Raw genomic sequence first — 72,089 nt, 5'->3', positions numbered from 1 at the left:
TAGAAATGTTTGAGTTCAGATTCTAATATTTTTGGGCCAGAAATATATCTATTAGGTCAAATATCCAATACTCTAATGCTGATGTATCATTTTAAGGAGTCAATGTTAATGTGTAAAAAGTTCATGATCAACTACTAATTTTTCAGAACTATGTTCAGAAGGTCAAACATGGGCTAAAGTATTATCATCGTGGAGTCAGTATGTATAGAAAGTTCATGACCAAGGACTCTTGGGACAGAAAAAAATTAAGTAGGTCTAATAATGGACTAGTGTTCTTCTGATGTAAGATTAGATTATCAATAAGGTTCAAGATCGAGTACTCTTGGGCCTGAAATATGTTCATTATGACAAATATGCAATACTCTAACAACTAACAACTGACATATCATCAGAAGTCAATTTGTATAAAAAGTTCAAAATCGAGTAGTCTTGGGCCAGAACATAATGTCGTTCATCGTTCATCATGTCAAATTTGGGCTTCTATATGGCTGATATGACATCAGAAAGCTTCAAATGAGTATGTGTAAAAAAATCAATATCAAATACTTTTGGGACAAAAATATGTTCCGTCAGCCAAATGTAGACTACTATCTGTACTGATATAACATCAGATGGATTCAATGGTAAGTATAGAAAGTTCATGACTGAGGACGAATTTGCCAGAAAATGTCTATTATATGAAATATGAAATACACTAAGGCTGACGTATCATCAGAAGAGTCAATAGTAAAGTAGACATAGTTCAACATCAATAACCTTTAGCCAGATATATGTTCAGTAGGTCTAATATGGACTATTGTCTGGATGATCTAACATCAGATGGAGTCGATGAGTATGTATAGAAAGTTCATGATTGAGGACTTATTTGCCGGAAATATGTTCAGTAGGTCATACGTGGGCTCATGTACTGCTAAAGTAACATCAGAGTGAGGCAATAAGTATGTATACAAATGATTTATGATTGAGGACTGTTTTGTCAGAAACATTCAATAGGGCTTCTGTATAGTTGAAGTAACTTCAGAAAGAATGAATAGAAATGTATGAAAAGTTCAGATTCGAATAATATGCGAGAAATCTATCCATTAGGTAAAATATGCAATAATCTATGGCTGACGTATCATCATCAGAAGTATAAGGCATATATAAAAAGTATAAAAAGTTCATGATTGAGGACAAATTTTCTAGAAATATCAAACATGGGTTTATGTATGGCTGAAGTAATAGTGAGGCAATGTTCGTGATCAAGGACTCTTTGGACAGAAAAAATTTAAGTAGGTCTAATATGAACTACTATTCTACTGCTATAACGTCAGGAGAGAGTTCAAGAGCAAGTAGGAAAGTTCAAATGAAGAGAAAAAAAATCACATATGCTGTTGCATTGCAATGCGTCAAAATGTGCATAGAAAAATGAACGTGCATTGCTACATATAAGCTATGCACTGTTTCCTTGCATTGTATACAATAACTTTTTTATTCCTTATGCATTGAATAATGCATGTGTATTGATCTGCTGTGGAGTGGAGATAACATATGACAGGTGCTTGTTGTACTACATTGCTTACAAGAATAAACTTTTCTTTGTGCAGTGAAAAGAAAACAAATCTCATATGCTGTTGTTTTGCAAAAAATACAAGAACTAACATACTTAAAATAAAGTTATTTATATACAATAATTAACTTATTTTTGTTGTGCATAGAAGAAATTAATATAATATGTGCTTTTGCATTGCAGCATGTAAGTTGCACTGTTTCCTTTCATTGTATACAAGACCTAACGCATTGCAGAGATAACAGGTTAGCTCATCCGTAATGCGATAACACATTGCATTGGAGTAACTTGATTGATCCGTTGTGCAGTGAATAAATAACATATGGCAGGTGCTTGTTGCGCTGAAATGCGTACAAAACGAACTCTTTCTTTTATGCATTCAAGAGAAAACAAATCACATATACTTTTGCATTGCAATAAATACAAGAACTAACATGTAAATTATGCACTGGTGTTGCGATGAATAAACTAACTTAACCGTTATGCATTGAAGAGATAACACCACTCGTGATGCTATGAATGAACTAATCCGTTATGCTTTGAGAGATAACACATAATATGTGCATTGCAGTAACTTGATCCGTTGTGTAGTGAAGTGATAACAGGTGCTTGTTGCATTGCATACAAGAACGAGCTCTTTCCTTTGTGCATTGAAGAGAAAAATTCACATATGATTTTGCATTGCAATTAATACAAAAGAACTAACTGTTGCATTGTAATGCCTACAAACAAGCATGTAAGTTATGCACTGTTTCCATGAATTGTATCCAAACACCGACTTATTCCTCATGCACTGAAGAGATAAATACATAACTCATTGTGTTGCGAAGAATAAACTAACTCAGCCGTTATGCACTGAAGAGATAACACATAATGTGTGCATTGCAGTAACTTGATCCGTTGTGTAGTGAAGTGATAACACATGACAGGTGCTTGTTGCATTGCATACTGTCATTTCCTTTGTGCATTGAAGAGAAAAATTCACATATGATTTTGCATTGCAATTAATACAAGAACTAACTGTTGCATTGTAATGCCTACGAACAAGCATGTAAGTTATGCACTGTTTCCTTGAATTGTATCCAAACACCGAATTATTCCTCATGCACTGAAGAGATAAACTCATTGTGTTGCGATGAATAACTAACTCAGCCGTTATGCACTGAAGAGATAACACTCTCGTGTTGCTATGAATGAACTAACTGATCCGTTATGCTTTGAGGGATAACACATAATATGTGCATTGCATTGCAGTAACTTAATCCGTTGTGCGATAACACGACAAGAACCAACTCTTTTGTTGCATTGCGTACAATAATTAACTCATTACGCTGTGCATAGAATAAATTAATATAAACATATGTGCTGTTGCATTGCAACATGTAAGTTGCACGTTTTCCTTGCATTGTATACAAGAACTAACGTATTTCTCATGCATCGAAGATATAACATATAACTGTGCTGCGAAGATTCAAATAACTCATGCGTTATGTATGCATTGAAGAGATAACACATAATGTGTGCATTGCATTGCAGTAACTTGATCCGTTGTGTAGTGAAGTGATAACACATGACAGGTGCTTGTTGCATTGCATTGCATACAAGAACGAGCTCTTTCCTTTGTGCATTGAAGAGAAAAATTCACATATGATTTTGCATTGCAATAAATACAAGAACTAACTGTTGCATTGTAATGCCTACGAACAAACATGTCATAACTTCATAACTTTATGCACTGTTTCCTTGAAATGTATCCAAAAACTGACGTATCCTCTGCATTTAAGAAGTAATACATAACATATGCGATATTGTGATGAATGAACTACTTGATCCATTATTCTTTGACATAATAACGCATAACATGTGATCTGCATTGCAGTACATATTCCGTTTTGAAGGGAAGAGATAACATATGACAGCTGTTTGTTGCACTACGTTACAAAAACTAAATCTTTCCTTTGTACATTGAAGAGAAAAGAAATCACATATGCGGTTGCATTAAGAACTGTTTCATTGCATTGCGTACAATGCATAGAAGATATTCATATAACATATGTGCTGTTGCATTGCAACACTTAAGTTGCACTGTTTCTTTGCATTGTATACTAACGTATGTCTCATGCATCGAAGAGATAACACATAACTCGTTGAGTTGCGGTGATTCAACTAACTCACCCTTTATGCATTGAACAGATAACACATATAATGTGTGCATTGCAGTAACTTAATCCGTTGTGCAGGGAAGAGATAACACATGACAGGTGCTTGTTGCACTGCATTGCATACAAGAACGAACTCTTTCTTTTGTGCATTGAAGAGAAAACATATCACATATGCTGTTGCAGTGCAATAAATACAAGAATTAACTGTTGCATTGTTAATGCCTACGAACAAGCATGTAAGTTATGCACTGTTTCCTTGAATTGTATCCAAACACCGACTTATTCCTCATGCACTGAAGAGATAAATACATAACTCATTGTGTTGCGATGAATAAACTAACTCAGCCGTTATGCACTGAAGCGATAACACCGCTCGTGTTGCTATGATTGAACTAACTGATCCGTTATGCTTTGTGGGATAACACATAATATGTGCATTGCATTACAGTAACTTAATCCGTTGTGCAGTGAAGCCATAACACGATAAGAATTAACTCTTTTGTTGCATTGCGTACAATAGTTAACATTACGCTGTGCATAGAATAAATTAATATAACATGTGCTGTTGCATTGCAACATGTAAGTTGCACGTTTTCCTTGCATTGTATACAAGAACTTACGTATTTCTCATGCATCGAAGATATAACATATAACTGTGCTGCGAAGATTCAAATAACTCATGCGTTATGTATGCATTGAAGAGATAACACATAATGTGTGCATTGCATTGCAGTAACTTGATCCGTTGTGTAGTGAAGAGATAACACATGACAGGTGCTTGTTGCATTGCATTGCATACAAGAACGAGCTCTTTCCTTTGTGCATTGAAGAGAAAAATTTACATATGATTTAGCATTGCAATAAATACAAGAACTAACTGTTGCATTGTAATGCCTACGAACAAACATGTCATAACTTCATAACTTTATGCACTGTTTCCTTGAAATGTATCCAAAAACCGACGTATCCTCTGCATTGAAGAAGTAATACATAACATTGTGATGAATGAACTACTTGATCCATTATTCTTTGACATAATAACGCATAACATGTGCTCTGCATTGCAGTACATATTCCGTTTTGCAGGGAAGAGATAACATATGACAGCTGCTTGTTGCACTGCGTTACAAGAACTAAATCTTTCCTTTGTACATTGAAGAGAAAAGAAATCACATATGCAGTTGCATTAAGAACTGTTTCATTGCATTGCGTACATGCATAGAAGAAATTCATATAACATATGTGCTGTTGCATTGCAACACTTAAGTTGCACTGTTTCTTTGCATTGTATACTAACGTATGTCTCATGCATCGAAGAGATAACACATAACTCGTTGAGTTGCGGTGATTCAACTAACTCATCCTTTATGCATTGAACAGATAACACATATAATGTGTGCATTGCAGTAACTTAATCCGTTGTGCAGGGAAGAGATAACACATGACAGGTGCTTGTTGCACTGCATTGCATACAAGAACGAACTCTTTCTTTTGTGCATTGAAGAGAAAACATATCACATATGCTGTTGCAGTGCAATAAATACAAGAACTAACTGTTGCATTGTAATGCCTACGAACAAGCATGTAAGTTATGCACTGTTTCCTTGAATTGTATCCAAACACCGACTTATTCCTCATGCACTGAAGAGATAAATACACAACTCATTGTGTTGCGATGAATAAACTAACTCAGCCGTTATGCACTGAAGCGATAACACCACTCGTGTTGCTATGATTGAACTAACTGATCCGTTATGCTTTGTGGGATAACACATAATGTGGATAACACGGCATTGCATTGCAGTAACTTGATCCGTTGTGTAGTGAAGTGATAACACATGACAGGTGCTTGTTGCATTGCATACAAGAACGAGCTCTTTCCTTTGTGCATTGAAGAGAAAAATTCACATATGATTTTGCACTGCAATTAAATACAAAAACTAACTGTTGCATTGTAATGCCTACTGCACTGTTTCCTTGAATTTTATCCAAAAACTGACGTATTCTCTCATTGAAGAAATCATACATAACATATGCGATATTGTGATGAATAAAATACTTGATCCATTATTTTTTTGAGATAATAACGCATAACATGTGCTCTGCATTGCAGTAACATATTCCGTTTTGCAGGGAAGAGATAACATATGACAGCTGCTTGTTGCACTGCGTTACAAGAACTAAATCTTTCCTTTGTACATTGAAGAGAAAAGAAATCACATATGCGGTTGCATTAAGAACTGTTTAATTGCATTGCGTACAATGCATAGAAGAAATTCATATAACATATGTGCTGTTGCATTGCAACATGTAAGTTGCACTGTTTCCTTGTATTGTATACTAACGTATGTCTCATGCATCGAAGAGATAACACATAACTCGTTGAGTAACTCATCCTTTATGAATGCAGATAAAACACATATAATGTGTGCATTGCATTGCAGTAACGTGATCCGTTGTGCAGGGAAGAGATAACACATGACAGGCTTGTTGCACTGCATTGCATACAAGAACGAACTCTTTCTTTTGTGCATTGAAGAGAAAACATATCACATATGCTGTTGCAGTGCAGTCCATCAAAAACTAACTGTTTCATTGCATTGCGTACAATATTGAAATTATTACGCTGTGCATAGAAGAAATGAAGATAACATATGCGCTGTTGCATTGCATTGAATACAAGAACACATTGAATCAATGCATTGTGTAATAGCACATTGCTCGTTGTTTTGCGATGAATGAACTAACTCGTCCGTTATGCATTGAAGAGATAACACATAACGTGTGCATTGCAGTAGCTCGATGCGTTGTGTAGGGAAGAGATAACACATAACAGCGGCTTGATGCACTGCTTTGCATGGAAATACTAAATCTTGAAGTAAAAACAAATCACATTTGCTGTTGCATTGCAAATCCATCAAGAACTAACTGTTTCATTGCATTGCTTATAATATTTAACTCATTACGCCGTGCATAGAAAAAATTGATATGTGCTGCTGCGTTGCAACTGTTTCCTTGCGTTGTGTACAAGAACTAACGTATTTGTCATGCAGAGATAATAGGCTACATTGCTCGTTTTTTGCGATGAATGAACTAACTCGTCCGTTATGCATTGAAGAGATAATATTAATAAGTCCATATTAGACCAACTGAACATATTTCTGGCAGAATAGTCCACGATCAAGAACATTCTATACTGACTCATTGACCTGATGAAAAGTCAGCTATACGCAGCGATTCTCAACCGGTGGGCCGCGGCCCACTAGTTGGTCTTGGAGCGCCATCTAGTGGGCCGCGTAAGCAGTGTTAGACTACACCCAAATTAATTTTTTTTTTTTAATTGACAAATTTTGATATATTCTAATTATCTAATTATTCTTATGAATTTATGTGACCAAAAACACATATTGTGTGACAGTCAAGTCAAGATTCATTATCTAAAAGGTAATTTATTTTTAAATATCGCAACACCAATCACGTTGCAATGTCAAATTGAACATCTGTTCGATCAAATGCCGTGAAACGGATCATTTTCTGAAAAGAAATGCAGATTTCCCCTCTTCTGGTCTATGTATCCCTGCCTCTGCTGATTTATTTTTATCCTCGGTTGGGATAAAAAAAAATCCCCCCTGAGAATGCTAGTCCTACTCCACACAAACCACAAACAGAGCATATAAAATACCAAAAATAAAAATCATGTTCATATCACTAATAGTATTTGATAAATTACGTAAATTGGGGTGAATGTAAATGAATAGAGAGAATGTTACAGGTATTTTAGCATGGATGTTATTATTAATTAATTTGTTAAAAGAGTGTTCCCCTTGTGTGTCTAGACGAATTCTGATGTCACATATGCCATTCGGTAATCCATATTTGACCTAATGAACATATTTCTGGCCAAAGAGTGCTTGATCTTGAACTTTCTATAGATACTCATTGACTTATTATTTTGTTTTTAGCCATACACTAGTCCATTTTAGACCCACTTAAATAAGTTTTTGTCCTTGATTATGGATTTTGTATACATACTCTTTTCCTGACTCATTGACTCCTTCTTATGAAAAGTCAGCTATAGCATATTGCATATTTGACCTGATGGACATATTTCTGGCCCAAAACTACTTGCACTTTCAATACATTCTCATTGTTCACTCTGATCTTACTTCAGACATATATGAACCCATTTTGACCTACTTTATAAATTTTTGTCAAATTACTCTACGATCAACAACTTTCTATACTGACTCATTGACTTCTGATGAAAAGTCAGCTATAGCATTTTGCATATTTGACCTCATGGACATATTTCTGGCCAAAGAGCGCTTGAACTTGAACTTTCTATAGATACTCGTTGACTCCTGATTTTATTTTTAGCCATACACAAGTCGATTTTAGACCTACTTAAACATGTTTTTTGTCCTTGGTCATGGATTTTGTATACATATTCTTTGCCTGACTCAGATGTTACTTCAGCCCTTGTTTGACCTACAGAACATATCTCTGGCAAATTAGTCGTCGCTCATGAACATTTTATAGATATCGATTGACTACTTCTCATGATACATCAGCCTCACAGTATTGCATATTTGATCTAAAAGAAATATTTCTGGCCAAAGAGTACTCGATCTTCAACTTTATATATATACTTACTGACACATTCTGATGTCACATATGCCATTCTGTAATCCATATTAGACCAAATGAACATATTTCTGGCAAATTAGTCCACGATCAAGAACTTTCTATACTGACTGATTGAATCCTGATGATGAAAAGTCAGCTATAGCATATTGCATATTTGACCTAATGGACATATTTAAGGGCCGAAACTACTTGAACTTTCATTACATTCTCATTATTAACTCTGATTTTACTTCAGCCATATATGAATCCATTTTGACCTACTAAATAAATGTCGGCCAAATTAGTCCACGATCAAGAACTTTGTATACTGTCTCATTGACTCCTTCTGATGAAAAGTCAGCTATAGCATATTGCATATTTGACCTAATGGACATATTTCTGGCCCAAAACTACTTGATCTTGAACTTTTTATTCATTATCATTGGCTCCTTCTGATGTTACTTCTCCCATACAGAAGTCCATATTAGACCAACTGAACATATTTCTGGCAAATTAGCCCATGATCAAGAACTTTCTAAACTGACTCTTTGACTTCTGATGAAAAGTCAGTCATAGCAAATTGCATATTTGACCTAATGGACATATTTCTGGCCCAAAACTACTTGAACATTCAATACATACTCATTGATCCACTCTGATCTTACTTAAGCAATATATGAACCCATTTTGACCTACTGAATAAATTTCGGCCAAATTAGTCCACGATCAAGATCTTTCTATACTGTCTCATTGAGTCCTTCTGATGAAAAGTCAGCTATAGCATATTGCATATTTGACCTTATGGACATATTTCTGGCCAAAGAGTACTCGATCTTCAAGTTTTTATACACTTACTGTCATATTCTGATGTCACATATGCCATTCTGTAGTCCTGATAAACATATTTCTGGCCCAAAAGTACTCGATCTTGAACTTTTTATACATTATCATTGGCTCCTTCTGATGTTACTTCTCCCATACAGAAGTCCATATTAGACCAACTGAACATACTTCTGGCAAATTAGTCCACGATCAAGAACTTTCTATACTGACTCATTGACTCCTTCTGATGAAAAGTCAGCTATAGCATATTGCATTTTTGACCTAATGGACATAAGATAAAATATGCAATAAGAAGGCCAAAATTACTTGAACTTTCAATACATTCTCATTATTCACTCTGATCTTACTTCAGCCATTTATGAACCCATTTTGACCTACTGAATAATTTTTTGTCAAATTACTCCACGATCAAGAACTTTCTATACTGACTCATTGACTTCTGATGAAAAGTCAACTATAGCATATTGTGTATTTGGCCTCATGGACATATTTATGGCCAGATAGTACTCGATCTTGAACCTTTTATATATACTTACAGTCGAATTCTGATGTCACATATGCCATTCGGTAATCCATATTTGACCTAATGAATATTTTTCTGGCCAAAGAGTGCTTGATCTTGAACTTTCTATAGATACTCATTGACTGCTTATTTTGTTTTTAGCCATACACTAGTCCATTTTAGACCCACTTAAATAAGTTTTTGTCCTTGATTATGGATTTTGTATACATACTCTTTTCCTGACTCATTGACTCCTTCTTATGAAAAGTCAGCTATAGCATATTGCATATTTGACCTAATGGACATATTTCTGGCCCAAAACTACTTGATCTTGAACTTTTTATTCATTATCATTGGCTCCTTCTCCCATACAGAAGTCCATATTAGACCAACTGAACATATTTCTGGCAAATTAGCCCATGATCAAGAACTTTCTATACTGACTCATTGACTCTATCTGATGAAAAGTCAGTCATAGCAAATTGAATATTTGACCTAATGGACATATTTCTAGGCCAAAACTACTTGCACTTTCAATACATTCTCATTGTTCACTCTGATCTTACTTCAGACATATATGAACCCATTTTGACCTACTTTATAAATTTTTGTCAAATTACTCTACGATCAACAACTTTCTATACTGACTCATTGACTTCTGATGAAAAGTCAGCTATAGCATTTTGCATATTTGACCTCATGGACATATTTCTGGCCAAAGAGCGCTTGAACTTGAACTTTCTATAGATACTCGTTGACTCCTGATTTTATTTTTAGCCATACACAAGTCGATTTTAGACCTACTTAAACATGTTTTTTGTCCTTGGTCATGGATTTTGTATACATATTCTTTGCCTGACTCAGATGTTACTTCAGCCCTTGTTTGACCTACAGAACATATCTCTGGCAAATTAGTCGTCGCTCATGAACATTTTATAGATATCGATTGACTACTTCTCATGATACATCAGCCTCACAGTATTGCATATTTGATCTAAAAGAAATATTTCTGGCCAAAGAGTACTCGATCTTCAACTTTATATATATACTTACTGACACATTCTGATGTCACATATGCCATTCTGTAATCCATATTAGACCAAATGAACATATTTCTGGCAAATTAGTCCACGATCAAGAACTTTCTATACTGACTGATTGAATCCTGATGATGAAAAGTCAGCTATAGCATATTGCATATTTGACCTAATGGACATATTTAAGGGCCGAAACTACTTGAACTTTCATTACATTCTCATTATTAACTCTGATTTTACTTCAGCCATATATGAATCCATTTTGACCTACTAAATAAATGTCGGCCAAATTAGTCCACGATCAAGAACTTTGTATACTGTCTCATTGACTCCTTCTGATGAAAAGTCAGCTATAGCATATTGCATATTTGACCTAATGGACATATTTCTGGCCCAAAACTACTTGATCTTGAACTTTTTATTCATTATCATTGGCTCCTTCTGATGTTACTTCTCCCATACAGAAGTCCATATTAGACCAACTGAACATATTTCTGGCAAATTAGCCCATGATCAAGAACTTTCTAAACTGACTCTTTGACTTCTGATGAAAAGTCAGTCATAGCAAATTGCATATTTGACCTAATGGACATATTTCTGGCCCAAAACTACTTGAACATTCAATACATACTCATTGATCCACTCTGATCTTACTTAAGCAATATATGAACCCATTTTGACCTACTGAATAAATTTCGGCCAAATTAGTCCACGATCAAGATCTTTCTATACTGTCTCATTGAGTCCTTCTGATGAAAAGTCAGCTATAGCATATTGCATATTTGACCTTATGGACATATTTCTGGCCAAAGAGTACTCGATCTTCAAGTTTTTATACACTTACTGTCATATTCTGATGTCACATATGCCATTCTGTAGTCCTGATAAACATATTTCTGGCCCAAAAGTACTCGATCTTGAACTTTTTATACATTATCATTGGCTCCTTCTGATGTTACTTCTCCCATACAGAAGTCCATATTAGACCAACTGAACATACTTCTGGCAAATTAGTCCACGATCAAGAACTTTCTATACTGACTCATTGACTCCTTCTGATGAAAAGTCAGCTATAGCATATTGCATTTTTGACCTAATGGACATAAGATAAAATATGCAATAAGAAGGCCAAAATTACTTGAACTTTCAATACATTCTCATTATTCACTCTGATCTTACTTCAGCCATTTATGAACCCATTTTGACCTACTGAATAATTTTTTGTCAAATTACTCCACGATCAAGAACTTTCTATACTGACTCATTGACTTCTGATGAAAAGTCAACTATAGCATATTGTGTATTTGGCCTCATGGACATATTTATGGCCAGATAGTACTCGATCTTGAACCTTTTATATATACTTACAGTCGAATTCTGATGTCACATATGCCATTCGGTAATCCATATTTGACCTAATGAATATTTTTCTGGCCAAAGAGTGCTTGATCTTGAACTTTCTATAGATACTCATTGACTGCTTATTTTGTTTTTAGCCATACACTAGTCCATTTTAGACCCACTTAAATATGTTTTTGTCCTTGATTATGGATTTTGTATACATACTCTTTTCCTGACTCATTGACTCCTTCTTATGAAAAGTCAGCTATAGCATATTGCATATTTGACCTAATGGACATATTTCTGGCCCAAAACTACTTGATCTTGAACTTTTTATTAATTATCATTGGCTCCTTCTGATGTTACTTCTCCCATACAGAAGTCCATATTAGACCAACTGAACATATTTCTGGCAAATTAGCCCATGATCAAGAACTTTCTATACTGACTAATTGACTCTATCTGATGAAAAGTCAGTCATAGCAAATTGCATATTTGACCTAATGGACATATTTCTAGGCCAAAACTACTTGCACTTTCAATACATTCTCATTATTCACTCTGATCTTACTTCAGACATATATGAACCCATTTTGACCTACTTAATACATTTTTGTCAAATTACTCTACGATCAAGAACTTTCTATACTGACTCATTGACTTCTGATGAAAAGTCAGCTATAGCATATTGCATATTTGACCTAATGGACATATTTCTGGCCCAAAACTACTTGATCTTGAACTTTTTATTCATTATCATTGGCTCCTTCTCCCATACAGAAGTCCATATTAGACCAACTGAACATATTTCTGGCAAATTAGCCCATGATCAAGAACTTTCTATACTGACTCATTGACTCTATCTGATGAAAAGTCAGTCATAGCAAATTGAATATTTGACCTAATGGACATATTTCTAGGCCAAAACTACTTGCACTTTCAATACATTCTCATTGTTCACTCTGATCTTACTTCAGACATATATGAACCCATTTTGACCTACTTTATAAATTTTTGTCAAATTACTCTACGATCAACAACTTTCTATACTGACTCATTGACTTCTGATGAAAAGTCAGCTATAGCATTTTGCATATTTGACCTCATGGACATATTTCTGGCCAAAGAGCGCTTGAACTTGAACTTTCTATAGATACTCGTTGACTCCTGATTTTATTTTTAGCCATACACAAGTCGATTTTAGACCTACTTAAACATGTTTTTTGTCCTTGGTCATGGATTTTGTATACATATTCTTTGCCTGACTCAGATGTTACTTCAGCCCTTGTTTGACCTACAGAACATATCTCTGGCAAATTAGTCGTCGCTCATGAACATTTTATAGATATCGATTGACTACTTCTCATGATACATCAGCCTCACAGTATTGCATATTTGATCTAAAAGAAATATTTCTGGCCAAAGAGTACTCGATCTTCAACTTTATATATATACTTACTGACACATTCTGATGTCACATATGCCATTCTGTAATCCATATTAGACCAAATGAACATATTTCTGGCAAATTAGTCCACGATCAAGAACTTTCTATACTGACTGATTGAATCCTGATGATGAAAAGTCAGCTATAGCATATTGCATATTTGACCTAATGGACATATTTAAGGGCCGAAACTACTTGAACTTTCATTACATTCTCATTATTAACTCTGATTTTACTTCAGCCATATATGAATCCATTTTGACCTACTAAATAAATGTCGGCCAAATTAGTCCACGATCAAGAACTTTGTATACTGTCTCATTGACTCCTTCTGATGAAAAGTCAGCTATAGCATATTGCATATTTGACCTAATGGACATATTTCTGGCCCAAAACTACTTGATCTTGAACTTTTTATTCATTATCATTGGCTCCTTCTGATGTTACTTCTCCCATACAGAAGTCCATATTAGACCAACTGAACATATTTCTGGCAAATTAGCCCATGATCAAGAACTTTCTAAACTGACTCTTTGACTTCTGATGAAAAGTCAGTCATAGCAAATTGCATATTTGACCTAATGGACATATTTCTGGCCCAAAACTACTTGAACATTCAATACATACTCATTGATCCACTCTGATCTTACTTAAGCAATATATGAACCCATTTTGACCTACTGAATAAATTTCGGCCAAATTAGTCCACGATCAAGATCTTTCTATACTGTCTCATTGAGTCCTTCTGATGAAAAGTCAGCTATAGCATATTGCATATTTGACCTTATGGACATATTTCTGGCCAAAGAGTACTCGATCTTCAAGTTTTTATACACTTACTGTCATATTCTGATGTCACATATGCCATTCTGTAGTCCTGATAAACATATTTCTGGCCCAAAAGTACTCGATCTTGAACTTTTTATACATTATCATTGGCTCCTTCTGATGTTACTTCTCCCATACAGAAGTCCATATTAGACCAACTGAACATACTTCTGGCAAATTAGTCCACGATCAAGAACTTTCTATACTGACTCATTGACTCCTTCTGATGAAAAGTCAGCTATAGCATATTGCATTTTTGACCTAATGGACATAAGATAAAATATGCAATAAGAAGGCCAAAATTACTTGAACTTTCAATACATTCTCATTATTCACTCTGATCTTACTTCAGCCATTTATGAACCCATTTTGACCTACTGAATAATTTTTTGTCAAATTACTCCACGATCAAGAACTTTCTATACTGACTCATTGACTTCTGATGAAAAGTCAACTATAGCATATTGTGTATTTGGCCTCATGGACATATTTATGGCCAGATAGTACTCGATCTTGAACCTTTTATATATACTTACAGTCGAATTCTGATGTCACATATGCCATTCGGTAATCCATATTTGACCTAATGAATATTTTTCTGGCCAAAGAGTGCTTGATCTTGAACTTTCTATAGATACTCATTGACTGCTTATTTTGTTTTTAGCCATACACTAGTCCATTTTAGACCCACTTAAATATGTTTTTGTCCTTGATTATGGATTTTGTATACATACTCTTTTCCTGACTCATTGACTCCTTCTTATGAAAAGTCAGCTATAGCATATTGCATATTTGACCTAATGGACATATTTCTGGCCCAAAACTACTTGATCTTGAACTTTTTATTAATTATCATTGGCTCCTTCTGATGTTACTTCTCCCATACAGAAGTCCATATTAGACCAACTGAACATATTTCTGGCAAATTAGCCCATGATCAAGAACTTTCTATACTGACTAATTGACTCTATCTGATGAAAAGTCAGTCATAGCAAATTGCATATTTGACCTAATGGACATATTTCTAGGCCAAAACTACTTGCACTTTCAATACATTCTCATTATTCACTCTGATCTTACTTCAGACATATATGAACCCATTTTGACCTACTTAATACATTTTTGTCAAATTACTCTACGATCAAGAACTTTCTATACTGACTCATTGACTTCTGATGAAAAGTCAGCTATAGCATATTGCATATTTGACCTAATGGACATATTTCTGGCCCAAAACTACTTGATCTTGAACTTTTTATTCATTATCATTGGCTCCTTCTCCCATACAGAAGTCCATATTAGACCAACTGAACATATTTCTGGCAAATTAGCCCATGATCAAGAACTTTCTATACTGACTCATTGACTCTATCTGATGAAAAGTCAGTCATAGCAAATTGAATATTTGACCTAATGGACATATTTCTAGGCCAAAACTACTTGCACTTTCAATACATTCTCATTGTTCACTCTGATCTTACTTCAGACATATATGAACCCATTTTGACCTACTTTATAAATTTTTGTCAAATTACTCTACGATCAACAACTTTCTATACTGACTCATTGACTTCTGATGAAAAGTCAGCTATAGCATTTTGCATATTTGACCTCATGGACATATTTCTGGCCAAAGAGCGCTTGAACTTGAACTTTCTATAGATACTCGTTGACTCCTGATTTTATTTTTAGCCATACACAAGTCGATTTTAGACCTACTTAAACATGTTTTTTGTCCTTGGTCATGGATTTTGTATACATATTCTTTGCCTGACTCAGATGTTACTTCAGCCCTTGTTTGACCTACAGAACATATCTCTGGCAAATTAGTCGTCGCTCATGAACATTTTATAGATATCGATTGACTACTTCTCATGATACATCAGCCTCACAGTATTGCATATTTGATCTAAAAGAAATATTTCTGGCCAAAGAGTACTCGATCTTCAACTTTATATATATATACTTACTGACACATTCTGATGTCACATATGCCATTCTGTAATCCATATTAGACCAAATGAACATATTTCTGGCAAATTAGTCCACGATCAAGAACTTTCTATACTGACTGATTGAATCCTGATGATGAAAAGTCAGCTATAGCATATTGCATATTTGACCTAATGGACATATTTAAGGGCCGAAACTACTTGAACTTTCATTACATTCTCATTATTAACTCTGATTTTACTTCAGCCATATATGAATCCATTTTGACCTACTAAATAAATGTCGGCCAAATTAGTCCACGATCAAGAACTTTGTATACTGTCTCATTGACTCCTTCTGATGAAAAGTCAGCTATAGCATATTGCATATTTGACCTAATGGACATATTTCTGGCCCAAAACTACTTGATCTTGAACTTTTTATTCATTATCATTGGCTCCTTCTGATGTTACTTCTCCCATACAGAAGTCCATATTAGACCAACTGAACATATTTCTGGCAAATTAGCCCATGATCAAGAACTTTCTAAACTGACTCTTTGACTTCTGATGAAAAGTCAGTCATAGCAAATTGCATATTTGACCTAATGGACATATTTCTGGCCCAAAACTACTTGAACATTCAATACATACTCATTGATCCACTCTGATCTTACTTAAGCAATATATGAACCCATTTTGACCTACTGAATAAATTTCGGCCAAATTAGTCCACGATCAAGATCTTTCTATACTGTCTCATTGAGTCCTTCTGATGAAAAGTCAGCTATAGCATATTGCATATTTGACCTTATGGACATATTTCTGGCCAAAGAGTACTCGATCTTCAAGTTTTTATACACTTACTGTCATATTCTGATGTCACATATGCCATTCTGTAGTCCTGATAAACATATTTCTGGCCCAAAAGTACTCGATCTTGAACTTTTTATACATTATCATTGGCTCCTTCTGATGTTACTTCTCCCATACAGAAGTCCATATTAGACCAACTGAACATACTTCTGGCAAATTAGTCCACGATCAAGAACTTTCTATACTGACTCATTGACTCCTTCTGATGAAAAGTCAGCTATAGCATATTGCATTTTTGACCTAATGGACATAAGATAAAATATGCAATAAGAAGGCCAAAATTACTTGAACTTTCAATACATTCTCATTATTCACTCTGATCTTACTTCAGCCATTTATGAACCCATTTTGACCTACTGAATAATTTTTTGTCAAATTACTCCACGATCAAGAACTTTCTATACTGACTCATTGACTTCTGATGAAAAGTCAACTATAGCATATTGTGTATTTGGCCTCATGGACATATTTATGGCCAGATAGTACTCGATCTTGAACCTTTTATATATACTTACAGTCGAATTCTGATGTCACATATGCCATTCGGTAATCCATATTTGACCTAATGAATATTTTTCTGGCCAAAGAGTGCTTGATCTTGAACTTTCTATAGATACTCATTGACTGCTTATTTTGTTTTTAGCCATACACTAGTCCATTTTAGACCCACTTAAATATGTTTTTGTCCTTGATTATGGATTTTGTATACATACTCTTTTCCTGACTCATTGACTCCTTCTTATGAAAAGTCAGCTATAGCATATTGCATATTTGACCTAATGGACATATTTCTGGCCCAAAACTACTTGATCTTGAACTTTTTATTAATTATCATTGGCTCCTTCTGATGTTACTTCTCCCATACAGAAGTCCATATTAGACCAACTGAACATATTTCTGGCAAATTAGCCCATGATCAAGAACTTTCTATACTGACTAATTGACTCTATCTGATGAAAAGTCAGTCATAGCAAATTGCATATTTGACCTAATGGACATATTTCTAGGCCAAAACTACTTGCACTTTCAATACATTCTCATTATTCACTCTGATCTTACTTCAGACATATATGAACCCATTTTGACCTACTTAATACATTTTTGTCAAATTACTCTACGATCAAGAACTTTCTATACTGACTCATTGACTTCTGATGAAAAGTCAGCTATAGCATATTGCATATTTGACCTCATGGACATATTTCTGGCCAAAGAGCGCTTGAACTTGAACTTTCTATAGATACTCATTGACTCCTGATTTTATTTTTAGCCATACACAAGTCCATTTTAGACCTACTTAAACATGTTTTTTGTCCTTGGTCATGGATTTTGTATACATATACTTTGCCTGACTCTGATGTTACCTCAGCCATTGTTTGTCCTACAGAACACATCTCTGGCAAATTAGTCGTCGTTCATGAACATTTTATAGATATCGATTGACTCCTTCTCATGATACATCAGCCTCACAGTATTGCATATTTGATCTAAAGGAAATATTTCTGGCCAAAGAGTACTCGATCTTCAACTTTATATATATACTTACCGACACATTCTGATGTCACATATGCCATTCTGTAATCCATATTAGACCAACTGAACATATTTCTGGCAAATTAGTCCACGATCAAGAACTTTCTATACTGACTGATTGAATCCTGATGATGAAAAGTCAGCTATAGCATATTGCATATTTGACCTAATGGACATATTTAAGGGCCGAAACTACTTGAACTTTCATTACATTCTCATTATTAACTCTGATTTTACTTCAGCCATATATGAATCCATTTTGACCTACTAAATAAATGTCGTCCAAATTAGTCCATGATCAAGAACTTTCTATACTGTCTCATTGACTCCTTCTGATGAAAAGTCAGCTACAGCATATTGCATATTTGACCTTACGGACATATTTCTGGCCAAAGAGTACTCGATCTTGAACTTTCTATAGATACTCATTGACTTCTTATTTTGTTTTTAGCCATACACTAGTCCATTTTAGACCCACTTAAATATGTTTTTGTCCTTGATTATGGATTTTGTATACATACTCTTTTCTTGACTCATTGACTCCTTCTTATGAAAAGTCAGCTATAGCATATTTGACCTAATGGACATATTTCTGGCCCAAAACTACTTGATCTTGAACTTTTTATTCATTATCATTGGCTCCTTCTGATGTTACTTCTCCAATACAGAAGTCCATAATTAGACCAACTGAACATATTTCTGGCAAATTAGCCCATGATCAAGAACTTTCTATACTGACTCATTGACTCTATCTGATGAAAAGTCAGTCATAGCAAATTGCATATTTGACCTAATGGACATATTTCTAGGCCAAAACTACTTGCACTTTCAATACATTCTCATTGTTCACTCTGATCTTACTTCAGACATATATGAACCCATTTTGACCTACTTAATACATTTTTGTCAAATTACTCTACGATCAACAACTTTCTATACTGACTCATTGACTTCTGATGAAAATTCAGCTATAGCATATTGCATATTTGACCTCATGGACATATTTCTGGCCAAAGAGCGCTTGAACTTGAAGTTTCTATGGATACTCATTGACTCCTGATTTTATTTTTAACCATACACAAGTCCATTTTAGACCTACTTAAACATGTTTTTTGTCCTTGGTCATGGATTTTGTATACATATTCTTTGCCTGACTCTGATTTTACTTCAGCCCTTGTTTGACCTACAGAACATATCTCTGGCAAATTGAACGTCGCTCATGAACATTTTATAGATATCGATTGACTCCTTCTCATGATACATCAGCCTCACAGTATTGCATATTTGATCTAAAGGAAATATTTCTGGCCAAAGAGTAAGGCAAGGCAAGGCAAGGCAAGGCAATTTTATTTGTATAGCACATTTCATACACAATGGTAATTCAAAGTGCTTTACATAAAAAAGAATAATAAAAATAGAACATAAGGAATAGACATAACAGTAAAAACAGAGAATTTTGCTATCTGGATGGAAGAGCTAGGAAGTCTCAGGGAGTTTGTTGTTGTTGTTGTTGTTGTTGTTGTCGTCCTTCAGAGTTGGATCTAAACGGATCTATTCATCAGAGCAGATCAGAATGGATCTTCCTCATCCAACAGGACTGCTACCTGTTAGGGCACTTCAAACTGATAAACATAGTTTCAATCTCCCCTTTTGCCAAGACACCTCAAACTGCACCACACAGCCCTAATCCCCCTTCTGGAGACATCTTACCTATGGAACGCAGTTCAAATTTCCCCTTTGAAAATTTCCCCCTTTGGAAAGTGTCCTGACTGTAATCCTTAACCATGCACTACAGCTTAAATTTCCCCATGGTTTGTCAAATTTACCAAATTTTAACCTAATCAATTTCTTCCTAATTCTCCCAGCTCTTTCAACCAGACAGCAATAATGCATTAAAAGTCAGAATAACAAGATGATACATAAAATATATAAAATACATTAAAAATGAAATAAAAACAGGAAAAGGAATTAAAAGAATAAAAAGATAATACGTATACAATAAAGTGCAAACAGTTCGGACATAGCACAGTGCTCAATCAGCAAATGCATAGATAAAAAGATGTGTTTTGAGTCTGGATTTGAATGTGGCTACTGTTGGAGCACACCTGATCTCTTCTGGAAGCTGGTTCCAGCTGCGGCTGGCATAACAGCTAAAAGCAGACTCTCCTTGCTTTGAGTGAACCCTGGGTATTTCTAAATGACTTGATCCTGATGATCTGAGTGATCTGTTAGGTTTATATTCTATGAGCATATCTGCAATGTATTGAGGTCCTAGGCCATTGAGTGATTTATAAACAAGTAACAGTACTTTAAAATCAATTCTAAATGCAACTGGAAGCCAGTGCAAGGACCTGAGGACTGGTGTGATGTGTTCATGTTTTCGGGTTCTGCTCAGAATCCTAGCAGCAGCGTTCTGTACGAGCTGCAGCTGTCTTATGGTCTTTTTGGGAAGACCAGTGAGGAGCCCATTACAATAATCCACCCGGCTGGTGATGAAAGCATGAACAAGTTTCTCTAAGTCTTGACTGGAGACAAAGCATCTAATTCTTGCAATATTTTTGAGATGATAATACGCTGATTTAGTTATTGTCTTTACATGGCTACTGAAACTCAGGTCTGACTCCAAGATCACACCAAGATTCCTGACTTGATTTTTAGTTGTTTGACCCTTAGAGTGAAGGTACATATTCACTTTGAAAACTTCATCTTTGTTTCCAAACGCAATGACTTCAGTTTTGTCTTTGTTTAACTGAAGTACTCGATCTTCAACTTTATATATATACTTACTGACACATTCTGATGTCATATATGCCATTCTGTAATCCATATTAGACCAACTGAACATATTTCTGGCAAATTAGTCCACGATCAAGAACTTTCTATACTGACTGATTGAATCCTGATGATGAAAAGTCAGCTATAGCATATTGCATATTTGACCTAATGGACATATTTAAGGGCCGAAACTATTTGAACTTTCATTACATTCTCATTATTTTACATTCTCTGATTTTACTTCAGCCATATATGAATCCATTTTGACCTACTAAATAAATGTCGTCCAAATTAGTCCATGATCAAGAACTTTCTATACCGTCTCATTGACTCCTTCTGATGAAAAGTCAACTATAGCATATTGCATATTTGACCTTACGGACATATTTCTGGCCAAAGAGTACTCGATCTTCAACTTTATATATATATACTTACTTACACATTCTGATGTCACAGATGCCATTCTGTAGTCCATATTTGACCTACTGAACGCCCCGGGTTACTTCACTGTAACCCTGTTCCCTGAAAAGGCGGGAACGAGAAGCTGTGCTTTATTCAGCGCTGTGGGAACGTCTTTAGTCGTGACCAGCTGTGAATATATGTGTAAAACAACGTCAATGAAATTGACCTATATTTATAGCCTTGCGAGACGTCATCGGAATGCGCCATGAGCGAGGCTATAATTAGATGTGCCACCTGTACATCAGCATTTTGTCTGAAGAGCAGTCCAGGGACATCTCAGTGCAGCAATGAAGCGCAGCTTCTCGTTCCCGCCTTTTCAGGGAACAGGGTTACAGTGAAGTAACCCGGGGCGTTCCCTTTCAAAGGCTACACTCTAAGCTGCGCTTTATTCAGCGCTGTGGGAACGAGAATACCCACGCCGCCGCTCTGTGTGTCCGGACCACCTGGCTGTGAAGTGTGTCACAAAGCGCAGAGAGTCTCAGACACTAGCTTGCGATGTCGACTCAAGGACATGAGAGCCCGGAGTAACATGAACATACAAACTATAAAACCTTATGAATGTGTGCAGAGAGGACCAACCTGCCGCATCACAAACATTTTGTAAGGGGGCGCCCCCCGCCAAAGCTCTAGAAGAGGCAACCCCCCTGGTGGAATGAGCCCTGATGCCCGTTGGCGAAGTGTGACCACGCGCCTCATAGGCAAGGGCAATAGCATCTCTCACCCAATGCGACATGGTCTGTTTCGTGGCGGCCGCACCCCTGTTATGGCCGCCATGACAAACAAACAGTGACTCTGACTTACGCCACTGGCTGGTGCGGTGGACATAAGTCTGAAGAGCACGGACTGGACACAGTCTGTGAAGTCTCTCCTGCTCCGGCGTTGTGAATGGCGGAGGGCAGAAGGCTTCAAGTGTGACCGGATGCAAGTTCGAGAAAGGAACCTTAGGCAGATAGTCAGGATGAGGATGCAAAATTGCTTTCACCATTCCTGGGGCAAAGTCTAAGCAGGATGGCACAATGGACAGGGCCTGCAAATCCCCAATTCTTTTCAGAGAAGTTATAGCCATAAGAAAAACCATTTTCAGAGTTAACAGCTTGTCAGAAACTGACTCTAACGGTTCAAAGGGGGTCTCAACCAGGCCCTCTAGGACTAGAGCTAGGTCCCATGAAGGGATCCTGGCTCTAGAAGGGGGCTTAAGCCGCCTAGCTCCTCGAACGAAGCGAGAGAGCAAGACATGCTTGCCCAAAGGCAACCCGTCGATCAGAGCGTGGCAAGCCGAGAGAGTGGCCACATAAACCCTGAGAGTGGCGGGGCATGTACCTGTCGATAACTTTTCCTGCAGGAAGTCCAGAACTATAGCAACTTGGCAGTTTACTGGATCTGCATTGTGTGCAATACACCATCTTTCAAAGACACCCCATTTGTTGGCATAACTTGCTCTAGTAGAGGGAGCTCTAGCATTCAAAATAGTCTCGATAACTTGAGGTGAAAGCCCTGTGTTCCTCAGTTGGTTCCCCTCAGGGGCCAAACATGAAGATTCCACATCTCCGGCCGGGGATGAAATATTGTCCCCTGCGCCTGAGACAGAAGGTCCCTCCTGCTCGGTATCGCCCAAGGCGAGCCGTCGAGAAGAGACATTATCTCCGAGAACCATATTCTGTTCGGCCAATGCGGTGCTATCAATAAGAGGCAAATCCCTTGTTGACAAACTCTGGCTAGAACTCCCGGGAGCAGAGCAACTGGAGGAAAGGCATACAGGCGCATCGAAGGCCATGTATGCGCCATCGCATCCAGACCTAGGGGGGCTGGGTGACTCAGAGAGAAGTAAAGGGGACATTGCGCTGTCTGATGGGAGGCGAAGAGGTCCACCTCTGCCTCGTAGAACCTCAGCCATATCTGTTTCACTACGTCGGGGTGAAGTTTCCATTCCCCACTCGGTAGTTTCTGTCTGGACAGTAAATCTGCTCCCACATTCTGGTCCCCAGGAATATACACTGCCCTCAGTGACAGGAATTTGTCCTGGGCCCAGAGAAAGATCTGTCACGCTATCCTGTTGAGATGGCGCGAACGCAGACCTCCCTGGCGATTTACATAAGAGACTGCTGTTGTGTTGTCCATCCACACTAGGACATGACAGCCTCTCAGCTGCTGGAGGAAGTATTTCAGGGCCAGAAATACAGCCATCAATTCTAGGCAGTTGATGTGCCAGACGAGCTGATGGCCCTCCCATTCCCCTTGGGCTGGACGACCACTTAAGACCGCTCCCCAGCCCGTCAGGGAGGCGTCCGTCGTTAGCAACCTGCGATGACACGGCGCCCCTAGAGTGGGTCCCAAGGTGAGAAACCGGGGTCTGAGCCACACAGACAGGGTACGAAGCCCGCGGCGCGTAACCCTTATTTGCCTCAGGGGTTTGGCCCTTGGATGAAACCCCCTGGCTTTGAGCCACAACTGAAACGGTCTCATATGCAGCAGGCCCATAGGAATTACCGAGGACGCTGATGCCATGAGACCTAACATTCTCTGAAATTGTAGAATAGTACAATTCTGGCCTAGCCTGACATTTTTCAGGGTGTGAAGAATGGTCTCGATTCGAGCGGGAGACAATTGTGCCCGCATCGTGGTCGAATCCCAGATGACCCCTAAATATGTCGTTCTCTGGGTTGGACAGAGAACGCTTTTCTTCTCGTTTAGTCTCAACCCTAGAGAAACTAGATGAGCTAAAACGACATCTCTGTGTTTTAACGCCATCTCTCGTGACTGTGCCAATAGTAGCCAGTCGTCTATATAATTCAAAATGCGAATGCCCTGGAGTCGCAACGGAGCCAGTGCTGCATCCATGCATTTTGTGTATGTGCGGGGTGATAGGGCTAGGCCGAATGGAAGAACCCGATACTGGTAAGCTTCGTCCCCGAAAGCGAACCTCAGGAATCTCCTGTGTTGTGGCAATATTTCGATATGAAAATATGCGTCCTTGAGATCGATCGTGACGAACCAATCGCACTGTTGGATTTGCGACACGATCATCTTTACTGTTAACATTTTGAACTTGAGAGCTTTGACTGAACGGTTCAGGCCTCGAAGATCTAAAATTGGACGCAACCCCCCCTCCTTTTTGGGAACTAGGAAGTATCGGTTGTAATAACCCAACTCTCTCTGTGAAGGGGAAACACATTCTATGGCCCCTTTCTCCAGAAGAGTTTGCAGTAATGTCGCTTGCCCCGGCTTCACGGTAGTGGAGACCACGCCGTTGAAACGCGGAGGACGACGGAAAAATTGGATTCTGTATCCGAATTCTACTGTCTTTAGAACCCACGCGGAAACCCCTGGCAGTAGTCTCCACGCTGCCAGGCTTTCTGAAATGGGCACTAATTTTGACACTTCCTTTTGAGGGGATACTAGGTGTTCCGTGTCCTGATGTCTTACAGGAGCTAACGGAACACCTAACATTTCGCTGGAAACCGCTGCCCCCCGAAACACCTGAGGTGGCGGGGAAGGAGGGTTTTTGTGGAGATGTCGAGAAGGGGCGAGTTCTAGATATAATACGCGCCCCGTCCCGAGGGGGGCCATCCCCACAGGGCTGGGCGCAAGACCGTCAGGATTTCTTCTTCTTTTGGAGAATAGTCCTGAGGTCTTGCCTGGGAGGTTGTGCAGGGCGGCGAGGCGGTCCCCAGTCCTTACGAGGGGGAGCTCGGCTCGCCTCACTCTGCTTCTGCCTATCAAATCTAACTCCTGACAAGAGGGAAAGAGAGAAAATCATTTCAATCAAGATGCTTATGACAAAAATTCACACACAACTTCACAGAATGGCCTCTGAAGACAAAAGACCTGCTGATGTACAGGTGGCACATCTAATTATAGCCTCGCTCATGGCGCATTCCGATGACGTCTCGCAAGGCTATAAATATAGGTCAATTTCATTGACGTTGTTTTACACATATATTCACAGCTGGTCACGACTAAAGACGTTCCCACAGCGCTGAATAAAGCGCAGCTTACAGTGTAGCCTTTGAAAGGGAACAGACTTTGGCCAGAAAGTCTGGCCAAAGAGCTCTTGATCTTGAACTTTCTATAGATACTCTTTGACTCATTTTATTTTTCGCCATACGCAAGTCCATTTTAGACCTACTTAAACATGTTTTTTGTCCTCGATCATGGATTTTGTATACATACTCTTTTCCTGACTCTGATGTTACTTCAGCCATACATTAAGCCCTTGTTTGGCCTACAGAACATATCTCCGGCAAATTAGTCCTCGCTCATGAAGATTTATAAATATTCATTGACTCCTTCTGATGATACTTCATCTACACGGTATTGCATATTTGAACTAAAGGACATATTTCTGGCCAAAAAATGCTCGATCTTGAACTTTTTATACATTACTATTGACTCTGAACTTCTGATGTTACTTCACCAATATAGAAGGCCATATTTGACTTACTGATCATATTTATGGCCAAAGAGTATTTCAAATTGAAGTTGTTATATATATGCTCATTGACTCCTGCTTTTTTTTTCAGCCATTCAGGAGTCAAATGGACTGATTATACATGACTCACTCTGATGTTACTTCAGCCACAGAATATTTCATATTTGACCTAATGTAAATATTTCTGGTAAATTAGTCCTCGATCATGAACTTTCTATATAAAGAGTTTTGCACATATTTCTGGCCCAAAAGTACTCGATCTTGAACTATTTATACTAATGATAATTGACTCTTTCTGATGTTACTTCACCCATACAGAAGTCCATATTAGAGCAACTGAACATATTTCTGGCAAATTAGTCCACGATCAAGAACATTCTATACTGACTCATTGACTCCTTCTGATGAAAAGTCAGCTATAGCATATAGCATATTTGACCTAATGGACATATTTCTGGCCCAAAACTACTTGAACATTCAATACATACTCATTGATTCACTCTGATCTTACATAAGCAATATATGAACCCATTTTGACCTACTGAATAAATTTCGGCCAAATTAGTCCACAATCAAGAACTTTTTATACGGTCTCATTGAGTCCTCCTGATGAAAAGTCAGCTATAGCATATTGCATATTTGACCTTATGGACATTTTTCTGGCCAAAGAGTACTCGATCTTCAAGTTTTTATATATACTTAGTAACACATTCTGATGTCACAGATGCCATTCTGTAGTCCATATTTGACCTAATAAACATTATCATTGGCTCCTTCTGATGTTACTTCTCCCATACAGAAGTCCATATTAGACCAACTGAACATATTTCTGGCAAATTAGTCCACGATCAAGAACTTTCTATACTGACTCATTGACTCCTTCTGATGAAAAGTCAGCTATAGCATATTGCATTTTTGACCTAATGGACATAAGATAAAATATGCAATAAGAAGGCCAAAATTACTTGAACTTTCAATACATTCTCATTATTCACTCTGATCTTACTTCAGCCATATATGAACCCATTTTGACCTACTGAATAATTTTTTGTCAAATTACACCACGATCAAGAACTTTCTATACTGACTCATTGACTTCTGATGAAAAGTCAACTATAGCATATTGTGTATTTGACCTCATGGACATATTTATGGCCAGAGAGTACTCAATCTTGAACCTTTTATATATACTTACAGACGAATTCTGATGTCACATATTTGACCTAATGAACATATTTCTGGCCAAAGAGTGCTTGATCTTGAACTTTCTATAGATACTCATATCTTGTTTTTAGCCATAAACTAGTCCATTTTAGACCCACTTAAATAAGTTTTTGTCCTTGATTATGGATTTTGTATACATACTCTTTTCCTGACTCATTGACTCCTTCTTATGAAAAGTCAGCTATAGCATTTTGCATATTTGACCTAATGGACATATTTCTGGCCCAAAACTACTTGATCTTGAACTTTTTATTCATTATCATTGGCTCCTTCTGATGTTACTTCTCCCATACAGAAGTCCATATTAGACCAACTGAACATATTTCTGGCCAAAGAGTATTTCAAATTGAAGTTGTTATATATATGCTCATTGACTCATTCAGAAGTCCATATTAAACTTGATTAATTTTTTTCTGTCCCCAGAATCCTCGATTCTGACCTTTATTATACATGACTCACTCTGATGTTACTTCAGCCATAGAATATTTCATATTTGACCTAATGGAAATATTTCTGGCAAATTAGTCCTCGATCATGAACTTTCTATACATACTAATGGACTTTTGATAATACTTCAGCTAAAGAGTTTTGCACATATTTCTGGCCCAAAAGTACTCGATCTTGAACTATTTATACATTATCATTGACTCTTTCTGATGTTACTTCACTCATACAGAAGTCCATAGTAGAGCAACTGAACATATTTCTGGCAAATTAGTCCACGATCAAGAACATTCTATACTGACTCATTGACTCCTTCTGATGAAAAGTCAGCTATAGCATATTGCATATTTGACCTAATGACATATTTCTGGCCCAAAACTACTTGAACATTCAATACATACTCATTGATTCACTCTGATCTTACTTAAGCAATATATGAACCCATTTTGATCTACTGAATAAATTTCGGCCAAATTAGTCAACGATCAAGAACTTTCTATTCTGTCTCATTGAGTCCTTCTGATGAAAAGTGAGCTATAGCATATTGCATATTTGACCTTATGGACATATTTCTGGCCAAAGAGTACTCGATCTTCAAGTTTTTATATATACTTACTGACACATTCTGATGTCACATATGCCATTCTGTAGTCCATATTTGACATGATAAACATATTTCTGGCCCAAAAGTACTCGATCTTGAACTTTTTATACATTATCATTGGCTCCTTCTGATGTTACTTCTCCCATACAGAAGTCCATATTAGACCAACTGAACATACTTCTGGCAAATTAGTCCACGATCAAGAACTTTCTATACTGACTCATTGGCTCCTTCTGATGAAAAGTCAGCTATAGCATATTGCATTTTTGACCTAATGGACATAAGATAAAATATGCAATAAGAAGGCCAAAATTACTTGAACTTTCAATACATTCTCATTATTCACTCTGATCTTACTTCAGCCATATATGAACCCATTTTGACCTACTGAATAAATTTTTGTCAAATTACTCCACGATCATGATCTTTCTATACTGGCTCATTGACTTCTGATGAAAAGTCAACTATAGCATATTGTGTATTTGACCTCATGGACATATTTATGGCCAGAGGGTACTCGATCTTGAACCTTTTATATATACTTACAGACGAATTCTGATGTCACATATGCCATTTGGTAATCCATATTTGACCTAATGAACATATTTCTGGCCAAAGAGATCTTGAACTTTCTATAGATACTCATTGACGTCTTATTTTGTTTTTAGCCATTCTCATTATTCACTCTGATCTTACTTCAGACATATATGAACCCATTTTGACCTACTAAATACATTTTTGTCAAATTACTCCACGATCAAGAACTTTCTATACTGACTCATTGACTTCTGATGAAAAGTCAACTATACCATATTGTGTATTTGACCTCATGGACATATTTATGGCCAGAGAGTACTCGATCTTGAACCTTATAGACGAATTCTGATGTCACATATGCCATTCGGTAATCCATATTTGACCTAATGAACATATTTCTGGCCAAAGAGTGCTTGATCTTGAACTTTCTATAGATACTCATTGATTTCTTATTTTGTTTTTAGCCATACAGTAGTCCATTTTAGACCCACTTAAATATGTTTTTGTCCTTGACTATAGATTTTGTATACATACTCTTTTCCTGACTCATTGACTCCTTCTTATGAAAAGTCAGCTATAGCATATTGCATATTTGACCTAATGGACATATTTCTGGCCCAAAACTACTTGATCTTGAACTTTTTATTCATTATCATTGGCTCCTTCTGATGTTACTTCTCCCATACAGAAGTCCATATTAGACCAACTGAACATATTTCTGGCAAATTAGCCCATGATCAAGAACTTTCTATACTGACTCATTGACTCTATCTGATGAAAAGTCAGTCATAGCAAATTGCATATTTGACCTAATGGACATATTTCTAGGTCAAAACTACTTGCACTTTCAATACATTCTCATTATTCACTCTGATCTTACTTCAGACATATATGAACCCATTTTGACCTACTCAATAAATTTTTTGTCAAATTACTCCACGATCAAGAACTTTCTATACTGACTCATTGACTTCTGATGAAAAGTCAGCTATAGCATATTGCATATTTGACCTCATGGACATATTTCTGGCCAAAGAGCGCTTGAACTTGAAGTTTCTATAGATACTCATTGACTCCTGAGTTTATTTTTAGCCATACACAAGTCCATTTTAGACCTACTTAAACATGTTTTTTTGTCCTTGGTCATGGATTTTGTATACATATTCTTTGCCTGACTCTGATGTTACTTCCGCCCTTGTTTGACCTACAGAACATATCTCTGGCAAATTAGTCGTCGCTCATGAACATTTTATAGATATCGATTGACTCCTTCTCATGATACATCAGCCTCACAGTATTGCATATTTGATCTAAAGGAAATATTTCTGGCCAAAGAGTACTCGATCTTTAACTTACTGACACATTCTGATGTCACATATGCCATTCTGTAATCCATATTAGACCAACTGAACATATTTCTGGCAAATTAGTCCACGATCAAGAACTTTCTATACTGATTGAATCCTGATGATGAAAAGTCAGCTATAGTATATTGCATATTTGACCTAATGGACATATTTAAGGGCCGAAAGTACTTGAACTTTCATTACATTCTCATTATTAACTCTGATTTTACTTCAGCCATATGTGAATCCATTTTGACCTACTAAATAAATTTCGGCCAAATTAGTCCATGATCAAGAACTTTCTATACTGTCTCATTGACTCCTTCTGATGAAAAGTCAGCTATAGCATATTGCATATTTGACCTTACGGACATATTTCTGGCCAAAGAGTACTCGATCTTCAACTTTATATATATACTTACTGACACATTCTGATGTCACAGATGCCATTCTGTAGTCCATATTTGACCTAATGAACAGACTTTGGCCAGACTTTCTGGCCAAAGAGCTCTTGATCTTGAACTTTCTATAGATACTCTTTGACTCATTTTATTTTTCGCCATACGCAAGTCCATTTTAGACCTACTTAAACATGTTTTTTGTCCTCGATCATGGATTTTGTATACATACTCTTTTCCTGACTCTGATGTTACTTCAGCCATACATTAAGCCCTTGTTTGGCCTACAGAACATATCTCCGGCAAATTAGTCCTCGCTCATGAAGTTTTTATAAATATTCATTGACTCCTTCTGATGATACTTCATCTACACGGTATTGCATATTTGAACTAAAGGACATATTTCTGGCCAAAAAATGCTCGATCTTGAACTTTTTATACATTACTATTGACTCTGAACTTCTGATGTTACTTCACCAATATAGAAGGCCATATTTGACTTACTGATCATATTTATGGCCAAAGAGTATTTCAAATTGAAGTTGTTATATATTTGCTCATTGACTCCTACTTTTTTTTTTCAGCAATTCAGAAGTCCATATTAAACTTGATTAATTTTTTTCTGTCCCCAGAATCCTCGATTCTGACCTTTATTATACATGACTCACTCTGATGTTACTTCAGCCATAGAATATTTCATATTTGACCTAATGGAAATATTTCTGGCAAATTAGTCCTCGATCATGAACTTTCTATACATACTAATGGACTCTTGATAATACTTCAGCTAAAGAGTTTTGCACATATTTCTGGCCCAAAATTACTCGATCTTGAACTATTTATACATTATCATTGACTCTTTCTGATGTTACTTCACCCATACAGAAGTCCATATTAGAGCAACTGAACATATTTCTGGCAAATTAGTCCACGATCAAGAACATTCTATACTGACTCATTGACTCCTTCTGATGAAAAGTCAGCTATATCATATTGCATATTTGACCTAATGGACATATTTCTGGCCCAAAACTACTTGAACATTCAATAGATACTCATTAATTCACTCTGATCTTACTTAAGCAATATTTGAATACATTTCGGCCAAATTAGTCCACGATCAAGAACTTTCTATACTGTCTCATTGAGTCCTTCTGATGAAAACTCAGCTATAGCAAATTGCATACTTGACCTTATGGACATATTTCTGGCCAAAGAGTACTCGATCTTCAAGTTTTTATATATACTTACTGACACATTCTGATGTCACATATGCCATTCTGTAGTCCATATTTGACCTGATAAACATATTTCTGGCCCAAAAGTACTCGATCTTGAACTTTTTATACATTATCATTATCATTAATATCATTGACCTAATGGACATAAGATAAAATATGCAATAAGAAGGCCAAAATTACTTGAACTTTCAATACATTCTCATTATTCACTCTGATCTTACTTCAGCCATATATGAACCCATTTTGACCTACTGAATAATTTTTTGTTAAATTAATCCACGATCAAGAACTTTCTATACTGACTCATTGACTTCTGATGAAAAGTCAACTATAGCATATTGTGTATTTGACCTCATGGACATATTTATGGCCAGAGAGTACTCGATCTTGAACCTATATAGTTATAGACGAATTCTGGATGTCACATATGCCATTCGGTAATCCATATTTGACCTAATGAACATATTTCTGGCCAAAGAGTGCTTGATCTTGAACTTTCTATAGATACTCATTGACTTCTTATTTTGTTTTTAGCCATACACTAGTCCATTTTAGACCCACTTAAATATGTTTTTGTCCTTGATTATGGATTTTGTATACATACTCTTTTCCTGACTCATTGACTCCTTCTTATGAAAAGTCAGCTATAGCATATTGCATATTTGACCTAATGGACTTATTTCTGGCCCAAAACTACTTGATCTTGAACTTTTTATTCATTATCATTGGCTCCTTCTGATGTTACTTCTCCCATACAGAAGTCCATATTAGACCAACTGAACATATTTCTGGCAAATTAGCCCATGATCAAGAACTTTCTATACTGACTCATTGACTCTATCTGATGAAAAGTCAGTCATAGCAAATTGCATATTTGACCTAATGGACATATTTCTAGGCCAAAACTACTTGCACTTTCAATACATTCTCATTATTCACTCTGATCTTACTTCAGACATGTATGAACCCATTTTGACCTACTTAATACATTTTTGTCAAATTACTCTACGATCAACAACTTTCTATACTGACTCATTGACTTCTGATGAAAAGTCAGCTATAGCATATTGCATATTTGACCTCATGGACATATTTCATATTTCTTCACTCTTTAGTGCTTGAACTTGAAGTTTCTATAGATACTCATTGACTCCTGATTTTATTTTTAGCCATACACAAGTTCATTTTAGACCTACTTAAACATGTTTTTTGTCCTCGATCATGGATTTTGTATACATACTCTTTTCCTGACTCTGATGTTACTTCAGCCATACATTAAGCCCTTGTTTGGCCTACAGAACATATCTCCGGCAATTTAGTCCTCGCTCATGAAGTTTTTATAAATATTCATTGACTCCTTCTGATGATACTTCATCTACACGGTATTGCATATTTGAACTAAAGGACATATTTCTGGCCAAAAAATGCTTGATCTTGAACTTTTTATACATTACTATTGACTCTGAACTTCTGATGTTACTTCACCAATATAGAAGGCCATATTTGACTTACTGATCATATTTATTGCCAAAGAGTATTTTAAACTGAAGTTGTTATATATATGCTCATTGACTCCTACTTTTTTTTTTTCAGCCATTCAGAAGTCCATATTAAACTTGATTTTTTTTTTTTTTCTGTCCCCAGAATCCTCGATTCTGACCTTTATTATACATGACTCACTCTGATGTTACTTCAGCCATAGAATATTTCATATTTGACCTAATGGAAATATTTCTGGCAAATTAGTCCTCGATCATGAACTTTCTATACATACTAATGGACTCTTGATAATACTTCAGCTAAAGAGTTTTGCACATATTTCTGGCCCAAAAGTACTCGATCTTGAACTATTTATACATTATCATTGACTCTTTCTGATGTTACTTCACCCATACAGAAGTCCATATTAGAGCAACTGAACATATTTCTGGCAAATTAGTCCACGATCAAGAACGTCTCGGTTACATAGGTAACCCTCGTTCCCTGAAGGAGGGAACGGAGACGTACGTCGGACAGACCGACGAATAGGAATCTAGCTAGAGAGGCCAATCTACTTCGAGTGTAACTAAACGAGCCAATGCACATTGGCATGCAATCATATGCATCAGCTGCTTGCCTCGCAGCGCGGGTATATAATGAGCAGCAGGTGCGTTGTATCTTCAGGTTTTCGCTGAGGAGCCGAACCCAGCAGGCGGCAGCATCAGCAGAACAACGCCTGTGGCGACGGGACGTACGTCTCTGTTCCCTCCTTCAGGGAACGAGGGTTACCTATGTAACCGAGACGTTCCCATTCAGTCGGTCACGTTCGACGTACGTCGGACAGACCGACGAATAGGAATCCCTACCAAAGCGCCACAGGAGCTGCCCTCTTCCAGCGCTCTGTCGTGAGCCACCTGAACCCCCTTGCCTAAGGACGGTGGGACCAGGCTCACACAGAGAGGGTCGATCACTGTTGTTCCCAAAACCCACTCGGTGCGACAATTGGATAACGCTGGGAAAGCGTAGCCTTACATGCGATAAGGAACGCTGCGGAAGCCATATCCTTCCCCGAAGGAGTTATATGGATAAGTACATATGGACTAACCTTGTAGGTTGTACAACATATGGAAGAACTGGGGTGACTCCACTCGGTGAGAGATGGGTTCTCCCAAAGGGAAAGACACGGGCTTCGTTTAGGAGCAGCCGTGGAAAAAGCCATATGGGATCCCCGTAGGGTCACACATATGGAACCCAGCCTAAATCCGGTTCTCAAGTATACAACGGAGTATAGGCCTGGCGCCAGACGCTCCGCCACGTCGGCTGCCGAAGGGTAACCGGAGGACTCAACAGGGTCTGCCCGTAGGGTCTCTCTGGAGAATAGAACGCGCATGTAGCGCAGCAAGCCGACACTAAGCCGGGGCCTCTCCGTGCCTCTGACCTGAGGCGAGAACACGGGAGGAGACCGGCTCGACGCGAAGGCTATAGTATCTAGCGAACGTGTTAGGTGTCGCCCAGCCCGCAGCTCTACAAATGTCTGTTAGCGAGGCGCCACGAGCCAGCGCCCAGGAGGATGCTACACCTCTCGTGGAGTGAGCATGCAACCTGAGCGGGCAGGGCACGCCCTGAGCTTGGTAAGCCAGGGCGATGGCATCCACTATCCAGTGGGCCATCCTCTGCTTGGAGACAGCCTTTCCCTTCTGCTGGCCTCCGTAACAGACAAAGAGCTGGTCTGAGGTCCTGAAGCTTCGAGTTCTGTTATGTACAGTCGCAAGGCGCGAACTGGACAGAGCAAAGCCAGGGCTGGGTCTGCCTGCTCCGAGGGCAGCGCTTGCAGGCTCACCACCTGGTCCCTGAAGGGAGTGGTAGGAACCTTGGGCACATAGCCAGGCCGGGGTCTCAGTACCACGTGGCTGTCACCCGGCCCGAACTCTAGGCACGATTCGTCGACCGAAAATGACTGCAGGTCCCCTACCCTCTTGATGGAGGCCAATGCCATCAGCAGCAAAGTCTTCATAGACAGAATCTTTAAGTCTGCTGACAGCAAAGGCTCAAAGGGAGCAATCTGGAGTGCTCTGAGCACCAGAGTAAGGTCCCAAGAGGGTATGGAGGGGGGACGAGGAGGATTTAACCGTCTCGCCCCCCTAAGGAACCTGATTACCAGGTCGTGCTGACCAACAGATTTGCCATCTATGTGGTCGTGGTAAGCGGATATGGCAGCAGTATGGACTTTGAGGGTGGAGGGGGACAGCCTACGCTCCAACCCTTGCTGCAAGAAGGAAAGCGCGACTCCGATCGAGCATCTTCGGGGGTCTTGTCGGCGAGAAGAGCACCACTCGACGAACAGGTTCCACTTCGAGGCGTAAGCACGTCTCGTAGACAGTGCACGTGCCGAAGTGATGGTGTTAAGTACCTCAGGGGGTAAGTCACCTAGAACCTCCGCGTCCCGTCCAGGGACCAGACATGGAGTTTCCAGAGGTCTGGACGCGGGTGCCAAAGAGTGCCCCGTCTCTGAGAGAGGAGGTCCTTCCTCAGAGGGATGGGCCCTGGCCAGGGTCAGGGGCTGTCGCGAGGAGTGAGAGTTCTGGGAACCAGGTCCGGTTGGGCCAGTAAGGCGCAACTAACAAGACCTGCTCCTCGTCCTCCCTGACTTTGCACAGGGTCTGTGCAAGTAGGCTCACTGGGGGAAACGCATATTTGCGCAGGCCCCGGGGCCAGCTGTGAGCCAGTGCATCTGTCCCGAGTGTCCCCTCGGTCAGAGAGTAAAACAACTGGCAGTGGGAGGTTTCTGGTGATGCAAACAGGTCTACCTGAGCCTCTCCGAATTCTCTCCAGATCAGCTGAACCACCTGGGGGTGGAGTCGCCACTCTCCTGGCAGCGCAGCTCGTGATAGCTCGTCGGCCACACGGTTGAGCACACCGGGGACATGAATGGCGCGAAGCGACCTCAGATGCATCCGACTCCACAGGAGGAGATGGCGGGCGAGTTGCGACATGCGTCGGGAGCGTAGACCACCTTGACGGTTGATGTACGCAACGGTTGCAGTGTTGTCCGTACGGACCAGTACATGCTTGCCCTGAAGCAGGCCTTTGAGGCAATTGATGTGCCAATGCAGATGGGGTCCCATTCAAACCCCTGAGACTGCATGCCCGTTGTACGTGGCACCCCAGCCGGTGGCAGAAGCATCTGTGAAAACCACAGCATGCCGGGACACTTGTTCTAGGGGCACTCCTGCCCGAAGAAACAAAGGGTCCGACCACGGACTGAAGGTTCGGCGGCACTCCTGAGTGATTGGCACCCGGAATGTGCCGAGTTGCCACGCCCATCTCGGGACTCGGCCGTGAAGCCAGTGCTGAAGCGGTCTCATATGAAGCAGGCCGAGCGGTGTTACAGCCGCTGCAGCCGCCATATGCCCCAGGAGCCTCTGAAAGAACTTCAGTGGTACCGCTGTCCTGCCGTTGAACGTATTCAGGCAGTTCAACACCGACCGAGCACGTTCCTCTGTGAGGCGTGCTATCTGTTCGACCGAATCCAACTCCATACCGAGAAAAGAGATCCTCTGCACTGGGGCGAGTTTGCTCTTTTCCCAGTTGACCCGAAGCTACATTCTCATTATTCACTCTGATCTTACTTCAGCCATATATGAACCCATTTTGACCTACTTAATAATTTTTTGTCAAATTACTCCACAATCAAGAACTTTCTATACTGACTCATTGACTTCTTCTTGAAAAGTCAACTATAGCATATTGTGTATTTGACCTCATGGACATATTTCTGGCCAAAGAGTGCTTGAACTTGAAGTTTCTATAGATACTCATTGACTCCTGATTTTATTTTTAACCATACACAAGTCCATTTTAGACCTACTTAAACATGTTTTTTGTCCTTGGTCATGGATTTTGTATACATATTCTTTGCCTGACTCTGACGTTACTTCAGCCCTTGTTTGACCTACAGAACATATCTCTGGCAAATTAGTCGTCGCTCATGAACATTTTATAGATATCGATTGACTCCTTCTCATGATACATCAGCCTCACAGTATTGCATATTTGATCTAAAGGAAATATTTCTGGCCAAAGAGTACTCGATCTTTAACTTTATATATATATATATATATATATATATATATATATATATATATATATATATATATATATTCTTACTGACACATTCTGATGTCACATATACCATTCTGTAATCCATATTAGACCAACTGAACATATTTCTGGCAAATTAGTCCACGATCAAGAACTTTCTATACTGACTGATTGAATCCTGATGATGAAAAGTCAGCTATAGCATATAGCATATTGCATATTTGACCTAATGGACATATTTAAGGGCCGAAACTACTTGAACTTTCATTACATTCTCATTATTAACTCTGATTTTACTTCAGCCATATATGAATTCATTTTGACCTACTAAATAAATTTCGGCCAAATTAGTCCATGATCAAGAACTTTCTATACTGTCTCATTGACTCCTTCTGATGAAAAGTCAGCTATAGCATATTGCATATTTGACCTTACGGACATATTTCTGGCCAAAGAGTACTCGATCTTCAACTTTATATATATATATATATATACTTACTGACACATTCTGATGTCACAGATGCCATTCTGTAGTCCAGACCTAATGAACAGACTTTGGCCAGACTTTCTGGCCAAAGAGCTCTTGATCTTGAACTTTCTATAGATACTCTTTGACTCATTTTATTTTTCCCATTTTAGGCCTACTTAAACATGTTTTTTGTCTTCGATCATGGATTTTGTATACATACTCTTTTCCTGACTCTGATGTTACTTCAGCCATACATTAAGCCCTTGTTTGGCCTACAGAACATATCTCTGGCAAATTAGTCCTCGCTCGTGAAGTTTTTATAAATATTCATTGACTCCTTCTGATGATACTTCATCTACACGGTATTGCATATTTGAACTAAAGGACATATTTCTGGCCAAAAAATGCTCGATCTTGAACTTTTTATACATTACTATTGACTCTGAACTTCTGATGTTACTTCACCAATATAGAAGGCCATATTTGACTTACTGATCATATTTATGGCCAAAGAGTATTTCAAACTGAAGTTGTTATATATATGCTTATTGACTCCTACTTTTTTTTTTTCAGCCATTCAGAAGTCCATATTAAACTTGATCAATTTTTTTCTGTCCCCAGAATCCTTGATTCTGAGCTTTAGTTTTGCACATATTTCTGGCCCAAAAGTACTCGATCTTGATCTATTTATACATTCTATACTGACTCATTGACTCCTTCTGATGAAAAGTCAGCTATAGCTTATTGCATATTTGACCTAATGGAGATATTTCTGGCCCAAAACTACTTGAACATTCAATAGATACTCATTGATTCACTCTGATCTTACTTAAGCCATATATGAACCCATTTTGACCTACTGAATAAATTTCGGCCAAATTAGTCCACGATCAAGAACTTTCTATACTGTCTCATTGAGTCCTTCTGATGAAAAGTCAGCTATAGCATATTGCATATTTGACCTTATGGACATATTTCTGGCCAAAAAGTACTCGATCTTCAAGTTTTTATATATACATACTGACACATTCTGATGTCACATATGTCATTCTGTAGTCCATATTTGACCTAATAAACATATTTCTGGCCCAAAAGTACTCGATCTAGAACTTTTTATACATTATCATTGGCTCCTTGTGATGTTACTTCTCCCATACAGAAGTCCATATTAGACCAACTGAACATACTTCTGGCATATTAGTCCACGATCAAGAACTTTCTATACTGACTCACTGACTCCTTCTGATGAAAAGTCAGCTATAGCATATTGCATTTTTGACCTAATGGACAAAAGATAAAATATGCAATAAGAAGGCCAAAATTACTTGAACTTTCAGTACATTCTCATTATTCACTCCGATCTTACTTCAGCCATATATGAACCCATTTTGACCTACTGAATAAATTTTTGTCAAATTATTCCACGATCATGATCTTTCTATACTGGCTCATTGACTTCTGATGAAAAGTCAACTATAGCATATTGTGTATTTGACCTCATGGACATATTTATGGCCAGAGGGTACTCGATCTTGAACCTTTTATATATACTTACAGACGAATTCTGATGTCACATATGCCATTTGGTAATCCATATTTGACCTAATGAACATATTTCTGGCCAAAGAGATCTTGAACTTTCTATAGATACTCATTGACGTCTTATTTTGTTTTTAGCCATTCTCATTATTCACTCTGATCTTACTTCAGACATATATGAACCCATTTTGACCTACTAAATACATTTTTGTCAAATTACTCCACGATCAAGAACTTTCTATATTGACTCATTGACTCTATCTGATGAAAAGCCAGCAATAGCATATTGCATATTTGACCTCATGGACGTATTTCTGGCCAAAGAGCGCTTGAACTTGAACTTTCTATAGATACTCATTGACTAGCACAAGTAGTTGTCATACCAATTTTCTCTGTGATACTATAATCAGACTTTGATTTACAGCCATCTGAAATGTGCATTTTCTTGCTCTTCCAAGGCTCTTGCTCTTCTACTGGGCCCCTGAGGGTGGAAGGGCAGTAAAACATACACAGGTGTATTCTCATCATGGACAACAAAGTGTGTTGAGTCACATTATACATTATATTGTCTTTTCAACAATTTGCCATTATGCAGGTTGTTGCAAGTTCATCTAGTCATAGTTAACAGAACAAGAATAAACCCCCAAAATCAACATTAATGCCCAATTGGAATGGGCTTCTCCATTTATTCAAATGGAGATCAAGAAAAATAATACAGTGTTGACAGTAAACAAAGACACCAATACATTGTGACACTACATTGTACTGTTGCAAAAGGCCATGTGCCATTCAGTAAGACAAGGTATGTGTAAAACATTGTAGGTCAAATTCATGTGTGCAAAGAATCATAATATTTTTATATTATAAATAAGACATTTGTAAATCTCTTTCTCAAAATGTTCTCATCTTTGTCCTCCCGAAGTGCTGGCCATCAGAAATGTGCATGCTCATCTTGCTTATAGTATGATCCATGTTGATCTTTCACTGGTAGGTCGCCCGAAGTGGCTGAAGCAATATAGCCCATGCAGTCTCTTGTAATACACCTTTCAGTCTTGCCTTCATGTATCTGAAATTTAACATATTTACTGTATTTGACACAGCATCTATGCCACTAAGCATATGCAATGGTAACATTCTAGCAAACTGTTGTCCTATATGTCATTATGACTAAATGTTCATGTCTCAATTAAAATAATTATGGTAATTATGTATTTTTTATTAAATCAAACCAAACACCATTCTTAATACAGAATATTCACCATATTTTATTATCACCATATACAACACTTTACTGGCAATTACAGCATGAGTACAGCTAAAGTAGCACATAAAGACAAATGATATTGAAGAGAAATAAAAATGAGTTATGTTAGATCATATTATATTACAGTATTTCACAATTGCTAAAACACTAAAATCCATTTTCAAAACCAAAGTTGCAAGTGTACAAACCACTTTATTGATTGAATCACACAGTTTGCAGAACTTTAAACACTTATCATGTGGTTAGACACAACAAGAAAATCGGAATCACTCTTTGCGCAAAACTGTAAACACATTGTCATTCACAAAGCACATGTAGCATTGTGGTGCACTTAACTCAGAATGGCACAACACAGCCTCCAAAAGTGAAACACGAGCAACACACTGTTGTCATCGGTAACACACAAGCACTCAAAATTGAACACACCTGTTTCAAATCAGTAATGTGTTGCACCTAATCAGTAATCAGGATATAAAACCATGTCAAATCCAAATGGCATGTGTGATTTTCACAATGGAGGGCAGGAGAGAAGGAGCAAGTGGAAGTGGAAGAGGAAGAGGAAGAGGAAGAGGAAGTGGAAGTGGAAGTGGAAGAGGAAGAGGAAGTGGAAGAGGAAGTGGAAGAGGAAGTGGAAGAGGAAGTGGAAGAGGAAGAGAAAGAGACAGAGGAGGAAGAGGAGGAAGAGACAGAGGAGGAGGAGGAGGAGGAAGAGGAGGAGGAAGAGGAAGAGACAGAGGAGGAGGAGGAGGAGGAGGAGGAGGAGGAGGAGGAGGAGGAAGAGACGGAGGAGGAGGAGGAGGAGGAGGAGGAGGAGGAGGAGGAGGAGGAGGAAGAGACGGAGGAGGAGGAAGAGGAAGAGACGGAGGAGGAGGAGGAGGAAGAGGAAGAGGAGGAGGAGGAGGAGGAGGAGGAGGAGGAGGAGGAGGAGGAAGAGGAGGAGGAGGAGGAGGAGGAGGAGGAGGAGGAGGAAGAGACGGAGGAGGAGGAAGAGACGGAGGAAGAGACGGAGGAGGAGGAGGAGGAGGAGGAGGAGGAGGAGGAGGAGGAGGAGGAGGAGGAAGAAGAGGAAGAGACCGAGATGGAGGAGGAGGAGGAGGAAGAACAAGAGCCATCATTTCCAATGAAATTAGAGCAACAATCATACACCATGTTCTGGTTCATGGAATGAGTATGAGGGAAGCAGGACTGCGTGTTCAACCAAATATAAGCAGGTTCTCTGTGGCCTCCATTGTCAGGACATTCAGAGAAGAGAACAGGTAAGTGTACTATCATTTGTGGTCCCTCAAACTTACAGTACAGTATGTACAGTTGTGGAATGTCTCAGTAAATTACTGTAACATATCTCTACAAATTGGTCCTTTTCTTGCAGTGATATACTTATATAATAGTATTTTATGTATTGTACATATTTGGTGACATTTCAATGCATTAGGCCTGTCTGTACAATTCTAACAAGAGGTTTTATTTGATAGAACTGAAAGACTTCCACATGCCGGTGGAAGGAGAGGTATGTTCTCACAACAGCAGGAGACCATTATTGTCAATATGGTCCTTCAAAATAATCTCATTCGTCTGCGTGAAATACAACAGCGAGTTGAGGAAGACAACGTGAATTTTGAAGGAATCAACAGTGTGAGTCTCTCCACAATTGACCGTGTCCTGAAACGCAACCTGATAAGTCTCAAACAAGCCTACAGAGTACCATTTGAGAGAAATTCTGAAAGGGTAAAAGAGCTACGATATCAATATGTACAAGTAAGTAATCATGTCCAGCGATTATACAGCACTATTGAGTTACTGTATATCTTTACTGTGTTGAATGTAATGTAGCACATGTATACAGAGGCATGAAGCCTGGAATGCTGTCATTTACGTTACTTCAAAAATTAATTTTCGTTAATTTCTATAGAGAATGTTTCAACTGGATTCCATGGAGAGGCCTCATGAGTGCATCTTCTTGGATGAAGCTGGCTTCAATCTCACCAAGAGGAGAAGGAGAGGCCGCAACATTATTGGTCAACGTGCCATTGTAGAGTTGCCAGGGCAGCGTGGTGGCAACGTGACCATATGTGCTGCCATCAGCAGCTACGGGGTTATTCACCGCCATGTGACATTAGGGCCTTATAACACTGCCCATCTTCTAACATTTCTGGATGCTCTACAGGAAGCACTACGGAGACGTGAACAGAGAGGTGATGAGCAGGCAGAGCATCCCATGTATGTGGTAATCTGGGACAATGTGAACTTTCACCGCGGTCCTAGAATTCATGAGTGGTTTGAAAATAACCCACGTTTTATAAATGTGTGCCTCCCACCATACTCGCCCTTCCTTAATCCAATTGAAGAATTTTTTTCTGCATGGAGGTGGAAGGTCTATGACAGAAATCCTTATGCACAGGAAAATCTCCTTCAGTCAATGGATGCAGCATGTGACAACATTGGAGTGGAAGCAATTCAAGGTTGGATTCGGCATGCTAAAGGATTCTTTCCCCGTTGTTTAGCAAGGGACAGGATTGCCTGTGACGTTGATGAGGTCCTGTGGCCTGACCATGCCCAGAGGCATGATGCTGAGGGAGAATGATTTCAAGACATTGCTTACTATCGATCTGTTGGATAATTTATTTGTGACTACATTTTATGTGTGCAAGTACTTGATAATAAAAATAATTTTTCCCTGCTCTGCCCTGAGTGCAGTGTTTTGCATTTATCTCTGTAGTGTGTAATGACTGCTGTGTAGTGTTTATGCATTAGCTGGATGTGTGTGTTATTTGAAAACTGTATTTGGTTTTGGGTAAAGATAACATAGTTCTGAAGCAATTGTTTGATATAGAAAGACAAGTCAAAGATTTTGACAGTGTAGCTTACAGTTTTTTCCAATTGCTAACACACTAAAATGACATGCACAGCACAATTATTTAAACTGACACACAGAGAGCAAAACTTCTTCTCAAGTCTCCAAAAGTCTAAACACCTTTTCTGTTTTACACACATTTTGCATTTCAAAATAGCACTTTTTAAATTCACTAAATACAGTTCTCTGCATAAGACACAACAATCTGACATAAAGTCACATGTTTGCCATTTCAAAACACTGCCATTCAAAATGACACTACATGAGCTAATTGGCCAATTACATGTGCCACCTGGCCAAACACCTCAGTGGTTAATTGTTAACACTTCAATCAGGATGTAAGCACTATGAAAAGACCACAGGTGAGAACCTTTTTTTTTACAACAACAATGGAAGACATTGCAGAGAGAGGAAGAGGAAGAGGAAGAGGGAGGTTGAGAATAAGAGGGGGAGGAAGAGTGAGAGGTAGGGGTAGAGCAGGTAGAGGAGTTCATGGCCAAAGAAGACAAACACTTTCAAATGAAATCAGAGCAACCTTAGTAGATCATGTCATCAACCATGGGTTGACAATGCGTGAGGCTGGACAGAGAGTGCAGCCAAACTTGAGCCGTTTTACTGTCGCCTCTGTCATCCGGACCTTTAGACTGGAGAACAGGTATGTAACCAAAATTTCATGTAGTACACATGTAGTATACCCCATGTCATAGTGTATCAGTTGGGTGACACCTGTTTACTTAGTGTATGACATCAGCCATTCATGAACTGTACAAGTTTCCTGTACAATGTACTCTACTGTGGGGGAAAATATTTAGGCTGCATTGTCCAAGCCCTATATATATTTTTATTTTATTTTTTCTAAAGGACTGAGAGACGACACCATGGTGGAGGAAGGGGCCAAATGTTCACCGGGGTACAGGAAGCTGCCATTGTAAACTTGGTTTTGGAAAATGATGAAATCAGATTACGAGAAATTCAAAGCCACATCATCCAAGACAACACCTTATTCAACAACATTCAACGAGTTAGTCTGTCCACATTGGCTCGCATTCTCAAGCGAAACCAAATCAGAATGAAACCACTTTATAAGGTGCCGTTTGAGAGAAACTCTCAAAGAAACAAAGAGTTCAGACGAGCATATGTGGATGTAAGTACTATATTGACTGCAGTACACTACACACAACATTGTTTCCCAGTGTACTGGATAACACCATATTGAGTGATTTTTGTTCTTTGTTTTCAGGGAGTACTGGAAATGGATGCTCATGCAATCCCACATGAGTTCATCTTTATAGATGAGGCTGGGTTCAACCTAGCAAAGACCAGAAGAAGAGGGAGAAACCTCATTGGCCACAGAGCCATTATAGATGTTCCTGGCCAACGTGGTGGGAACATCACAATGTGCGCTGCCATCTCCAATATGCATGGTGTCCTCCACCGTCATGCCAAACTTGGACCATACAACACAGCCCATATTCTCACATTTCTGGACAGACTTCACAACATTCTCATACCACCAGAGTGTATGAATGATGCAGACCATCAAAGAAACCGGTACGTTGTAGTATGGGACAACGTGAGCTTTCATCGTGCAGCCCCAGTCCAAAACTGGTTTGCTGACCACCCAACATTTCTCGTGCAATACCTCCCACCATACTCACCATTTCTGAACCCCATAGAAGAATTCTTTTCGGCATGGCGGTGGAAGGTATACGACCGGCAGCCCTTTGTGCGCATGCCTCTTGTGCAGGCCATGGAAGAGGCATGTGATGAGATTGATGTGGGTGCAATTCAGGGATGGATAAGGCACTCAAGGCGCTTCTTCCCTCGATGTCTGGCAAGGGAAGATATTGCCTGTGATGTTGACGAGGCGTTGTGGCCAGACCCGGCTGTGCGGCAAGATGCTGCCTAATTATTTTTCTTGCCTTTTTTTTTTGTTTGTTTTTTTTACTGTAATATATTTTTTTTTCAGAAATTTTCTTTTTCAGTTTACTTTTTTTGTAAGAATATTTTTGTTCAGTCCCATGTAAATATATCTGCTGTGCTTATGTTGTACTGACTTGTTTACTGTAGTGAAGGAAAAAAAATAAAAATGTTGCAACAGCATGTGTGTGTATCTGCAAATATTTCTGTGCATGTGAACAATCTGATACATATTTTAGTATGATGGCAAAGCATACTAAAGATGGGGGTGCTTTTCATTATGCCCAACAGTGTGTAGGTGGTTAGGCAAAAATCTGGTAATATGAATGAAGTGTGTGCCATTTCATGCAAAAGTTTGATTTTGATAATGCTCTGTGTAGTTTCGGTTGCAGTGCTTCATTTTGCAGGATATATGAGGTATTTTGCAGTTTGGGTGTGTGGTTTTGTGAATTGTGTTAAGTGTTTTGATAAAACCAGACTAGTTTGAAAAATTGTGTGTTAGCAATTGGAAAAAACTGTAATGTGGGTTTCTTAGGCAGTGGGGTTACCCGAGCCTGCTTGAATGTGTTAGGGAAAGTGCCAGTGTGGAGAGATGTGTGTCAGTGCTGGTCAAAGTGTGGGAGCGATGGCTTGTAGAAGGTGTGTGGGTATGGGATCTAGAGGGCAGGTGGTGGGATGGCTGGAGAGGAGAAGTTTGGATACTTCTGTCTCAGTGAGGGGGGAGAATGAAGAGAGGAGGTGTGTGGCTGTGTATGTGGTTGGTCTGAGTTTCTGTGTGTGTGGAGCGGAGAACTGACTGCTGATGGTAGATGTTTTGTCAGTGAAAAATTTAGCAAAATTATCAGCAGTAAGGGATGAGGTGGGTGGTGGTGGAGGGGGGCAGAGGAGAGAGTTGAATGTTTTGAAAAGTGTGCGTGTGCTTGAAGCGCTGTTGATTTTGTTGCGGAAATAGGAGGATTTAGCAGCATGAATTTCAGCAGAAAAGGATGAGAGCAGAGACTGATAGCTACTTAGGTCAAATTGGTCTTTTGATTTGTGCCACTTCCTCTCTGCAGCCCTGAGTTTGGTCCGATGTTCACGAAGAACATCCTGGGATTAGAGGGAGTGGCACGTGCACGCCTGGATGACAGAGGACAGATACTATCTAGAGAAGAAGTTAATGTGGAACATAAAGTGTCTGTTGCTGTATTCACATCCAGAGATGAGAATTGTGAGGGTGAGGGAAGGGAGGATGATACAGTAGAGGAAAGATCAGAAGAAAGAGAGCACAGGTTTCGTCTGAAGGTAACTGGTAGCGGGGTTGGTGGTGAACAAATGGGGAGTTGAAGATTAAAAGTAATGAAAAATGATCGGAAACGTGCAGAGGTTTTACCAGAATGTTGTCGGTGATGCAGTAGCGTGTGTAAATGAGATCAAGTTGGTTGCCAGATTTGTGTGTACTTGTGGTGATGAGCCGATTAAGATCGAATGAGGCTAGAAGAGAGTGGAAGTCTGAAGCATAAGGCTTCTCTAGATGAATGTTGAAATCGACAAAAACTACAAGTGGGGCTACCATCCTCTGGGAATGAGGACAGCAGCATGTCCAGTTCCTCTACAAAGGTACCCAGTTGGCCTGGGGGGGCGATAAATTACTACGAAATGAATTTTGACAGGAATTGAGATTGTAATAGCATGAAACTCAAATGAATTGTAGTTGCAAAGAGAGGAATGAGTCGAGTATATCCAATTGTCTGAAATGAGAAGACCTGTGCCCCCACCCCTCCCAGATTGGCGAGGGGTATGAGAGAAAGTCAAGTTGTTAGAGAGATCAGCAGGAAATGTTTTCCTTTGCAGCTTTTTTTGTCTTCTCCATAAACACACAAGATGGCCAAATCTACCCCCCCCCCCCTTTGGTCTTCATTTTCAGCTGAAACAAAGAGAAATACATACATATTGAGACAGTGTGTTAAAAATGATCTGTGACCGAAATATCTGAGAGGAAGGACGTTAAGGAAATTAGTTAGCAACACAAGAAATTACTGTGTTCAATACCTGTGAAGTGTTGAACCTTTGAAGGACTTGTTCAGCCTCCCTGGCAGCTTCATCAGCATTGGGAGATTTGAGTTCAAGTTCTCTGTTAATGTTAATACTTCCTGACAAATGGTCAAAATTTAATTCTGAGTTTTAAAAATATGCCATGATGAAGAAGAAAGAAAGAGAGCAAAAATATGTGTAAATGCATTACGGATTACAGGTCAGAAAAATAGGCAAGGAAAAGCTGAGAGAAGTGAGAATATTCTTAACCTGTCTGAATGTACAAGTTTTTTTTTTTTTTTTTAATTTTCTTTTTTTTATACATTTTCTTAATATTATTGTTACTTCTGGTGTATTAAAAAATAATGTATTTATTTATTCTTATTTTTATTGTATTATATAATCATAATTTTGTTTATTGCTCATGTAAAGGCAATACTGTAAAAGTCATGCCAATTACAGTTTTTTCCAATTGCTAACACACAATTTTTCAAACTAGTCTGGTTTTATCAAAACACTTAACACAATTCACAAAACCACACACCCAAACTGCAAAATACCTTATATCATGCAAAATGAAGCACTGCAACCGAAACTACACAGAGCATTATCAAAATCAAACTTTTGCATGAAATGGCACACACTTCATTCATATTACCAGATTTTTGCCTAACCACCTACACACTGTTGGGCATAATGAAAAGCACCCCCATCTTTAGTATGCTTTGCCATAATACTAAAATATGTATCAGATTGTTCACATGCACAGAAATATTTGCAGATACACACACATGCTGTTGCAACATTTTTATTTTTTTTCCTTCACTACAGTAAACAAGTCAGTACAACATAAGCACAGCAGGTATATTTACATGGGACTGAACAAAAATATTCTTACAAAAAAAGTAAACTGAAAAAGAAAATTTCTGAAAAAAAATATATTACAGTAAAAAAAACAAAACAAAAAAAAAGGCAAGAAAAATAATTAGGCAGCATCTTGCCGCACAGCCGGGTCTGGCCACAACGCCTCGTCAACATCACAGGCAATATCTTCCCTTGCCAGACGTCGAGGGAAGAAGCGCCTTGAGTGCCTTATCCATCCCTGAATTGCACCCACATCAATCTCATCACATGCCTCTTCCATGGCCTGCACAAGAGGCATGCGCACAAAGGGCTGCCGGTCGTATACCTTCCACCGCCATGCCGAAAAGAATTCTTCTATGGGGTTCAGAAATGGTGAGTATGGTGGGAGGTATTGCACAAGAAATGTTGGGTGGTCAGCAAACCAGTTTTGGACTGGGGCTGCACGATGAAAGCTCACGTTGTCCCATACTACAACGTACCGGTTTCTTTGATGGTCTGCATCATTCATACGCTCTGGTGGTATGAGAATGTTGTGAAGTCTGTCCAGAAATGTGAGAATATGGGCTGTGTTGTATGGTCCAAGTTTGGCATGACGGTGGAGGACACCATGCATATTGGAGATGGCAGCGCACATTGTGATGTTCCCACCACGTTGGCCAGGAACATCTATAATGGCTCTGTGGCCAATGAGGTTTCTCCCTCTTCTTCTGGTCTTTGCTAGGTTGAACCCAGCCTCATCTATAAAGATGAACTCATGTGGGATTGCATGAGCATCCATTTCCAGTACTCCCTGAAAACAAAGAACAAAAATCACTCAATATGGTGTTATCCAGTACACTGGGAAACAATGTTGTGTGTAGTGTACTGCAGTCAATATAGTACTTACATCCACATATGCTCGTCTGAACTCTTTGTTTCTTTGAGAGTTTCTCTCAAACGGCACCTTATAAAGTGGTTTCATTCTGATTTGGTTTCGCTTGAGAATGCGAGCCAATGTGGACAGACTAACTCGTTGAATGTTGTTGAATAAGGTGTTGTCTTGGATGATGTGGCTTTGAATTTCTCGTAATCTGATTTCATCATTTTCCAAAACCAAGTTTACAATGGCAGCTTCCTGTACCCCGGTGAACATTTGGCCCCTTCCTCCACCATGGTGTTGTCTCTCAGTCCTTTAGAAAAAATAAAATAAAAATATATATATATATAATATATATAAAACTGCAGTTACTGTGGTAAAACCATGGTAAGTGTTGTAGTTACTGTGTTTTAACTACAAATACCACATTAAAACTGCAGTTACTGTGGTAAAACCATGGTAAGTGTTGCGGTTACTGTCCTTTCACTACAAATACCACATTAAAACTGCAGTTACTGTGGTAAAACCATGGTAAGTGTTGCGGTTACTGTCCTTTCACTACAAATACCAGAGTAAATCTACAGTTACGGTGTGAGAAGCATGGTACATACATACATGTTCTTTTACTGTGTGTTTACTAACATACATATGACATGGTGAAGCGACAGTTACTATGGTAAAAGCATGGTAAATGTGTGGACTTTTTACATGATCCCTTTCCCAACATAGGTGAATTTCAAATGAACATCACAATGAAAACTAACTTAATAATGCTGGCATGAATGATTTGAACGTAACACAGCTTGAAATAATGGGACAAATAGCGTCCCGTAGGTCCCGTATTGATTTGAAACACAAAACACGATTTCATACATAAACATGGGACAATCGACCACTTTACAGGCATTTTAACTAGTGAAAATTGAATTGTTGATATCAAATATTAACCTTCTTAGTAGTGGAAATGTAATTCTTGATATCAAAAATTGCCATTGTTACTAGTGGAAATGTAATAGAGTGCCCCAGGGATGACGCGTTTTTGTAGGCAAAACCCGGAAGCGAATTAGCATTTTAGGACTTCCGGTTCCATCGCCCCAAAGACAATGGGTTTTTTGAATGGGTTTTTGCTAAATCGCCTGGAATAAGGTCTGTGGTTAACAAAGCCTCTAAATACTTTCACGTTTTGATCTATGACATAAAACACACCAGTTATAAACTGCTTGTGATTTTTTAAACTTTTACTGTGTCTTAAAATCGGCGGTTGCTAAGAAATTGCTAAAAGGGACTACTTCCTTTGGCGGGGACTTTAGACGTCATCATGACAAACAGGACATTTGGACAGCATTGCTCATGAAAAAGTGGATAAGTATTCATACACAGCGCAGATCATAATCAGTGAGCATGTTTTTAAATAGAGTTGTTTACTAAATAAAGTTTGAGGAAGCTTGGCGGTGACGACGTTGATCCGCGACCATGTGTGCTGTAATCCGTTTATAGCCTACTGTTAGCCTTTTATATCTGACGACTTTATTTAGGCTTCAAAATCTATAAATGTTGTGTTAACTTGTTAAGATTATCTTGATAGACAAAACGTGTAAGTGTCATAAACCTTTGTTAAACACAGAGCTTATTTTCTGCGATTTTCCAAAAGTCTATGGGAAAAATGAATAGGCTTTCAGTCGAGGGAACCCGTGCGCCGCTAACTTCCGGGTTGGCCTACAAAAACGCGTCATCCCTGGGGCACTCTATTCCTGATATCAAGAATTAGCATTTTAACTAGTGAAAACTGAATTGTTGATATCAAGAATTCATATCCTGAGAATGAATAAAAGTCAAAACGGCTTGCCATACATTCTTGATATCAACATTTGAATTTCCACTAGTAAAAACTAGAATTCTTGATATCTGTAATTGTATTTTCACTAGTGAAATGTCACCATAGGCTGCCATTCAAATTCAATTGTTGATATCAAGAATTGAGTTCTTACTAGTTGAAATTCCAATTTCACATATCAGAAATACAATTCTTACTAGTAAAAATGCAAATTTGTGATATCAATAATTCATTTGTCACTAGTTGAAATGTCAGTTCTTGACAAGAATTGACAATTGAATTGCTACTAGTAACAATGTTCATTTTTGATATCACTAATTTTATTGTCACTAGTGACAATGTTAGTTTCTGATATCATGAATGTGATTGTTACTAGTAAGAAAGCCATTTTACATATCTGAAATTATGTTGATATCAGAAATGCATTTTCAGATATCAAAAATGAACATTTTTACTAGTAGCAATTCAATTGTTGATATCAAGAACTGACATTTCAACTAGTGACAATTGAATTCTTGATATCAAAAATTTGCATTTTTACTAGTAACAATGTAATTATTGATATCAACAAAGAGAGTTGATATCTGAAATTGCTCTTGCAACTAGTGAAAATTTAATTACTGATATCTAGAAACGCAATTTTTACAGGTAAGAATAGCTATGGTAATGAGCTAATGAATATTAATGAGATGTGGTTTTCGCATAATGCTCTGTAAGCCAAAGATGGAGGAAGAACATCCATCCAGAGAAATGGCTCCTTTATTTTTTCGTTTAGTTAATAAAACATAAAAATTATATTATGGCTTGATTTTTTTTTTTTTTTTTTGTTAAAAAAAGTAGTTTCATCCTGTTGGCCACGGGGTCCTTCGGAGAATTAAGGGAAAAAAATGAACAAGGCATTCATGTATCATTTATTTTACCATTGACATGAACATAAGAAAAATAACCTCATGTCGTTTTTCATGTTTATTTTTGTTTTCATTAAACTTTCTAATGCATCAATGGACTATTTTTTTATTGTTCTATCCATGACATTTACATATGGCTCTAATACAGAATGTGTCGTCATCGTGCCCAAATTTGTGCCGGTGTTTCTCTTTGATTAAAGGCCTGTGCATTGTAAAACAGTGTAATGAAACGTTATTGGCTACTGAACATTTTTACTGTACATTTTGATGTATTATGTACACCGACACCTTCTCATATGGGATAGCCTAATAATGAGCTGAAATATTTGCACTCTCTGTCCAATGGATGCGTGAATATGGCATGATAGCTACACTGTAATGTGCTAATAACTTGTATTATTTTTATTTATAGTAATATGTTGTCCATTAACTTGAAGTATAGGGCCACATTGGACAAGATGAATGATAAAGTCTTTTTGAACCTCTTTCCTATTCCCGTCGGCCATTTTAATGTCACTTTAAATATGACACTGGATAACTCATCTGATAGTCCAGTTGCATAATATATTTGAATGAAATATGCATCTGGAATGTCTCTCAATTGTAGTGGGTTCGGAGTGGAAGAGACAATGATTTAATAAGAATGTAATCTTGCCCATCGGGTTGTCAGCCTGTTATTATTATTGTTGTTGTCGTTGTTATTGTCGTTTTACTTTATAACTATAATGTTTACTTAAAACCTAACAACGGTAGTATCATAAAATAACGAATGAATGCTTTATTCGTAAACTTTTTTTTTTGTTTTGGTAAAGTGCCTCTACTGTTCCATCACATTGTTATCATGAAGTGTTGTTTTGGTGATTGTAGTTTACAGAGCTTTTGCCTGCAAAACAATACGGAATAGAACGGAATTGTGTATGTTATGTTAAAAGAGATGAATAAAATGGTCTCTTCATTTTAAATGTAGGCCTACAGCAATCATGTCTGGAAACTTGACAAATAATATTTTATTGGGGCATGTAAAAGTGAAAAAACAAAGAAAAAAATTATAGAGAAAAGATTAAGGTTAAAAGATTCCTTATCGTATGGCCCCCTCTAGTGGCCAACATTTATATCACAGCCTTAATCTTCCCGGTGAAATGGCTGTTTTGAATTTGATTTTACACTCACTACCAGCATCATAATTTCATAAAACTCAGAATGTGTGCTCATTTATTATTCTCCATATTTACAAAGTTTTTAAAAGTTTGATATACATGTGTTGATAATGGGCTGTTCGTGCTTATACAGCTCAAATGACACAATATTAATTTAGCGCATTCCCAGTGTCCGTAGCTGTGTCCCTTCTAGACTTTACCCTAAAATTGGTGTCTTCTGAGTTACAAAAAAAAAGTGCTTCAGAGAATTATTTTAAGCATGCAATTAAGACAATTTGATTAATTCCAGATAGGCCTACACAAAAAACAATTGGCCTAAGATTCATTCTATTTGTAAAAATATCAGTATTTTATTTGCGATAACCCGGAGCCTCTTCTCTTCTTGGACGAGTACAGTTTAAATCCGTGGGAACAGACTGCGAAATAGCTCTAAGTGAAAATAGCAACAGAATCTATTTACACTAAGTGAAAATAGCACCATTTCTTATATGCTATTTACACTAAGTGAAAAAAGCTAAATATTCTATTTGCCCTATAAAAAAGTACATGAGACAAGTACTTTGGAAGTACATGAGCCCATGTATGACCTACTGAACATATTTCTGGCAATATCCTCAGTCCTCAATCATGAACTTTCTATACATACTCATCGACTCCATCTGATGTTAGATCATCCAGACAATAGTCCATATTAGACCTACTGAACATATTTCTGGCTAAAGGTTACTTGATCTTGAACTATGCATACATTACTATTGACTCCTTCTGATGATATGTCAGCCTTAGTGTATTTCATATTTCAAATATTAGACATTTTCTGGCAAATTCGTTCAACTTTCTATACTTACCAATGAATCCATCTGATGTTAGATCAGTACACATAGTAGTCTACATTTGGCTGACAGAACATATTTTTGACCCAAAGGTTTTGATACTGATTTTTTTACACATACTCATTGAAGCCTTCTGATCCATGATGATGATACTTTAGCCATACATGAGCCCATGTTTGACCTTCTGAACATAGTTCTGGAAAATTAGTCCTTGCTCATAAACTTTTTATACATTAACATTGACTCCTTAAAATGATACATCACCATTAGAGTATTGGATATTTGACCTAATGGATATATTTCTGGCCCATGAATATTCTAATCTGAACTCAAACATTCGTTCCATCTGGTGTTACTTCACCCATACAGAAATTAGACCTAATGAACAAATTTCTGGCAAATAAGTCCCCAATCATGAACTTTCTGTACATACTCATTGATTCCTTCTGATTTTATTTCAGCCATACAGAAGTCCATTTTAGAGCTGTCTGTCCCAACAGTCCTTGAAAATGAACTTACTAATTTTCTCACTCAGATCTTACTTCAGCTATACACAAGCCCATATTTGAGGAGACCATGTTTGAACATACTTCTGGCAAAGTAGTGCTCGATCATGAACTTTTTAAACTCTCTTATTCTCATTCATTAGCCAAAGAATATTGCATATTTGACCTACTGGACATGTTTCTGGCCAAAGAGTACTCGATCTTGAACTCAAACTTTTTTATACATTGCAATTGACTCCTTCTGACATTACTTCACCCATGCAGAAGTCCATATACATACTGAACAAATTTCTGGAATATTAGTCCTCAATCATGGTCCTTTAAAAAAATAAAAAAATAAATATTGAACATTAAACATGTAAAATAACAAGAAAATATCCCAAGAAAATACATTTTAAAAATATTTTAACCACCTTCCCACAATCCACAATCAAGATCGAGTACTCTTTGGCCAGAAATATGTCCTTTAGGTCAAATATGCAATACTGTGTGGCTGATGTATCATCAGAAGGAGTCAATGAATATCTATAAAAAGTTAATGAGTAGGACTACTTTGTCGGAGATATGTTCTGTAGGTCAAACAAGGGCTTAATGTATAGCTGAAGTAACATCAGTCAGGCAAAAAATATGTATACAAAATCCATGATCAAGGATAAAAAAACATGTTTAAGTAGGTCTAAAATGGACTTGTGTATGGCTTAATAAAAAATCAGGAGTCAATGAGTATCTATATAAAATTCATGATCAAGGACTAATTTGCCAGAAATATTTTCATTAGGTAATAGTCTTTAGCTGAAGTATTATGAAAAGTCAATGAGTTTGTATAGAAAGTTCATGATGAAGACTAATTTGCCAGAAATGTTACCATTAGTTTAAATATAAAATACTCTATGGCTGAAGTAACACCAGAGTGAGTCATGTATATAACGTTCAGGATAGAGGATTCCTGGGATGGAAAAAAATTAATCATGTCTGGACTTCTGAAAGGCCAAAAAAAAATAAAAAATAAAAAATCAGGAGTCAATGAGTGTATATAACAACTTCAATTTCAAATACTATTTGGCCATAAATATGATCAGTAGGTGAAATATGTACTACTCTCTGGCTTATCTAACATCAGATGTGGAGTCAATAATTATGTATATGAAGTTCATGATCAAGGACTAATTTGCCAGAAAAATGTTCAGTTGGTCTAATATGAACTTCTGTATGGGTGAAGAAACATCAGAAGGAGTCAATGATAAAGTATGAAAAGTTCAATATCAAGTACTTTTGGGCCAGAAATATGTTCATTAGGTAAATATGGACTCCAGAATAGCATATGTGACATCAGAATGTTTCAGTAAGTATATATAAAAAGTTGAAGATTGAGTACTCTTTGGCCAGAAATATGTCCATGAGGTCAAATTTGCAATATGCTATAGATGACTTTTCATCAGAAGGAGTCAATGAGTCAGCATAGAAAGTTCTTGATTGTGGACTAATTTGCCAGAAATATGTTCACTTGGTCTAATATGGACTTCTGTATGGGTGAAATAACATCAGATGGAGTCAATGATAAGATTGAGTGCTATTTGGCCAGAAATATGTCCACTTGGTCAAATATGCAATACCAAGCGAGCAACCCGCTCCAGCCGCCGCCGAGCCAGTATCCCCAGTCTCAGCCGCCGAGCCAGTATCCCCAGTCTCAGCCGCCGAGCCAGTATCCCCAGTCTCAGCCGCCGAGCCAGTATCCCCAGTCTCAGCCGCCGAGCCCTCCGCTCCAGTCCCAGCCGCCGAGCCCTCCGCTCCATGAACTTCTGTATGGGTGAAGAAACATCAGAAGGAGTCAATGATAAAGTATGAAAAGTTCAATATCAAGTACTTTTGGGCCAGAAATATATTCATTAGGTAAATATGGACTCCAGAATAGCATATGTGACATCAGAATGTTTCATTAAGTATATATAAAAAGTTGAAGATTGTTCAATAGCAACCCGCTCCAGCCGCAGCCGCCGAGCAACCCGCTCCAGCCGCCGCCGCCGAGCAACCCGCTCCAGCCGAGCCAGTATCCCCAGTCTCAGCCGCCGAGCCAGTATCCCCAGTCTCAGCCGCCGAGCCAGTATCCCCAGTCTCAGCCGCCGAGCCCTCTGCTCCAGTCTCAGCCGCCGAGCCCTCCGCTCCAGTCTCAGCGCCGAGCCCTCTGCTCCAGTCCCAGCCACCGAGCCCTCCGCTCCATGAATTTCTGTATGGGTGAAGAAACATCAGGAGTCAATGATAAAGTATGAAAAGTTCAATATCAAGTACTTTTGGGCCAAAAATATGTTCATTAGGTAAATATGGACTCCAGAATAGCATATGTGACATCAGAATGTTTCAGTAAGTATATATAAAAAGTTGAAGATTGAGTACTCTTTGGCCAGAAATATGTCCATGAGGTCAAATTTGCAATATGCTATAGATGACTTTTCATCAGAAGGAGTCAATGAGTCAGCATAGAAAGTTCTTGATTGTGGACTAATTTGCCAGAAATATGTTTACTTGGTCTAATATGGACTTCTGTATGGGTGAAATAACATCAGATGGAGTCAATGATAAGATCGAGTGCTATTTGGCCAGAAATATATCCACTTGGTCAAATATGCAATATTCTGTGACTGATGTATAATCAAGTGTCATTGTGTCACAGATCCCTCGTCTCCCGGACTCCAAATCCCATGATCCTCTTGTCTCCACACCTGCACTCACTTCCCTTGTCATCTCCTCATCATCACAGATCATCTGTGCCCTCCGCTCCAGTCTCAGCCGCCGAGCCCTCCGCTCCAGTCCCAGCCGCCGAGCCCTCCGTCTAACAAATGCTCCCTCAGCTTTTTGTTTATAAAACTCATCTAATGTGTTTTGTTGATGAGCAAGCTCTACTTTTTCAGCATCAGACAGAACCATATTAGATAAAAGATTTGAGATTTTAGATATTATAATACTCTCTTCATTTTTTTTTCTTTTTAGTCAATTTGCTGCTAAAAGTACGCAAGAATTTACCAATTTCATATTTCACCAATTCCCAATTAGCCTACTGCAAAAATTGTTTCCTTATTAGCTTTTTCCCAATAATTTGTGATTATGAAATTAATTTTATCCTTTACTTCACTGTACTTGAGCAATGAGGCATTCAATTTCCAATATGAGGTAGTTCTTTGTAAATTAGCAGTATCTGAAAGAGGAATGCATATAGAGATGCATTTGTGATCAGAGAGCGGCGATGGAATAATATCAGACGATACATTCTTTAAATCTCTAGAGATAAGCCACATATCGATACTAGATTGATTTAAAAGAGCATTATTGTTCCAAGTAAATATTTTTTGAGAGGGATGACTTTCTCTCCAACTGTCAAGTAACGAAAATCATTGCATAAACCTCTTTAAGTACAAACGTGAATCATCAGGAGATTTTGGAGGCCATCTGTCTAAAACGTTATTCAAAGCCACATTAAAATCCTCTCCAAAAACTAAAAAAAAGAGTTTGGATATTTGGCTAGCAAATTCAACACACGTTCTTCCACTTGATCAATAAGATTTCCGTTATCTTTTTGTTGATTAAAACCATAGATATTAACAATAAAAACTGTTACATTCGAAATGTCCAATACAAGACCGATATAACGTCCACCTGGATCACAATCAGAGCATATAATCTTCCCATCAAAATGTTTTTTTAAGGATACAAACACCAGCCGAGTGACTTGTCTTGTGCTCCCCACTGTGTCACTGGTCGATGCAATAACTTTCGTTTCGCTTTTAGATATCTCTTTTATAGATGCCATCAATGCCATTTAACTTTCTAGGTGTAATTACCGAAATCGAAACAGCCAATAAACTACAAATCCTCACAAAAACTTCAGACAAGCCAGCTCGCGCGTCAACCTGACAGATAAGCCAGCTCGCGCGTCAACCTGACAGATAAGCCAGCTCGCGCGTCAACCTGACAGATAAGCCAGCTCGCGCGTCAACCTGACAGATAAGCCAGCTCGCGCGTCAACCTGACAGATAAGCCAGCTCGCGCGTCAACCTGACAGATAAGCCAGCTCGCGCGTCAACCTGACAGATAAGCCAGCTCGCGCGTCAACCTGACAGATAAGCCAGCTCGCGCGTCAACCTGACAGATAAGCCAGCTCGCGCGTCAACCTGACAGATAAGCCAGCTCGCGCGTCAACCTGACAGATAAGCCAGCTCGCGCGTCAACCTGACAGATAAGCCAGCTCGCGCGTCAACCTGACAGATAAGCCAGCTCGCGCGTCAACCTGACAGATAAGCCAGCTCGCGCGTCAACCTGACAGATAAGCCAGCTCGCGCGTCAACCTGACAGATAAGCCAGCTCGCGCGTCAACCTGACAGATAAGCCAGCTCGCGCGTCAACCTGACAGATAAGCCAGCTCGCGCGTCAACCTGACAGATAAGCCAGCTCGCGCGTCAACCTGACAGATAAGCCAGCTCGCGCGTCAACCTGACAGATAAGCCAGCTCGCGCGTCAACCTGACAGATAAGCCAGCTCGCGCGTCAACCTGACAGATAAGCCAGCTCGCGCGTCAACCTGACAGATAAGCCAGCTCGCGCGTCAACCTGACAGATAAGCCAGCTCGCGCGTCAACCTGACAGATAAGCCAGCTCGCGCGTCAACCTGACAGATAAGCCAGCTCGCGCGTCAACCTGACAGATAAGCCAGCTCGCGCGTCAACCTGACAGATAAGCCAGCTCGCGCGTCAACCTGACAGATAAGCCAGCTCGCGCGTCAACCTGACAGATAAGCCAGCTCGCGCGTCAACCTGACAGATAAGCCAGCTCGCGCGTCAACCTGACAGATAAGCCAGCTCGCGCGTCAACCTGACAGATAAGCCAGCTCGCGCGTCAACCTGACAGATAAGCCAGCTCGCGCGTCAACCTGACAGATAAGCCAGCTCGCGCGTCAACCTGACAGATAAGCCAGCTCGCGCGTCAACCTGACAGATAAGCCAGCTCGCGCGTCAACCTGACAGATAAGCCAGCTCGCGCGTCAACCTGACAGATAAGCCAGCTCGCGCGTCAACCTGACAGATAAGCCAGCTCGCGCGTCAACCTGACAGATAAGCCAGCTCGCGCGTCAACCTGACAGATAAGCCAGCTCGCGCGTCAACCTGACAGATAAGCCAGCTCGCGCGTCAACCTGACAGATAAGCCAGCTCGCGCGTCAACCTGACAGATAAGCCAGCTCGCGCGTCAACCTGACAGATAAGCCAGCTCGCGCGTCAACCTGACAGATAAGCCAGCTCGCGCGTCAACCTGACAGATAAGCCAGCTCGCGCGTCAACCTGACAGATAAGCCAGCTCGCGCGTCAACCTGACAGATAAGCCAGCTCGCGCGTCAACCTGACAGATAAGCCAGCTCGCGCGTCAACCTGACAGATAAGCCAGCTCGCGCGTCAACCTGACAGATAAGCCAGCTCGCGCGTCAACCTGACAGATAAGCCAGCTCGCGCGTCAACCTGACAGATAAGCCAGCTCGCGCGTCAACCTGACAGATAAGCCAGCTCGCGCGTCAACCTGACAGATAAGCCAGCTCGCGCGTCAACCTGACAGATAAGCCAGCTCGCGCGTCAACCTGACAGATAAGCCAGCTCGCGCGTCAACCTGACAGATAAGCCAGCTCGCGCGTCAACCTGACAGATAAGCCAGCTCGCGCGTCAACCTGACAGATAAGCCAGCTCGCGCGTCAACCTGACAGATAAGCCAGCTCGCGCGTCAACCTGACAGATAAGCCAGCTCGCGCGTCAACCTGACAGATAAGCCAGCTCGCGCGTCAACCTGACAGATAAGCCAGCTCGCGCGTCAACCTGACAGATAAGCCAGCTCGCGCGTCAACCTGACAGATAAGCCAGCTCGCGCGTCAACCTGACAGATAAGCCAGCTCGCGCGTCAACCTGACAGATAAGCCAGCTCGCGCGTCAACCTGACAGATAAGCCAGCTCGCGCGTCAACCTGACAGATAAGCCAGCTCGCGCGTCAACCTGACAGATAAGCCAGCTCGCGCGTCAACCTGACAGATAAGCCAGCTCGCGCGTCAACCTGACAGATAAGCCAGCTCGCGCGTCAACCTGACAGATAAGCCAGCTCGCGCGTCAACCTGACAGATAAGCCAGCTCGCGCGTCAACCTGACAGATAAGCCAGCTCGCGCGTCAACCTGACAGATAAGCCAGCTCGTAGCGTCAACCTGACAGATAAGCCAGCTCGCGCGTCAACCTGACAGATAAGCCAGCTCGCGCGTCAACCTGACAGATAAGCCAGCTCGCGCGTCAACCTGACAGATAAGCCAGCTCGCGCGTCAACCTGACAGATAAGCCAGCTCGCGCGTCAACCTGACAGATAAGCCAGCTCGCGCGTCAACCTGACAGATAAGCCAGCTCGCGCGTCAACCTGACAGATAAGCCAGCTCGCGCGTCAACCTGACAGATAAGCCAGCTCGCGCGTCAACCTGACAGATAAGCCAGCTCGCGCGTCAACCTGACAGATAAGCCAGCTCGCGCGTCAACCTGACAGATAAGCCAGCTCGCGCGTCAACCTGACAGATAAGCCAGCTCGCGCGTCAACCTGACAGATAAGCCAGCTCGCGCGTCAACCTGACAGATAAGCCAGCTCGCGCGTCAACCTGACAGATAAGCCAGCTCGCGCGTCAACCTGACAGATAAGCCAGCTCGCGCGTCAACCTGACAGATAAGCCAGCTCGCGCGTCAACCTGACAGATAAGCCAGCTCGCGCGTCAACCTGACAGATAAGCCAGCTCGCGCGTCAACCTGACAGATAAGCCAGCTCGCGCGTCAACCTGACAGATAAGCCAGCTCGCGCGTCAACCTGACAGATAAGCCAGCTCGCGCGTCAACCTGACAGATAAGCCAGCTCGCGCGTCAACCTGACAGATAAGCCAGCTCGCGCGTCAACCTGACAGATAAGCCAGCTCGCGCGTCAACCTGACAGATAAGCCAGCTCGCGCGTCAACCTGACAGATAAGCCAGCTCGCGCGTCAACCTGACAGATAAGCCAGCTCGCGCGTCAACCTGACAGATAAGCCAGCTCGCGCGTCAACCTGACAGATAAGCCAGCTCGCGCGTCAACCTGACAGATAAGCCAGCTCGCGCGTCAACCTGACAGATAAGCCAGCTCGCGCGTCAACCTGACAGATAAGCCAGCTCGCGCGTCAACCTGACAGATAAGCCAGCTCGCGCGTCAACCTGACAGATAAGCCAGCTCGCGCGTCAACCTGACAGATAAGCCAGCTCGCGCGTCAACCTGACAGATAAGCCAGCTCGCGCGTCAACCTGACAGATAAGCCAGCTCGCGCGTCAACCTGACAGATAAGCCAGCTCGCGCGTCAACCTGACAGATAAGCCAGCTCGCGCGTCAACCTGACAGATAAGCCAGCTCGCGCGTCAACCTGACAGATAAGCCAGCTCGCGCGTCAACCTGACAGATAAGCCAGCTCGCGCGTCAACCTGACAGATAAGCCAGCTCGCGCGTCAACCTGACAGATAAGCCAGCTCGCGCGTCAACCTGACAGATAAGCCAGCTCGCGCGTCAACCTGACAGATAAGCCAGCTCGCGCGTCAACCTGACAGATAAGCCAGCTCGCGCGTCAACCTGACAGATAAGCCAGCTCGCGCGTCAACCTGACAGATAAGCCAGCTCGCGCGTCAACCTGACAGATAAGCCAGCTCGCGCGTCAACCTGACAGATAAGCCAGCTCGCGCGTCAACCTGACAGATAAGCCAGCTCGCGCGTCAACCTGACAGATAAGCCAGCTCGCGCGTCAACCTGACAGATAAGCCAGCTCGCGCGTCAACCTGACAGATAAGCCAGCTCGCGCGTCAACCTGACAGATAAGCCAGCTCGCGCGTCAACCTGACAGATAAGCCAGCTCGCGCGTCAACCTGACAGATAAGCCAGCTCGCGCGTCAACCTGACAGATAAGCCAGCTCGCGCGTCAACCTGACAGATAAGCCAGCTCGCGCGTCAACCTGACAGATAAGCCAGCTCGCGCGTCAACCTGACAGATAAGCCAGCTCGCGCGTCAACCTGACAGATAAGCCAGCTCGCGCGTCAACCTGACAGATAAGCCAGCTCGCGCGTCAACCTGACAGATAAGCCAGCTCGCGCGTCAACCTGACAGATAAGCCAGCTCGCGCGTCAACCTGACAGATAAGCCAGCTCGCGCGTCAACCTGACAGATAAGCCAGCTCGCGCGTCAACCTGACAGATAAGCCAGCTCGCGCGTCAACCTGACAGATAAGCCAGCTCGCGCGTCAACCTGACAGATAAGCCAGCTCGCGCGTCAACCTGACAGATAAGCCAGCTCGCGCGTCAACCTGACAGATAAGCCAGCTCGCGCGTCAACCTGACAGATAAGCCAGCTCGCGCGTCAACCTGACAGATAAGCCAGCTCGCGCGTCAACCTGACAGATAAGCCAGCTCGCGCGTCAACCTGACAGATAAGCCAGCTCGCGCGTCAACCTGACAGATAAGCCAGCTCGCGCGTCAACCTGACAGATAAGCCAGCTCGCGCGTCAACCTGACAGATAAGCCAGCTCGCGCGTCAACCTGACAGATAAGCCAGCTCGCGCGTCAACCTGACAGATAAGCCAGCTCGCGCGTCAACCTGACAGATAAGCCAGCTCGCGCGTCAACCTGACAGATAAGCCAGCTCGCGCGTCAACCTGACAGATAAGCCAGCTCGCGCGTCAACCTGACAGATAAGCCAGCTCGCGCGTCAACCTGACAGATAAGCCAGCTCGCGCGTCAACCTGACAGATAAGCCAGCTCGCGCGTCAACCTGACAGATAAGCCAGCTCGCGCGTCAACCTGACAGATAAGCCAGCTCGCGCGTCAACCTGACAGATAAGCCAGCTCGCGCGTCAACCTGACAGATAAGCCAGCTCGCGCGTCAACCTGACAGATAAGCACGCTCTAGCGTCAACCTGACAGATAAGCCAGCTCGCGCGTCAACCTGACAGATAAGCCAGCTCGCGCGTCAACCTGACAGATAAGCCAGCTCGCGCGTCAACCTGACAGATAAGCCAGCTCGCGCGTCAACCTGACAGATAAGCCAGCTCGCGCGTCAACCTGACAGATAAGCCAGCTCGCGCGTCAACCTGACAGATAAGCCAGCTCGCGCGTCAACCTGACAGATAAGCCAGCTCGCGCGTCAACCTGACAGATAAGCCAGCTCGCGCGTCAACCTGACAGATAAGCCAGCTCGCGCGTCAACCTGACAGATAAGCCAGCTCGCGCGTCAACCTGACAGATAAGCCAGCTCGCGCGTCAACCTGACAGATAAGCCAGCTCGCGCGTCAACCTGACAGATAAGCCAGCTCGCGCGTCAACCTGACAGATAAGCCAGCTCGCGCGTCAACCTGACAGATAAGCCAGCTCGCGCGTCAACCTGACAGATAAGCCAGCTCGCGCGTCAACCTGACAGATAAGCCAGCTCGCGCGTCAACCTGACAGATAAGCCAGCTCGCGCGTCAACCTGACAGATAAGCCAGCTCGCGCGTCAACCTGACAGATAAGCCAGCTCGCGCGTCAACCTGACAGATAAGCCTCCTTACCTTAAAGTGTCAAATTTCTCGGTTTCTAAATGGACGGTTTGGCTTGATTGACAAACGTTTGGCCACGATTTATATACCATCGACCTGTCCTAAAACGTAAGCACGCTGTGATCGATTGCTTGGAGACCGCATGTTTCTCCGTTCAAGAGCGCATTTCCTGTTCACATCTGCGACAAAACAGTTGATTATTTACGAACAAAAGCTCACAGAAACGTGAAAAAGGTCTCATTTGAAAGAAAATATCCTAAGCTAAAAGATTTGATAAGGGCTGCTTCAATCAGTCACAATATAAAAAGTGTCGGGTCGATTTCTGTCTTTTCAAAACTGCGGGGGTCCTGACCCCCCTGTCCCCCGTGCCAACGGGGCGCCTGAATGCAAGTGATGCAACAGCCAATGGAAAGTTTCCCAATTTATGCTAAATTTAACAATAATATTTTTAAACTCCGTTACATACATACATATATATATATATCAGGGTATAGCCAAGCCGTATAGTGTGTATATATATATATATATATATATATATATGAATTATAATTATATACACCACACACATATATGACTAATTAATTATAAAAATGTACAATTCTCAACCACTATATGGCAACTGTGGCTCTACTGAGACATGACCACTGGCAACTTGAGACTTGAATGTTAGCTATCAATGACTGTTGCCAGATCTCGCGATAAACTTTTTCGCATTTTACAACGGTTGGAGAGCAGGCAACAGCAAATGTTAAAGAATTTCCTTCTTTTGGTCTTGTAAGTATGTGTGTTTTTCATTTTGACATGCGTTCATTATTTATGTAGACATCATGTGTTATCATGCGTAGGAACCGTGACATTTTAGCGGGTAACTGCAAACTCAGAGTAAAACGTGGTTAGATTAACATGCTACATGCACATGTGCCCTAAAACTCACTATTATCTAAATACAAGGGGTAAAGATGAAACCTGTGCACCCTATTATTATTTGTTACAGAAGCCTCATATATCTTTTAATCTTTTGATCATTATGATATGAAAATATGAGTTTTTGATTTGGCAAGGCAAGTTTATTTTGTATAGCACATTTCAACAATTTTTAAGGTAATTCAAAATGCTTTACATAAAACATGGAATTTATGGAACCGAAAATGAATCAGGTTGCTTTATGAACCAAAAAAACTTTTTTTTGTCAATGTTTTATATTTTTATGTTAAGTTGTATTTTTTTTATGTTTATTTGTATTGTATCTGTAAAATTTAATTTTTTTTTTTTTATCATTGCGTATTATCTTGAGTTCTTTTTCTAAATAAAACCTTTTATATTTAATGGATATATTTGGATGGATTGTCATTTATGAAAACCTGTTATATTTAAGTAAGAATCCTTTAGCCATTATTTTGTTGTCTATATAGATGTATAGATGTAGTCATTCATTAGCTGTATATTTGATAACTAGTCTATTTTTGGGTTATGATTAGACGTGTATTAGATTTTCAATGACAGCCCAAATTCAGCCATGTTTTAGCCTAGATCCATTCAGTGTCTATTAAACATAAATATGTAGTCATCTAATAATTGTCTAATTGATGACTAGTCTACTCTTGGGTTATGGTTAGACGTATATTAGATTTTCACTGACAGCCCAAATTTTGCTATGCTTTGACTGCTATTAAACGTCTATTAGACATAAAATTGCTTGCTGGGATCTTTTAATCTTTTGATCATTATCATATGAAAATATGAGTTTTTGATTTGGCAAGGCAAGTTTATTTTGTATAGCACATTTCAACAATTTTCAAGGTAATTCAAAGTGCTTTACATAAAACATGGAATTTATGGAAACGAAAATTAATCAGATTGTTTTATAAACAAAAAAACACTGTTAACCTTTGTTTATTTAACTTTTTTTTGTCAATGTTTTATACTTTTATTATGTTAAGTTGTAAAATGTTCCATTTTTTTAAACGATTATTTGTTAATATTGTATTTGTAAAATTTAATTTTCATTATTTGTATCATTTTGTATTATCTTGTTCTTTTTCTAAATAAAACCTTTTATATTTAATTTGTTTAGATGGATTGTCATTTATGAGAACCTGTTATATTTAAGTGAAAAGAATCCTTGACCTTTAGCCATTATTTTGTTGTCTATTACATGTATAGATGTAGTCTGTAACGATTCGGGACTCAGACAGAGATCCATGTGCAAGCTTTTATTTACAGTGAGCATAGTCGTACAGGCTGGGTCGATCAGGGGCAAACAGGAACAGCAAGGGACAGGCAGAATCGTGGTCAGAGTACAGGCAGTAGATCGAGGACAGGCGGTTATCATTCACAGAACATTATACAAGGCAAGGGTCAGGACAGGCAGCAACAGGTCAATAAACAGGAACAGGCAAGATCAAACACAGGAAGACAGGATACAAGGAACGCTCAGAATTGTCACTAGGAATCAAGACTTCGCGGTGAGGTGGTGTGTGTATGAGTCCTTTATAGACCAGGTAATGCGTATCAGCTGGGTGTAGTGATTAGTGTGGAGTGTGCATGGCTGTATGTGGCAACAGGTGATTGGTGGAGTGAGTGCAAGTGATAGGCAGGGGAGGATTATGGGAAATGGAGTCCGGAGTGAACAGGAACGTGACAGGAACAGATGGTGATCGTGACATAGTCATTCATTAGCTGTATATTTGATGACTAGTCTATTTTTGGGTTATGGTTAGACATCTATTAGATTTTCACTGGCAGCCCAAATTTTGCCTTATTTTAGCCTAGACGGCCGGGCTATGTTTTGACGGCTATTAGACGTCTATTAGACATAAAATTGCTTGCTGGGATCTGTACACATATTCAGGGCCCTATGATTTCCGTGATGCAGAAAACACAGACTGAATCGCAGAATACATTCATAAAAACAGAGTTTACTGTTGAATTTTGGATGAATAAATCAAAAGTAGTGGGGTACTTACATCATATTGTGATATGGACTAGTGTCTGTGAATATTAAACTGCAAGAAGACAAATTGAATATGAATCCTGCATGTTCTGCGTGTCTCTGGCGTAGACGCGTATGTTTACTATGCATCCTGAAGCACGTGGCGCTCGCAGTGTTTTTTCCAGCATCTGCCATCTTACTATATGATGACATGAACACAAACTTCATCTCCAGAGCTGCTCTGATGTAACTTCGTGAGCATTTCACCGTTCAATTTGAGAAAAAAACTATTGTCATATCATATACACACAGAAACTTCAAGCAACCCCATCACATCACAGCAAACCATCAAAAATGACTTGTAACAGAAATATAGCCATAGGCCTATTACTGTTGTAGTACTATGTAGTCTACAATTGTATGGTGTTACGACCATCTATTAATGTCTTTTAAAGTATTTAAAAGAGTATGTAACAGTGTTAAAGTTAAATAATAATAAATAAATAAATGGGTTCAGTTACTGATATTTTGTATGAATCAGGCAGAGACAGAATAGAATGGACTGCACTGGCCTCGTGGCGCACATCCGGTTTGAAATATAACGGCTCAGTTGTTTCCGGTTATATATATTTTCAATGCGCCGTTATCACATAGATAACTAAACCCCTCTTAAAACGAGAGTCCTTGGGATGATTTTAAATTCCAGACATATTCAGAGACAAGAGAAGAGATTCTGATGATTACCGTGTACAGACCTTTCCAAACTCAACGGAACTTTAAGTTTTAATCCAACATAAACTGTGATTCTTTCACCACAGGGTGTCAGCGCTCCACTAGTGATTGCGACGCTGCAGTGTGAGACGTGATAAGATCAGAATGAACATAATATTTTAGTCTCTATTCTGTGCCATTTTTTCTGACAACTATTTATGTAATGCACACATTTATGCCAAAAATCCTAATAATCAAGGTAGTTGCGCTGTCATTGCGTTTTTCTTTAAGATTAATTAATAACACCTTTAAAGCAGTTATCACATTCATTCAACTATTTCAAACACTGGAATAAAAGAGCACCAATGCAAGCAATCAGCAGCTGCAGATGCTTGACAATTTTAACTTTTTTTTTGTTTGTCTTGCCATCGTGATAATGCGTTGTCACCCATCGTTACTACACTTACCATAGTAAAACAATGCACTTCCTTAAGTGTGTTTATCAGTCAAATTCATTTAAATGTAAATTTAACAGGTATGAAATATGATGTCTAAGAGAAAAACACTGCTAATGAGAAGACGAGCACTTGACGGTGGAAGGTTAGTGGGGAAATACATTTATTTATTATTCAGAATGCGCATTTGGAAGGGAAATATATTAATAAACATTTAAGCAGGTTGAAGATAATTAATGTTAATGCAGAGTATATGATTAATTGTTTAAAAAAAACATTTTGCAGCCCTAAAATGTAGTAATAATCTAGGTTTTCACAAGAAGCTCTCTGTATATAAGTGCGCTGAAAGCTGACCGGAAATGCTCGAGCCGTAATAAGTAGAAAGCGGAAGTAGCAAGTAGTCCATTAAAGCTTTTTTTTAGTATCTCACTGAGGAAAAAACATACACCCGATGATTTACAAAAACAGTGAATTCAGAAATAAATATTTACAAAGTTATATACAAATAACAAAACACGGAACACAGGAGTAAGGGACAAAGAGCGGCGCTAAATCAAAGAAATCAACAAAACAAAACATAACTGTAACGAGGTTAGTAGATGTTGGAAGAAGAAGGTGGGAACCGGCGAACGTTCAACAAAACTTTGATCTCAAAATAAACAAACAAAACGAAAGTAATGCCGGCAGACCTTCGCGGACGTCTGCCGGCCACACAAACATAATAAAACATAAAACAAAGTCCAGGCCTGGTCCTCTCTCGTCCTTCACAGTAGTCGCTCCTCCTTTTATGCTCCCGGAGCTCCTCCGTGAGGGACTCAAGGCCGGTGCGCCTCCCAGGTGAAGCTCATTAACACTCGCACCACCGGCCTCGTGCTGTTCCCTCACGGCTCTCGCCTGCCCTGGTCACCACATACCCCCATCGCCCCTCGCAGGCCGGGGGGTACTCCCGAGACTGGGCTCTACTCCCCCCCGGGGCCTGTCTCGGCGGCCGCAGCACCTGGGGGTAAGGACAGACGAGACAAGAGAAAGGAGACGGAAGCAAGGGGAGCGACAGGACGAGAGAGGGGAGAGAGGAAAAAAAAACATTCTAGGTCCGGTTCCCTGACACACTGCCGCTCGGTCCTCAACCTGCCAAGAGGCTCTTCCTCGCTGTGCCACATGCGATGGCACTGGACGCTTGGTGGACGGCCCGATCCTCGACTGCCTCCTGGCGGCCGGCGATGGCTCCTTCGACTGAGGGCAGCCGGCAGCGAGTCCCCCGTCCCCTGCTCCTCCCCTTCATGGCGGACGGCAGCAGGCTCCGGCCCACGGCGGCGACTCCTCCGCTCCCTCCTGGACGGCAGCCACCCCACCTCGTCCCAGGAGCACGGCCTCGAGCTCTCCGTCCCACCGGTCACTAGGCTCCAGTACCACCGCCTCGAGCAGCCTCTCGCGGTCTTCACTCCCGCGCTGCCCGAACTCCGCAGCACCGCGATCCCCCTCAGCAGCGAGGGCTCTCCGACAGCATGTCCCTCCTTCCTCCCGGGTTTCGGCACCAATGTAACGAGGTCAGTAGATATGGGAAGAAGGAGGCGAGAACCGGCAAACATTCAACAAAACTTTAATTCAAAATAAACAAAGAACAAAACTAAAGTAGTGCCGGCAGACCCTCGCGGACGTCTGCCGGCCACACAAACATAATGAACCATAAAATAAAGTCCAGGCCTGGTCCTCTCTAGTCCTTCACTGATGTCGCTTCTTTTATGCCCCCAGAGCTCCTCCGTGAGAGACTCGAGGCCGGCACGCCTCGCAGGTGATGCTCATTATCACTCGCGTCACCGGCCTCGCGCCGTTCCCTCACGGCTCTCGCCCGCCCTGCTCGTCACATACCCCCAACGCCCCTCGCAGGCCGGGGGGGTACTCCCGCGACTGCGCTTTACTCCCCCCTGGGGCCTGTCTCGGCGGCCGCAGCACCTGGGGGTAAGGACAGACGAGACGAGAGAAAGGAGACGGAAGCAAGGGGAGCGACAGGACGAGAGAGGAAAAAGAAAGAGGAAAAAAAAAATCTGTAATTATGTAACTGTTACGTAATTGCAATGTAATCTGGTGACCAAAGTTTGGCAACATAACTGGCAACCGAAAAAGTGAAAGGTGCCTATACGTCGCCACAACGTAACTTTGTGACGTTGCCAGTTAGTAACTGTGACGTCGTGGCAACGTTGTGTATCAATAGTTGTGTGTTGGTAATCAGTTGGTAATTTTTATATTTATTTATTTATTTTTAAATGTGCGGGCATGCAGTTTAACCTAATGTATGTCCTCATTTGCCCAGACTAATTTAAAGGCTATTCCAACAGCTGTGAACGATGAATGCTGAGCTCAAAATGAATTCAATTCATTTATTTTGAAGAACACAGAGAACATGAACAAAAATCCAAATAAAAATAATAAAATACACCCAAACTATAAATAAAAACATATAGCCTACAGCAACATAAAATAAAAGCATTCAAGACGTTTACACGCAGTAGGCTATTATTAAAAACATATGCTATGCTAGCATAACATTTTGTTAACATATTTCAGACAATCAAAGAAAGATACCATATAATCACAGAGGTAAAATATTAAAGTAGACTGTAGTAATGTTCCTTAACCAATCTGACGCAGTTGTTGAACTTTATTGCTATAAACTGACACTGCGGAACAGAATTCCATTCTTCCAAACATAATGTACCAGTGAAGGGTCATGATCCGTTTGAGAACTAGCCTTCCCAATTAATTCCTGGATTTCTACGTCCTTTTGTTGGGCAGTAGCAATTTGTATGAGATCTACTGGTATGTTAGCTGGGAGTGCTTTGGACTTGGTGGTTGCAACTACTGCAAGCATATCAGATGGTGTAATGTTTTCTTGGGTTCTAGATAACACGCCTGGAACAACATTACACTGGCCGGTATTTGACTGTGAACTGAAAACCTTGTAAACGTATAGTCCAACGTGTGAGGCGAGAGGTAGGTTTAGGGTGTTGGAAGACCCATGTCAGTGCTGCATGATCTGTCACCACTTCGAAAGATCTACCCTCAAGATAAGGCCTCCACTTCTCTACTGCCCACACAACAGCTAAACACTCCTTATCTGAAACAATACACCTTTTCAGCTCCTCTCAGTAGTCTGGAAGCGTAGGCTACTACGTGTTCTTCTCCTTCTGACTCCTGTGTCAGTACAGCTCCCAATCCAACCTCACTTGCGTCGGTTTGCATTTGAAAGGGTTTATTAAAATCTGGTGGGATTAGTACTGGTGCTTGTGTTAGGTCTTGCTTTATGGTCTCAAAAGATTGTTGGCATTGCTCTGTCCAAACCCATGTGGATTTCTTTTGTTTAAGGGCATGTAATGGTGCAGCTTTTTCTGAAAAATTAGGAATAAAGCGATGGTACCAGCCTGCCAAACCTAGGAACAGTTGAACATCCTTAAGAGATTGAGGTACCGGGAATTCATTTACTGCAGCCACCTTAGATGGATCGGTCTTTATTCACTCCCCAGAAACAATGTGGCCGAGAAATGTGAGGGCTCTTTGGATGAAATTAGGGCTGGACAATAATTCAATATCAATATATATCGCGATATAATTTTAGTAATAAATATAGCGGTAATATGATTTTTAAACACATTTCTGGTATTTCGATAT

At 40.0% G+C, this 72,089-nt stretch overlaps 2 protein-coding genes across 2 annotated transcripts; one reads left to right on the top strand and one right to left on the bottom strand.

The window, feature by feature from the left end:
• Window positions 1-42,156: 42,156 nt before the first annotated feature.
• On the top strand, window positions 42,157-43,568 carry LOC137022883 (uncharacterized). Its single transcript, XM_067389354.1, has 3 exons — window positions 42,157-42,243; window positions 42,460-42,742; window positions 42,897-43,568. Exons 1-3 carry the CDS (start codon window positions 42,158-42,160, stop codon window positions 43,566-43,568), a joined length of 1,041 nt encoding a protein of 346 aa, XP_067245455.1. The 5' UTR covers window position 42,157.
• A 5,086-nt stretch (window positions 43,569-48,654) lies between these two features.
• LOC137022636 (uncharacterized) lies at window positions 48,655-56,428 on the bottom strand. Its single transcript, XM_067389057.1, has 3 exons — window positions 56,343-56,428; window positions 49,522-49,804; window positions 48,655-49,425 (listed from the first exon to the last, which is right to left on the bottom strand). Exons 2-3 carry the CDS (start codon window positions 49,765-49,767, stop codon window positions 48,757-48,759), a joined length of 915 nt encoding a protein of 304 aa, XP_067245158.1. The 5' UTR covers window positions 49,768-49,804; window positions 56,343-56,428; the 3' UTR covers window positions 48,655-48,756.
• Between the last annotated feature and the right edge of the window lie 15,661 nt (window positions 56,429-72,089).

Source organism: Chanodichthys erythropterus, chromosome 7, assembly GCF_024489055.1.
Source record: "Chanodichthys erythropterus isolate Z2021 chromosome 7, ASM2448905v1, whole genome shotgun sequence".
Lineage (NCBI taxonomy): Eukaryota > Metazoa > Chordata > Actinopteri > Cypriniformes > Xenocyprididae > Chanodichthys > Chanodichthys erythropterus.
The sequence above is the reverse complement of the archived record's forward strand: the minus strand, read 5'-3'. Positions and strand labels throughout refer to the sequence as shown.

Coding starts and splice junctions, on each gene's coding strand:
- LOC137022636 (XM_067389057.1), bottom strand. CDS start 49,767: ATGTTCACCGGGGTACAGGAAGCTGCCATTGTAAACTTGGTTTTGGAA. Junction 49,426..49,521: donor TCAGACGAGCATATGTGGAT/GTAAGTACTATA, acceptor CTTTGTTTTCAG/GGAGTACTGGAAATGGATGC.
- LOC137022883 (XM_067389354.1), top strand. CDS start 42,158: ATGAGGGAAGCAGGACTGCGTGTTCAACCAAATATAAGCAGGTTCTCT. Junction 42,244..42,459: donor ACATTCAGAGAAGAGAACAG/GTAAGTGTACTA, acceptor TTTATTTGATAG/AACTGAAAGACTTCCACATG. Junction 42,743..42,896: donor TACGATATCAATATGTACAA/GTAAGTAATCAT, acceptor TAATTTCTATAG/AGAATGTTTCAACTGGATTC.